Source organism: Vigna unguiculata, chromosome 2 (genome assembly GCF_037176805.1).
Source record: "Vigna unguiculata cultivar grain cowpea cultivar isolate G323 ecotype 2 chromosome 2, ASM3717680v1, whole genome shotgun sequence".
NCBI classification, from domain to species: Eukaryota; Viridiplantae; Streptophyta; class Magnoliopsida; order Fabales; family Fabaceae; genus Vigna; species Vigna unguiculata.
Window position 1 is genome coordinate 10,467,826 of NC_140793.1, and position 72,089 is coordinate 10,539,914.

Sequence of the window (72,089 nt, forward strand, 5' to 3'; positions counted from 1 at the left end):
TTTCAAATACTTGAGAGTTTCATGATCAGTGTGAATTATAAACTCTTTAGACACAAGATAGTGTTCCCAAGTATGAAGAGCTCGCACAAGAGCATACAACTCTTTGTCATAGGTGGGGTAATTACGAGAAGGGCCATTGAGTTTTTCACTTAAATAAGCAATTGGATGGCCTTCTTGTAATAAAATCGCACCCACTCCAACCCCAGAAGCATCACATTCTAGCTCAAAAGTTTTCTCAAAGTTTGGAAGAGCTAGAACGGGTGCTTGGGTGAGTTTAGCCTTGATCTCCTCAAAGGCTTGTTGTTGCTTATCACCCCACACAAAAGGTGTGTATTTCTTGACAAGTTCATTGAGGGGTGAGGCAATTGTGGAGAAGTGGGGTACAAACCATCTATAGAAGCTAGCTAGCCCATGAAAGCTACGGATGTCCCTAACATTCTTTGGCACAGGCCATTCTTGGATGGCTTTGATTTTGTCGAGGTCAACATGTACCCCACTTTTATTGACCACAAACCCAAGAAAGATGACACTCTCTACACAGAAAGTGCACTTATCTATGTTTGCATAGAGTTGATGGTCTCGAAGGAGAGACAAGACTACCCTAAGGTGTCCTAGATGAACTTTGAAGCTATAACTATAAATTAAAATGTCATCAAAATAAACAACCACAAACATCCCCAAACAATCCCGTAGGACATGATTCATTAGTCGCATGAATGTGCTAGGAGCATTGGTTAGGCCAAAAGGCATGACTAACCATTCATATAGACCAAATTTAGTTTTGAAAGCGGTTTTCCACTAATCACCTTTGGCAATTTGAATTTGGTGATCACCACTTTTGAGGTCTATTTTTGAAAACATTTTGGCCCCATGCAATTCATCCAACATATCATCTAGTCTAGGGATGGGGTGCCTATACTTTATGGTAATGTTGTTGATGGCCCTACAATCACAACACATGCGCCATTTGGCATCCTTTTTTAGCACCAACAAGACGGGAACAACACAAGGACTAAGACTCTTTTGGACCCATCCTTTGTCTAACAACTCGATCACTTGAGTCTCTATCTCTTTAGTCTCAATTGGATTTGTCCTATAGGCTGGTCTATTAGGTAGACTGGCCCCTGGGATAAAATCAATTTGGTGCTCGATTCCTCTAAAAGGTGGGAGGCCTTGAGGGCCATCCTTAGGGAAAAGATCCGCAAATTCATGGAGAAGAGCACGAACAGAAGGAGGTAGATCCTTAAGTGAAGGATGTTGGAGACATGTAAGGGCAACATGACACAACAAAAGGTAGGAAGGGTGTTCAACATGAAGAGTTTGTAAAAGAGTTTTATGAGTGAGAAGCACTTCATGATAAACATCCTTAGAAGGAGAGACTTCCTCTACCTTTGTCTTAGAAGCCTTGGATAATTTAGTAGAGTTGGTGGAACTGTCTTCCTCCCTCCTAGCTCTCATTTGAGCTTGGCCACTAGCAACTTAAGTAGAAGTGAGGGGATGTAACACAAAAGTTTTGGAATGATGTTGGAGGGTGATCTCATTGGTATGGCCATGGTGGGTGGTTTTGCGGTCAAATTGCCACGGCCTACCTAAGAGAATATGGCAAGCTTCCATTGGAATTACATCACATAAAACTTTGTCTTTGTACTTTCCAGTAGAGAACTTAACCAACACTTGATGCTTGACTTTGAGATCCCCATCTTCATTAAGCCAATGAAGTTTGTCAGGTTTGGGATGGGGTAACAAAGTTAAGTTCAACTTCTCAACCATTCTTGTTCTACAACAGTTGCAACAAGACGCACTATCAATGATCAAAGAACAAGTATTATTCAAAACGTCACAACGAATGTGAAAAATGTTTTCTCTTTGATCAATGAGAGGAAGGGTTGGTTGGTTATTGAGAAGCCTCCTAATCATTAAGAGGGACCCTTCTTGAGGGTAAGAATGAAGTTTGTCTTTGGACGACTTGTCACTATGGGAGTCACTAGAAGAGGAAGATTCCTTAGAAAACTCTTCTTGACTATTGTAGAGGTCTTGGCCCTTTAGCACAATGGTGCGCTTGGTAGGACACTGTGATGCCACATGACCTCTACCTAAACACTTAAAATACTTGATCTCACTACCTCGCTTGGAGGTCTCACCCTTATCTTGACCTTTTGCTGGGTGTCTATGAGCGGTCTCCTCCATCTTTTGCCTATATTCTTCCAAAGACATGGTTCTTTGTTGGAGCCTTTGGAGTTTATCCATAAGCTCTCTTTTGTAGTATGAAGGAACATGGCGAGCATGGAGGGCCTATTTGAGATAAAACCAATATTCAATCTTGGGAAGGCCTTTTTTCGCTTTTGGTGGACAAGGGTTGTCCACCAATTTAAGGCATGACCTTGGAAGCTGAGGATAGCAAGAGAGACACGTCTCTCTAGGAGAAGCACGATGAATGTGTGAAGGATTCCTTAATTGCTCAGATATGAAGTGTAAATTGGCTTGCATGGCAGCCATTTGAGCCTTGATGTCACTCACCTCTTTGGTGAGTTTGTGAAGCATACGAGGGGAAACATCACCCTCATCATCCCCACCTGGTGTTATGTTGTGTGGGTTATGGTGAATTTTGTTGGGTTTGCACCCTTACACGTGTAGCCCTTCTAGTGCTCATGATTGACACAATCTAGAACTGTAGACAAAGTGTGAAATTAAGTTTGAAGAACACAAGTGAACCTCCAGGTAGGCGAGGTGAGTCTAAAAAGACCACTTAATAACCAAGGCCAATCCTAGCCAAGGCACACTTGGGCAAGTTTGAAAGAAATTCACACAATGGCTAAGTTCTAAATGATGAGAATCACTAGACACTAGTTGTCAATAAAGAACACAGAACAAAGAAATCTATAAAACACTAAAGAAGAACCCCTAATTGTCCAAAATATGTAGAGACTTTGGTCTCAAAATTTTTAAGCCACTAAACAACGTGAAAACTTGAATATAAGTTATGCGGCCTAATGTAAGGTGAGAAAGCACTTAGAACTTTCAACACACTTACAACTAAAAGCGAATTACTAATGGAGGAGAAAGGTTCTATTTAGGAGATAAGATTGAACACCTTGTGGTTCCCCAAGACACCTAAGTAGGCCAAAATTACAAGTTCAAAGAGAGTTAAAATTGGTACACAAAATTTTAGGCAAAGAGGAGCAACCCAAGAGCACCAAACTTTTAGAGAACTTTGAGTAGAAAATAAGGCACAAAGGATGCTCCAAATTGACCAAAAGAAGTGACCAAATTGTAGAAAAACTAGTAAACTAAAAGATGCAACAATTACAAGCCACAATGGCCAACAAAAATGCTTGAAATTGGTGTTGGAAGCTACTCCCGAGGCCAACTTGAACACCACAATTTTGGACAGCAAAGTGATGCACTCCCAAGAGCACTTTGGTGCCAAATGAAGCCTTAGTTGATGGCTTTGAAGTATACACCAATTGGAGGAATATTTGGACCCCTTGTGGATGCAAAATGCAACACCAAACAGCAACAAAACCTGACCAAAATAATGAAAAAAAAAACAGCAAAGAAACTATGCCAAAGACATTGGTTAGCTCTCACTCAAGCAAGAAATTGATGGCTCAAAACTTTCCAAAATATGGTGAAGGTGAGAGGAAGAATTCAAGCACACTCTCTAGAGTTTTACTTCTCAACCACCACCTAAAATGCTACCTTAGACTAGCAACAAATTTGGAAAACAAAATCACTTAATTCACAATCAAGAGCATTGAAGCCAACATTACTTGCCAATTGAAATGTATAACACAAGAAAAGCTAATTAAGAAAGCTAAACCACATTGAATATGATTTGACAAGACTGAATTGAATAGCCAAAAACAAGGACAAGCAAGATATTAAGGCTTGAAATAAAGGAAAGCACAACAAAAGGAATCCTAGAATGGAGTTAAAACCAAAAATAGAAACTGCAGTGCTCATAAAATGCTTATGGTATTCATTGTATGTATGCCAATGTGGGGGAAGTAATCCACTCCAAATGAAAGCAATTGATGGCAATATGGAATACACACATAAACAAGCAAATGTATAGAGCAAGAGCATTGAAATTATGAAGCAAAACACACAAAAAACGCACTAAACAGTGATTTTCCCGAAAACACAGCACCAGAAAAACGTTGACAAATGCCTTAACTTTGAAGATTTATCATTTTTTTTACTGGACATATTTCAATAATTCTTTTTGTTAATATTTCGTCCCGATGTTAAGAAAATTAGGCAAAACTCAGAAGGTGATTCGGTGCTATGAATCGTTCCAGTTAAATCACACAAGAAAAGTGTGCGTTAGGACACAAGTGAAAACAACAGCAAATTGGCACTGAAAAACACAGAAATTTGCTTCTACTTCAAAAATTTCTATAGAATTCAATTCTCAACATAATGGAATGATTCTTGTTGGAGACTTTTCGTTTATGACTTAGCTTTTTGAAGCAACAATCAGCTTAAATTTTGGTGCACCGAGTCACTCGTGACACTTCTCAAACAGAAGGTGTGCAGTGGAAAATAAGGTTGAAAACTGAAGCAAAAGCACAGTGAAAGTGGAAGATGTTCAATAGACAAATCAATTCGATTTGGAGCTTGATTATGATCTAGAATCAAGCATAGATGAAGATGAATATCTTATGACACTCTAAGGCACAAACCAATCGGTGAAATGTCATTAAAACAGTGAGGAAAGCTGATTCAAACAACCACACGCATAGCATTAAGCTTCATTGCGTTATGGAGTGGAGTTTGGCACAATTTCACTCAAGCAAGTGCAGAAAATGATTGTAAACGGTAGAAAATTGAAGAAACATGTAAAAGAAAGCATGAACAAGACATAGAACACAACTTGAATGGTGGAAATTGAAAAGAAAAAAGAATCACCGAATAAAAATGACAAGAAACACAATGGAAGCGATAAAATGGTGTTGAAAAGTAAAAAGAAGCTAGTAAATGATGTGAACCATAGCAAGCAAGGAAATTTACAAATAGAGTGTAGAACACTCTTGTAGTGTCATAGTTGCATGCAATCAATGGAGAAACACAAAGTAATAGACAATGAACGGTAAATGTGAAAGGGAAAAACAAAATAGAAGGAGAAGAAGATGAGAACAAGACGGAAAAAACGAAGGAAACACAAGACTAGGAAAGAACCTTACCAAACCGTGAGAGACCATGGTTTGATGGCTCTTGATACCATTATGGTGGAGCTCCAAAGGTGAGTGAAGAACTCCATGGGAAGCGAAAATGGATGAAGGTATGGAGACAAGTTTGAAGGCACTTGCAAGCTATGGAAAGTGAAGGAGGTGAGAGGATTTCCTAATCTATGCTAGCCTAAGGAAGGTGGCTAGAGGTAGAGGGAGGAAATCTCTAGAAAGGGGTGACTCTCAAAGGCAATAGAGGGAGGAGTGCTCTCAACTCAAGTTGCATCTATTTCTTAAAATTTCAAGAGTTTCTACAAATGAGTGAAATTTTAGCTTTTATATGAAGCCATTTACACATGAGAAAGGAGAGCCATTGAATGGAGTGGGCCTTGATCTTGGCCCTTAGATCAAGCTTGGAGAAGGAGGCAAGATCACGCCCCTTGGATCTTGGCTTGAAGAACAAGAAGGATTCTTAGCCTTTAGATGTGATGACCAACCTTAGTCAAACCATGAAGCAAAGGAGCCTCCTTGTCTTGATAATCTCGACCATGTATGATGAGAATTGGGCCGAGCCCAATTTGAACCCATCCTATGTTCGTTTCATGTCTTATGTATTATTGGAAAGCAAAGCCCAAACAATGGCCCAATTTAAATCTACACTACTAGATTTACATGCACTTCTTCAAGTCTTTGTGATCTCTTTGGCCAATTTGAATAATTTGTGAAGTCCATTGAATTTGTGATCATCCAATGGGAGGCCCTTTTGAATCTTCTTCATCATTGATCTTGTAATTCGGCCTTTTAATGGGCTTGGGCTTGGGCTTGAAGGTGGAATTGGGCTTAGTGGGGTCAAATCACCAACCCATCAAGCTTCTGCTATACTGTTGGGTCGCTTGGTGGCGCTAAAAAATCTGGATTCTTCCTAGGTTTATCCGCACCAGTTGTGACTCGAAAAGAATTCCAACTCTTGCCTCCACCATCATTTTGCGACAGTTACCAATGCACCCATCACATAAAATTCATACTTCACTCAGTTTATCCTTTCCCTTAAAATAGTGTGCCAATTACAGTTCTGGAATGTGATTATTCATTCTCAACTCCTACAGGAACCCTAATTTCCCCAAATTCATGCAATACCCCGACATTCAACATATGAATAATAACATAGCCAAATTCATCCATAACAATTAATAGTCACGCATATAAAATCATCACGACAACATCACAAATGTCACAAAATTCCCAAAACAACCCAAATTGACATTCCAATTTACGTCACCAGGCTGTTCATCATTTGCCACCAGGCGGTTCATAAAGGAAAACCCAGATCCTAGTATCTGGCTTATGTTGCCTGGCGGGTCGCGCGTGGCCGTCTCGCATTTTCTAGAAAATTTCCAAAAACCTGCATTAATGGGTCCGAACTGAACAATTTGGCATTCTCACACATTGAATATAGCGCGAAAGCATACAATTATCATCAAAACACCAATAAGAGCTCCCTTAACCTAGATTAAAGCTTCCCTTGAGTGATTTTGTGCTTTTTCCTTTGCTTCCAAAATAATCTTCCTTGGCTTCTCCTAATTCAGCCTCAAAGATCCACTCACACTCTCAATTTCCCACTGAATTTCGCACTCCTCTGCCTATCCCACAATGACCACTGCAGAAACCTTTCTCCTCTCTCTCAATTAGCTTTTTAATGATGTTTTAATGGTTATTTAAGGTCCTAAAACGAAAATGTCCCATTGATGGTGTTTAATTGTCATTCAAGCACACTTAATAGATTGCTTTCCAACCATCCTTGGCTGCTTGGTCTGCTAGGGTTTCCTCTAACCCTTCAATTTCAAGCCAAAACTAAAAATAGCAAAATAAAGTTTAATTTGGGTTCACCAAGGTTTGAACCCCTTACCATGCCAATGTTCAATTCAATGCACAACCATCTAACTAATTCATGTTTCATGCTAACTAATATGCTTCAATTATTATAACATTTAGCAACATGATTAACATATATTAAAAATAATACTAAACTTAATAACACACAAATGGCATACATAGGACTCGAACCCAAGTCCTTTCACACAATAAAGTACTCTCAACCATTTGAGCTAGTACTTTTCCACATCACAACATTCCGCATTTAATGCTTTAATGGCTTTTACTACCCGCATTTATTAAATAATTATTTAAATCTCTCGGGTCTTACATTCCCCCCACCTTAAAGGGTTTTTGACCTCGAAAATAAGACTTACCAAGAAACAAGTGTGGATAGGATAGCCTCATGTGATCCTCCATCTCCTAGGTTATCTCCTGAGTTGCCTCGTCCTAAAGCACCTTTACTGTCTTTATCTCCTTACCCCTCGGATGTTTGACCTGAGAGTCAAGAATGCGACCGGTCCGACTAGCATTATCAAGTCTTCCCGCACCTACACATCGTCAACCTCTAGTACGTGGTCTAGACTTGCTTTGTATTTTCTCAGTTGGGAAACATGAAATACATTGTGCAAGTTTGCCAAATGAGGTGGCAAAGCAACTTCATATGTCGCTTGCCCAATCCTCCGCGTGATTTGATAGGGTCCTATAAACCTCGGGGTCAACTTCCTCGACTTAAGAACCCTTCCAACTCCCGTGGTTGGGGTAACCCGGAGAAACACATGATCTCCTTCATCAAACTCAAAGGGCTGCCTTCTCTTATCAGCATAAGACTTTTGTCGACTCTGTGTGGCTCACATTCGATCTTGGATTAATTTGACTTTTCTAGTCATTTGCTGCAGAAACTCAGGGCCAAGCACGAAAGCTTCACCATCCTGATACCAACACAGCGGAGTTCTACACCTCCTTCCATATAGTGCTTCATACGGTGCCATTCCAATACTAGCATTATAGCTATTATTGTATATGAACGCTACCAAGGGTAACACATAATTCCAGATGGTCCAGCACACAAGATCTCAACAAATCTTCTAGTGATTGGATAGTCCGCTCTGATTGACCGTCCGTCTGAGGATGATAAGCCGAACTCATTCTCAATTGAGTACCTAAGGCTGTTTGCAAAGATTTCTAAAACCGTGAAGTGAATCTCAGATCCCGGTCTGACACTATGCTTTCTGGCACCACGTGTGATCTTACCACCTCCCGTACATATGTTTCTGCTAGCTTATCCATCGACCATTTCTGATTTATAGGTAGGAAGTGCGCACACTTAGTCAATTTTTTTACTATTACCCAGATTGAATCATGCCCTCTAGTCGATTTCTGCAAGTGTGTCACAAAGTCCATAGAGATATTGTCCCACTTCCACTGAGGTACTTCCAATGGTTGTAGTGTACCTCCCGACCTTTGATGTCCAATTTTGGCCTTTTGACATACCAAACATTAGTGACTTTCAACAAGCTGCATTGTATGAACCCTTGCCCAAACTGCATTCCCAAATTCATATCTCGAAGTTTCTCAATTAGCTCCAACTCGTTTACCATCATGCAAGACATATGCATCTTTTTACGACTTAAAGCATCGGCTACGACATTCGCCTTGCCTGGGTGATAAAGTAATTCAAAGTCGTAGTCCTTCAAGTACTCCATCCACCTGCGATGTCTCATATTTAACTCCTTCTGGTCGAACAAGTATTTCAGGCTTTTATGATCACTAAAAACGTTGAGACTTGTACAGGTAGTGCCTCCAACACTTAAGAGCAAACACAATAGCTGTTAGCTCCAAATCGTGAGTCGGGTAATTTTTCTCGTGCACCTTTAGTTAACGAGAACCATATGCTACCGACCTCCTTTCTTGCATCAATACACACCCTAGCACTTGATATGAAACATCACAGTACACTTCAAACATTTTCTCAGTATCAGGAATTACTAGCACTAGGGAGGTAGTCAAACACCTCTTTGTGTCCTCAAAACACTCCTCACACTTTTTAGTCCAAGAAAATGGCTGATCTTTTCTTGTAAGTTGTGTCAAAGGATTCACCTTCTTTGAGAACCCCTCCACAAATATCCTGTAATAACCTGCTAGGCCCAAGAAACTTCTCACCTCTGTCACTGTTTTAGGCCTTTCCCACTTAAGCACCGTCTTAATCTTAGCCAGGTCCATTGCAATACCCTTGGCTGAGATGACATATCCAAGAAATTGTACCTTTTCCAGCCAAAATTCACACTTGGACAACTTCCCACACAACTGGTGATCTCTAAGTATCTTCAATACAACCCTCAGGTGATCAACATGCTCATCTCTCGTCTTTACATAAATAAGAATGTCGTCTATGAAAACAAACCTATCTAACCAAGGCCGAAAGATTCTATTCATGTAATCCATGAATATCGCTGGTGCATTCGTTACTCCAAATGGCATCACCACGTATTCGTAATGCTCGTACCTCAACTTGAACGCCGTCTTCTGTACATCTTCCAGTTTGACTAAGATTTAATGATATCCAGATCATAGGTCAATTTTGGAGAATACTCCTGCTCCCTTCAATTGATCGAGCAGATCGTCAATCCTCGATAGTGGGTACTTATTCTTAATGGTTAATTTGTTCAACTGCCGGTAATGAATGCAAAGTCTTGAGCTTCCATCCTTCTTCTCAACTAATAGCACCAGAGCTCCCTACGGTGACGCATTAGGCCGGATGAACTTTTTCTCTAGCAGATCTTCAATTTTGCTTCTTGAGTTCTGCCAATTCTACAGTTGCCATTCGGTATGGAGTCATGGACACTAGACCCGCACCAGGAATTAAGTCAATGGTGAAGTCAACATCCCAACTCGGTGGCAATCCTGGTACTTCGTCCGGAAACACATCTGCGTACTCATTAACAACATGAATATTCTAAATCATCTTCGTTGCACCCTTCTTTTCTGGTTTAGCCATCACCATAAAACACGTGGCCCCTTCTTGTAGCGCTTTCATAGCCTCTTGAGTTGAGATCAACTCCAACCCTTCATGTTCGGGGAATACCAAACTACGCCAACCATAATCAATTATGATGTGATTGTTAGACAACCAGTCCATTCCCAATATCACATCCAATACCTCCAAAGGCAAGCACACCAAGTTCACCTTGAATCTACGACCTGCCACTTCCATTGAACACACAACGTAGACCAAAATGGTAGTTACCTGACACGAGGAAGGAGTCAAAACAAGTAACTCACACCTCAAATCACGTTTCTCCATATTCAATCTCCCCACGCATGCATTAGAAATGAAACAATGTGTTGCTCCAGAGTCGAACAACACTAATACTGATTGACTAATCAACAAACAAGGCTCGAGAATAAGGTTACCTGCTTGAGTAGCCTTTGTGGAGGTGATGGCAATGACCCTACCAATTGCTCTAGCTATTTCTGCTGGTGATGCTGCTAGTTTCTTCAAACCTAGACTCTTCTTTTTTGGACAATTATTGGCGAAGTGGCCCGTTTTGTCGCATATGAAACACTTGCGACGTTCACCTGACCCTCCTACACCACCTGTTAGTTGAGGATAATTTCTCTTTAGATGGGGTCCGCCACACTGGTAGCAAGTGGGACCCTGAGATGTCTGTGGTCGGCTGTAAGGCTTCTTCATGTGCCTAGCCTCTACGACTTCTTCTGATGTCGACTTACATGATTTGGTCCTCTTTTTAGAGACTCTGCACTCTTGGCTTGTTCCACCAAGACTGGAAATCTTCTTTCTCTCAGGGGTGTGATAACCTTCTTCAGTTCATGCTTGAGTCCTCGCTCAAACTTAAGGCACCTCCACTCTTTAGTGATTTCTTGAGAATAGTACCTTGCCAGATGCTCGAATTTGTTAACATATTCTTGCACTAACATATTTCCCTGTTGCATGGCCAAGAACTCAGCCTCTTTATCCTACTTAGTTGTATCTGGGAAGTATTTCTCTAGGAAACGAGTCCTGAAGTTGGCCCAATTCACTGGCTTATCCCTAGTCTGCATCTGTTGTTGCATGCCTGCCCACCAATATTCAACATCATTATTCAGCAGGTACACAACAAAGGCCATCTTTTGCTCGTCAGCACAATTCATCACTCAAAAAATCTTTTCGCACTTGCGAAGCCAGGCATCAGCTCATCAGCAGTGGTCCTACCTGTGAATTATGCGGGCTTATGTCATAGAAAATCCTCCACCGTTGCCACCCTCACTGGTGCAATCGTTGCTCTTGGCTGTGCTGGAATAGGATTTTGCATCTACAATCTCATCAGCACCATTAGCATTTCTCCTCCTCCTGTGAGCTGTCATTGCTTGGATACACCACATATTCAACTGTTAAACATCACTCCATCAGTTTAACAAACCACTACCTCCATAAAGTTAAACACACACAACCACATGCACAAACATAGCAAGCTCACTCCCTAAAAGTCCCAAAATATTTTTCAAAACATTTTCAAAACTTATGCTCTGATACGAACTGAAACATCCTTAAGGAATATTACTTTTAAATAAATATAAATGAATAAATAAAATAAAATAAAAATACAACATTAATAATCAAACCTCATTTATAATCTCACTTTCCCAAAAACGCGGGAAAATTAAAACCATAAAATAGTATATTTTACAGAAATTCAAAGATAACGATTATTACAATGCATAAAATGAGTAAATATAAACCGTTTGAAAACAAGAAAATATCCAAATAATAAAAATCATCAAATCCCTATATAGTCACACTCTTTGTACTTAAGCATCTCCTGGCTCACCTGTCAAATCATTTGCTCCCGAATAACAAGTTATTCGATCATCGCCATACACACACAGATAGGGTGAGCTATGCATGTATACATATATAAAAAATAAATATGACACCCATCCCAAGAATAACAAATCGTACATAATCATTTTATTCTTTCAAATTAACCAACCCTGATCTCATAGTCCTTCATGAGTCATATGCATGAATATAGGTTCTGGGACTTCACTGTGCTTCCACGAAACTAACCCTTTCGTGGTCCAATCCTACGAGCCTATCCCGCTCGTAGTCCTGCCCTACAAACTCCTTGCCCATAGTAAAACATCCAAGCCTTCCTCGCTCACCATACTATGGACTTCTAGCCCAATAGCAGCCAACGGGAACAAAACTATTCCTTGCCTATCGTGCGTCCGACGCATGTAATTACCATACTTAGGACTCCTCGCCTCTTAGTAGCTGACGAGAACTAACCAGTTCCATGCCCATCATGTGTCCCACCACCAAGCACATCCCAGACCCCTATTGGACTTAGTCCATCAAGCCCAAACACAAAGGTAAGTGAACTTAGTCCTTTAAGTCCACTGATCAAAGCAACAACCGATTTCACAGCAACCAAAAAGCCTGGCGCCGCCTAGAAACCGCTACACGGACTCTGGTAGCAAACCGCCTGGCAGCCAAACCCCCACCGCCAAGCGCCAAACAGAAGTCACACAGACCCGTCACCGCTTGGCGGACCGAACCCTGCCGTAAGGTGCCTCATGCAAACAGTGGCCACTGCCACTGGTTTAGAACCCTATCGCCTGACGGCTCGACCCGCGCTGCCAGGCGCCATACCAGTAGCGCAATGCTACTGGTTTTCACTTTTCACAGATCTTATGAGGCCCTAAACTTGCATTGCATCTTTCACACACCAATCATAGTATTTAAAACATATCACCATAACTAAAACACATCAAGTACAATTACTTCATGCCCAAATTAAATATTATCATGCCTTAACATGTCTCACTTGATTCTCTAAAGGAACAAACCACAATGAATCGGTTAAGTCAATTTATCATGCACACCTCCTCTTTGTCTCTTATTACTCTAAACCTACCCAAGCCATTCAATATACTCTTGATCCAATACCCTTACTGACTAATACTCAAATAACTCATTCCGCCATAATTTGGACAGCATTGTACGTATACCTGAATAATAAATCTGCCACTATAACAAACCAAATGTATGAAATACCCAATTCTTTCATCCCACACATTTAATCTCACAAGTATTATTTAAAATACATAGATCCTAAAATCCTAATCCATCCCACAATGAAACACTATTAATGACCACTTAAATAAATGCCCCCATGACAAGTACACCAACCCATCAAGCTTCTGCTATACTGTTGGGTCGCCTGGCGGCAGACTCAGTGCAGCCAAGCGGTGCATGAAAAATCTAGATTCTTCCTAGGTTTATCCGCACCAGTCATGACTCGAAAAGAATTCCAACTCCTGCCTCCACCATCATATTGCGACAGTTACCAATGCACCCATCACATAAAATTCATACTTCACTCAGTTTATCCTTTCCCTTAAAATAGTCTGCCAATTACAGTTCTAGAATGTGATTATTCATTCTCAACTCCTACAGGGACCCTAATTTCCCCAATTTCATGCAATACCCCGACATTCAACATATGAATAATAACGTAGCCAAATTCATCCATAACAATTAATAGTCACGCATATAAAATCATCACGACATACATTCGTCCGAACTGAACAATTTGGCATTCTCATACATTCAATATAGCACGAAAGCATACAATTATCATCAAAACACGAATAAGAGCTCCCTTAACCTGGATTAAAGCTTCCCTTGAGTGATTTTGTGCTTTTTGCTTTGCTTCCAAAATAATCTTCCTTGCCTTCTCTTAATTCAGCCTCAAAGATCCACTCACACTCTCAATTTCCCACTGAATTTCGCACTCCTCTGCCTATCCCACAATGACCACTGCAGAAACCTTAATGATGTTTTAATGGTGGTTTGATGGAGCTTGGTGGAGAGATGAAGCTCCAAGTGCAGCGGAAATGATGGAGGAAGCATGGAAGAGTGGAAGGCAAGTTTGTAGGCTTTTGCTTGCAATGGATAGGTGAAAGGATGAATGATTTAGAGGTGGTTCTAGTCTAGGAAGGGGGTTAGAGGTAAAGAGAGTAAGCTCTCTAAAAGATGACTCTCAAGTGGCAATAGTGAGGAGTGTTCTCAACTCAAAGTGTCTATTGCACAAAAAATTCAAGAGTGAGTACAATGCTGAAAAATTAAGGCTTTTATACTCAAGCCATTACACATGAGGAATCTTGACCCTTGGATCAGAAGGAGAAATCATCTTGTCCTTTGATGCTAGCTTGGAGAAGAAGGCTTGATCTTGGCCATTGGATGATGCCTTGAAAAAGGAGCAAGCATTCCTAACCCTTGGATGCTTTGGATCCATGAGGTGTGGGAAGAATTGTTGACTTCCACTTAGTCTACCTTGGCTCTTTTGATAACTCATGGTCAAATCTCCTATTGGGCTTAGTCAAGCCCAATTTTATCAATTCAAATACAATTGTTTGACTTATTATTCTAGAAAACAAGGCCTAAACAATGGGCCAATCTTATTGGTGTTCTATTTCTCTTCCATACACCTTTTCAAATCTTCACATCTTCTTTGGCCCATGTGAAGAGTGTGAGAAGTTCATGTGGTTTTGGGCCATCTTGGATGAAGCCTAATTGGATCTTTTTTAGTATGCCCCTTGTTATTGGGCCTAAAAAATAAAGTTTAATTTGGGTTCACCAAGGTTTGAACCCCTTACCATGCCAATGTTCAATTCAATGCACAACCATCTAACTAATTCATGTTTCATGTTAACTAATATGCTTCAATTATTATAACATTTAGCAACATGATTAACATATATTAAAAATAATACTAAACTTAATAACACACAAATGGTATACATAGGACTTGAACCCAAGTCCTTTCACACAATAAAGTACTCTCAACCATTTGAACTAGTACTTTTCCACATCACAACATTCCACATTTAATCCCTTAATGGCTTCTACTACCCGCATTTATTAAATAATTATTTAATTAATTATTTAAATCTCTCGGGTCTTATATTACCACACCTTGATTTTATTTTAAGTTAATGTTTCCACACCTTGCCAACATTACCACACCTTGTTTCTATGCTAACTCAAGGTTTCCACACCTTGTTTCTATGTTAAGGTTTCCATACCTTGTTTCTATGTTAAGTTAAGGTTTCCACACCTTGTTTCTATGCTAACTCAAGGTTTCCACACCTTGTTTCTATGTTAAGTTAAGGTTTTTATACCTTGTTTCTATGTTAAGTTAAGGTTTCCACACCTTGTCAAGGTTACCATACCTTGTTTCTATGTTAAGTCAAGGTTACCACACCCTTGTTTATGCTAAGTCATGGTTTTCACACCTTACGAAGGTTAGCACACCTTGTTTCTATGTTAAGTCAAGGTTTCCACACCTTGCCAAGGTTTCAATGCCTTGCTAGGGTTTCTTGTTTAAGTTAAGGTTTTCACACCATGCCAATGTTTCCACACCTTGTTAGGGCCTTGGTCTCTCTTCCTCTCACGTCGTGACCCTCACCATAGGAATGGTAATTGATTTCCACTAAAATTCAAATTTTCAAAAATTTTGAATTATATCAATATCTTTATATTATGCTATGATTTTAATAAATAGAAGCGATATTCTTGATAATAATTATAATAATTATCTTGATATTATGTTATGATTTGATTTTTGTAATGTGCTTTTTAGTTAAAGGAAGGTATAATTTTAATAAATGAAAGGCTAAATTATTGATTTGATCTCGTAATTTGTTGGTTTGGTTCAATTTGGTCCTCTTATTATTATTTTTGTTTAATTTGTTCCTCCAATTCTTTAAAAAGGTTCAATTTGGTCCTTTATGTTAAGTTGACGTTAACACTGTGTCCATACATACATGTATCATTTTGTGGAATTTTCAATTTTTTTTTTATTTTTTAATTTTAAAAAAATTACACTACCACATGTCACGTCATGGCTGTGCCACATGTCAATTTGAGATTTGCTTTTAATTTTTAACTTTTTTAATTTAAAAAAAAATTGCCACGTGACATGTCATGATTGTGCCACATATCAAGCTAATAGTTGTTGGTTTCAATTTAGTCTCTCTATTTAGAATTTTGATTCAATTTAGTCCCCCTATTTTTGAAAATAATTCAATTTGTCTCTCAAATTTGAGACCAAATTAGAAATTAAGTTTAATTACAACTTATATATTTATGTTAAAATAATATTTTATAATTTATACATTAAATCACTCCCTAAATACTCATGTTATTTTATTTTTTACATTTTTTCACTTGTAATTTTTTACACATGTAAAAAAAAAATTAAATAGTTAAGTGGAGTAATTAAAAAAATAAAAATTAAAAATTTTAAAAAATTAAAAACTTCACGAATTGACACATGTCACGACCATGACATGACATGTGGTCGTTTAATTTTAAAAAAATAATTAATTAATTAAAAAAAATTGTAAAAAAATTTAAAAAATTGAAAATTTCACAAAATGATACGTGACATGTATAGACACGATGTTAACGTCAACTTAACGAAAATGACCAAATTGAACCTTTTTAAAGAATTAGAGGACCAAATTGAACAAAAAATAATAATAAGAGAACCAAAATGAACCAAACTAACAAATTAGGGGACCAAATAAGTAATTAAGCCTAAATAGAAACAATATTCTTAATAATAATTAAAATAAATATCTTGATATTGTGGTATGATTTGAATTCTATAATAAGTTGTCATTAGAACCAATTCATTCTTTATATTGTTCATTATAATTAAGGCTAGGATTATATTTGTATTGTAATGTGCATGTATATAAGAACATAATTTCTCATAAAGGGCAAAAAGAATTCAAAACCTATTTTGGGAGAAAAACAAAAGTATTAGAAAAGGAGGCAAAGAGGAAAAATAAGACAAAAAGAAGAAGAGAAAAGGCTATGGAGTGGAAGAGTGAGATTGGCAAGGGAGAAGAAGAATGAAAAATTTTGGAAGGACAAAATTGAATTATTTTCAAAAATAGGGGGACTAAATTGAATCAAAATTCTAAATAGAGGGACTAAATTGAAAGCAACCACTATTAGCTCGACATGTGGCACAATCATGACATGTCACGTGGCAGTTTTTTTTTAAATTAAAAAAGTTAAAAATTAAAAAAATTCTCAAATTAACATGTGACACAACCATGATGTGACATGTGGTAGTTTAACATAAATATATAAGTCGTAATCAAACTTAATTATTAATTTGGTGTCACAGCCATGGTGTGATACTGTTGATAATTTTTGACTATTCAATATTTCATTCATTCTGTTGATAATCTTCCAAAATCTTTGAGATTCCCTTTATTTCCATAATATAATCCTCACATTTAGCTTTTCCACTTTTATTTTATAAAACCTGAAATCCATGCATTGAAAATAAAATACCTTGAATGCCAATTATTAGCTATGGAAATTGAAGTGACCATACCTTGAATGCCACAACTAGTTTTAATCACTAGTCTCTATGGCATCCATGCATTGAACCTCAACAGTTGTAAAGTTCACTTGGAATGTTTTTTTTCTTGGTCAGCTTACTTCAAAGAATAAGTCTTTTATCAACATCAAACAATTCAACTTGATCATTTCCCATTACTGCAATGATGGTCCTTTGAATCAATTGACCTATGTTAAGCAAATTACACTTCACCTTTGAAAAAAATAACACATTAGAGAGATTATAGCTCTTAAGCCATTACGCCTCATGATTACAACATCACTAACTCCTCCCACCTTCAATGTCTTATCATCCACACATTTCACCTTGCTCTTCTTTGATGAATCAAAAAATTATAAGCCATTCTTTGTGACCTATCATGTGATTCGAGCATCCCGAATCAAGAAACCATGACTCAATGTGAGGATCTTCTGCAAAGTTTGTAACGACTACAATTAATGGCTCAAAATTAGTATCTTCTTATGCTACACATGCTTCTTTGTCATGGTTCATCTTCTATTATCCCTTTTCAGCATAACACTCATAAGAGTAATGCCCAAGCTTGTGACATTTAAAACATTCTACATTCTTTTTATCTCTCTTTCTCTATTGTTGACATTTTCTTGGTCCTCCTCTTCTATATGAAGATTCTAACATGTCATGATCTTGTTTGTTTTTATCATACTTTTGAGACTATACCCTTGTTTCTGATTCCAATGTCTTTCCTTCTTCTTTCCTTTTCTCTTAACTTCATCTCTGAGATTATTTGCTTTTAAGGCTTGTTCAGTATTCTGGACATGGTTCCTATCAATCAATCTCATCTCATGAGCTTCTGATGAACTTTGAAGCTCTTTAATCCTCATCACCAAGATATCCTCTAGTTTTTCTATTGCTACTACAATATAATCAAATTTTGAAGGTTAAGATCTCAAGATCTTCTCAACTATCATAATATCTATAATCACTTCTCCACAACATTTCATCTTGTTAGTAATGGTAAGAATTCTAGTGAAATATTCACCAACTCTATCAATGTTCAATTTGTAACAAATCATATTGCCTCCCAAGAGTTTGAAGTTTTACCTTTTTAATCTTGTCTCGACCAGTATAGCTTCACCAAGATATCCCAGGCCTCTTTGGCTATAATAGCATTTTGATTCTTCTAAAAGTGAATATCATTAACACATTGACGAAGCAAAAACATTGCCTTGACGTCCTTCTTCTTGATTTCTTTGAAAACAACCTTTTGTGCCTTTGTAGCTCAAGATTAGGTGTGTAACAACCATTCTCAACAACATCAGTTACTTTTGGAAACTAACCTTCATTTGAATAATCCATCGATCCCAATTATTTTCGGTGAGAATAGGAAGCCTCATAATTGAAATTATTGTTATTGCTTCTGACCATCATATATTTAATTCCACAACCTTGAACACAACTACAATTGCATGTATAAATAACTCACAATTTCTTCAATCTTTCTCAAATTGTAGTGCAGCTTCTGCCAACGCTTCAATCACTCAAATAATTTGCACTCAGCAAATGCAAGATTACATACCACACACAACAGAATGTCATCCCTTTAAGTGATTCGAAAGCCCCACAACTTATACTGTGAACACAAATTAGGTCTTTGAACGTACTTGACTCTTGATGTCAATTTTGTTGGTGATGGGAAAAACAACAACACAAACAATATACTAGAGAATGTAGTGGATATACTTTCCCCTAACTTGCAAGTATTTAATTAGTTGAATTGTTTTTCAATCGACTGATTTCACTTAAATCAAGTGAAATCAGCTGATTGTACGAAAAATTCAACCGATTGATTTCACTTAAGACCAGACTATATAAGTTGTGTTTTCGAGAGTAGAGGCACGATTATGAGTTTTTAAGCGCAAAAACCTATTATTCATATCAAACCCTTCTGTCTCTGGGAACACCACTTTGCGTCGTCCACAATCAATGACGATGTGATTACTTGATGGTCAGTCCATTCCCAGAATCACTTCTAGTCCCTCCAAAGGCAAGCAAATGAGATTCACCATGAACCTATGGTCTGCCACTTCAATAGGGCATCCCACACATACTGAGTATGTGGATACTTTCCAAGATGTTGGCATCAAGACTAGCAGCTCGCACCCTAAGTCTCGCTATACTAATCCAAGCATTCCCATACACTCCTTATATATGAATGAGTGAATGGCTCCGAAATCAAATAATACCACCACACGGTGATTAAATAACAAACAAGAATCCTGCACAAGGTTACCTGATTGTGTCGCCTCGGTGCCTGTTAGAGGAAAGACTCTTCCAACGGCTTTAGGTCTCTCAGCGGTAACATTCTTCTACTGTTGCTACATTCCCCATGCTGGCTTCTTATTAGGACACTGCCTCGCAAAAATGCCCCATCTGCTCAAAGTTGTAGCATTTCACGTTGATAGCACTTTCTTCTGAGCTACCCGTAGCCTTAGTACAATTTATATGAAGATGTGCGCCTTCGTAGTTTAACATCGTAGCCTTGGAGAGGATGACTGTGGTCGGTTGTATGGCGTCTTTTGCTGCTTGGTCTCAGAAGTATTCTTTTACGTCCTCGTGACCTGATTGGGTCCAGTCTCTAACTCCTCAACATTCTTGGCCTGCTCGACCAGAACAAGGAACTCTTTAATCCGTAGGGGTACAAGGAACCTGAATAGCTTGTGCTTCAAGTCACCCTCAAATTTTCTGCAGCGCCACTCTTTCGTAATCGTCTGCGAGTAGAACCTCCCCAAGTACTCAAAGTGATCCACATAGGCCTGCATAGACAAGTTGCCCTACTATAGGGTGAGAAAGTCACTATCCAGCACATGTTTGGCAGAGTCTGGAAAAAACTTCTCCAGAAATCTCTTCCTGAAGTATGCCCAGTTCACCTTTTCCTATCGGATTTGCATCTGTTGCTGCATCCTCATCCACCAGTACTCAGCATCACCAATCAACAAAAAGGTGGCGAAAGTCAAATTTTGTGCCTCCGTGCATGCCAAAACTCTAAATATCTTTTTACACTTCTTGAGCCAAGTATTTGCCTCGTCAGGAGTAGCTTTGCCGCTAAACTTATGTGGCTTGTGCTTCAACACATCTTCCATAGTAACCGCTCGAATTGGCGGAACCATAGCCCTTTTGTTGCATGGCAACAAGCTGCATTGTGTCGATCATCCTATGGATTGCATGTGCAATCTCATCAGCTCCAACATTGTTTCTCCTCATATTCGTCATAGCCTGGATGCGCCACATACTTAGCTGGTGAATTAAACAACTTAAGTTACTAATATCAATACATACAATCAATCAAGATTAACAATTTTCAATCACTACGCGATAAGCTCACTCCCCACAACCCCAAAAATCCTTGAAATCACGATTCTGATATCAAATGTAACGTCTTTGCCAGAAATTAATAAACAACATTTATTAGTAAAATACTTTCCCAAAGCGCGGGAAATTTAAACTGTCTACTTGCCCCTCCGACTACAGGCCACTACCTAATAGTCAACACGCGAGAATATATTTGTCACGACCACAATCACAACACCAAGTGGAGTTCCCCAATTCAAATCGCAGTCCGTATTTGTCCCAAGACTACCAAACTCGTCGGATAACACAAAGAAGGGCAATCTTCTGGAACCCATTCGTACGAGCCACGTTCTCGCACACTCCACTGGACTTCCAAAACCATCAGGCTACAACCTTGAGTAGACACGTGTTAGCCCAATACAAGTTGCACTCGTAAATGGGGCCCAGTAAAGCATCGCATCAAGATCTCCATCCAAAGTTATGTAGAACCCTCCACGTAGTCCAACTCTACATCTGGAACCGCCTAGCGCCACTCACACCATCACTAGGCGAACTTGCGCCCTTGTCCACCTGACGGATACCTCACGCCGCCACGCGCCACGTGCCTTTCAAGACCTCTGCCAGTTTTCTTCTGCCTGGAGGCACAACCTCTTATACCAGGTGTCACACATCCAGTGCTTCCCTGTTTTTCTCTTTGTCGCCTGGCGACTCATCCCGTGCCGCTAGGCGCCACACCAGTAACGTCACTGCTACTGGTTTTTGGCATTTTGGGATTGGTTCCAAGGAACCCCAAGCATTCAATACAAAATTCACAACAATATAGTTTATCCAGTCATAATTATATGACTGAATTACAAGTCACACATTCTTGGTGTCACAAAAAAGGTCATGCTATCATTCAACTATTAATGTGATTTCTCCACACATAATTTGTTACCAATTAAGCATATTGCCATGAATTACATCAGATTACAGACAAGCAAAGACTCCAAAACAGCCATTGTACCATATCACATTCAAGAATTCTCCCACCTATAACCTCTTTTAATTTCAAGTATTACACATTCATACATATAATTAACTTAATTACGTACATATGTTTCCTTCCCACACCCTATACACAATTACTCAGCATTATGTACAAACTTTCCAGATAACCACACCCTAAAACCCAATGTGAAGCAAAATCATCACGTCTACTTGCACTTGATGTGTCGCTTGGCAGCAGTTCATGCGTCGCCAGGCGATGCATACAAAATATGGGTTCTGCCTAGATTTTCCTGCACCAACGTGAATCCTAAACCCCAAACTCATCCATTCAACATATATTTTGACATATCCTTACGGTTCTAGCAAAATTTTAGAGTTCATATTCGTTCCCAAATAATATAATTTCCATGAAACATCGTACCAATCACAACAAAGACCACCCTTACCCATCCCCAATCCCAACATGAACCCTAATCCCTTATTCATGAAAATCTCATATAATTTTCATCAATTATTTCCTCTCAAATATTTACTGATTCGGTCAATCATGCAATAATCCACATAAATTCATTACAGGCATCACAACATCACAAAAATGCGAGAAATCGGAAAAATTGGGCCAGCCAGCTCGCATCGCTTGGCGGGCAATATACATCCGCTAGAAACTAGGTCCTGAAGCATGCGTCGCCTTGCAGGTCAAACATGATCGCCAGGCAGTTTCTGGAAAATTCCAGAAACCCGAATAGTTTATTACATTTTGGTAGAATCCAGGGTTCACATGCATTCCATTCAATCAAAAAATAAGACAATTAAAATGAAACATGTATTATAGCTCCCCTAACCTGGATCCTTGCTTCAAAAAAAAAAAATTCCAGCCTTTTCCTTGATCTAAGTTATCCTCCCTTGGTCTCCCACACTCTATCCCTTCAAACCACTCTCAATGCAGCGTTCCAGTGCAGTTTGGTGGTTGGTTTTCCTCACGTTACGAGCCCTAAACGAAAATAAGTGAATTAAAACGAAATTTAATTTCAATCAATACCTTAATTGTACCTTAATAATAATCAATTTTAATTAAGCCCTTTGTTTGTGTCTAGATTCGTGGAACCTATCACTAGCTTTTCATCTCCCCAAATTCGTTCTCTAAGCATAAAAAATTATATATTATGGTTTTACTTTAACCAAGATTCGAACTCACCACTATGCACTTACCAAGCAATGCACAACCATTCAACCAATTCATGTTTCGTGATAATTCCTATACACCTAGAAATTTTGAACCATTCATCATGATCAAGCATATAATAAAAATAATACCATCAAAATAATCACACAAATGGCATACATAGAACTCAAACCCAAGTCCTCCCAACATAACCAAGTACTCTCAACCACTTGAGCTAGTACTTTTCCACATCATGAAAGTTAGCATTTAATGCCATAAAGGCTCCCACTACCCGCCTTTATTAAATAATTATTTATTTAATTATTTAAATTTCTCGTGTCTTACATGTATGGTTGGCTAAGGAGAGCCACCATCAGGTTTTGTAATTCTTGTGCCTCTGGTTGTTTACTTAGTATGATTCCAGGTTTGTGAGTGTGATTCTTGCAGGGTTGTAGTGTAAATTTTTGTGAGTCAAAAATCTTGGTGTTTTTCTTTGTTCAAAAGTGTAATCTTGGTGTGTGATTTGTAAAACTTTTGAATATAGTGGAAACAAGGCTTAGGTTGTCCTGGTAAACTGGATGTAACTCTGTTATTGAGTGAATCAATATAAAAACATATGTGCCACTCTCTTCCCTTCATCTCTCTCACTTTAAAAACTCAAGAAAATCAAGTAAATCATTCTTTCTTGAGTTTGAATGTGTTTCTGTGTAATATGATAATCCATACTTGTTAGAAATATTGTTTGGAACAAGTCTTGTGTGTAAAAGTTTGTTGTTTGAGTTAAATCTACGAATTCTGCATTTTTTATAATTTCCCATGATTTTAGTCGATTGATTTGAAATTTTAATCAAGTGATTAATAGGCTCAAGAACAAATTAATCTATTGTTTTATTTTTTATCGATTGAAAGTGTATTGTTCTGTAGTTTTTGCATTCAAATTTTGTGGTCTATTTGATTCAATCAATAAGGTAGGGATCATCTCGAATAATGAAGCTTTTTTTATCCAAATAATATAACTTAAGGGAGGGATCATCTCAAACGATGAAGTTTCCTTACCTAATTAAATAAATTGAGGTTACAGGAGCGATCATTTCAAACGATGAAGATTCCTTACCCAATTAATACAAATTATGGGAGCGGGTCATCTCGGAAAATGAAGTTTCCATACCCAATTAAATAAAATGAAGTTATGGGAGGGATCATCTTGTTCAATGAAGCTTCCTTACCCAATCAATACAAGTTATGGGAGGGATCATCTTGGACTATGAAGCTTCCATACCCAATTAAATAAAATGATGTTATGTGTAACACATGATCTTTAGAGATAAAAAAAAAGGAGTGAATGGAACTTTGTCTTATTAATTATAATGCCTCGTTAAAACCTCCCTAGCCAAAACACTCCTTAGGAAAAAAAGATCGGGGTAGGAAAGAGTACACCATTGATGAATACAATACCATTAACTATAATAAAACTTCAAGTTTGATGTGTTCCAAGTTGTCGGTATAGCTCTTGCAGATAAATGCTCAAGTTGGTATACTCCTTTACTGACCACTTCACTTGTGCAGAAAGGTCCCTCCCAATTTGTTGAGAACTTTCCTTCATGCTTGAGGCATCACTTGTCGTTCTCCAAACTAAGTCCCTAGGATGAAATGATCTCGAATTTATAGAATTATATTGATTGCTCAAACTGATCTTTGAGGCTTATTCCCTTATTCAGACCTTACCTGAAACTCATTATCGAGATCTAAGTTGGCTTGCATGATCTCCACATTGAGATGAAAGTCAAATAGATATCGACACAAAAAAGGTTCTCCAATTTCCACAAGGATCATGGCCTACTCCATCTGTCTAGTTATATAGAGTTTCTTGAGTTATTGATTATGGCGTACTTTTGTAGGCCCATAAGACTTCTAACAACTCCTTAGCCGATTTTCCTTTTGCCTCTCCTATTCTCTTCTTTAGTTCATTCAAAATAACTTTGTTAATAACCTCAACCTGGCCATTTATTTGAGGATGCTCAATTGAACTGGTAACATGACATATACGCAAACCTACATAGAACTTTGCCAACCCCTTTTCAATAAATTGGCTACCATTATCTGTCACAATGGTATGTGGAATCCCATACCTACACACTATATGCTTCCAAACAAACTTCTGCACCTGTAGAGTCGTGATAGTAGTAAGTGGTTCTACCTCAACCCATTTTATGAAATAGTCAATTGCCACTCATAAGAACTTTTTTTGCCCATTCCATGAACTAAAAGGATTGAGAATATCCATACTCCATATACCAAAAGGCCAAGGTGATGTGAAGCTATGAAACTTTTTAGCCTTTACATGCACTGATTTAACATGTTGTTGACACTTGACAAATTTCTTCACATACATTTAGCTGTCTTCTTTTAATGTGGTCTAATAGTATCTAACTCATAATACCTGTGTTGCCATGGTGCTAGAGCCGGAATGTATTCCACAGACTCCTATATGAAACTCATCCAAAATGTGTAGGGCTTAAATGTAGTTAAACATTTAAAAAGTCGATTTGAGAAGCTACGCTTGTATAACTGATGAAGGATTATCTTGTTCCTTTTTAAGATTATTAAATATGGTGTGAGTTGATTAAGAAAGCTAAGTGAAATCCCCACTGGACATTAAGATAGCAAGCTATCTAGATGTGAAGGTTCCTTTCACAAAACTCAAGAGAAGTAGATAATGGATTGATTCAAAACCAAAAGGAAATGGAAAGCACATAAACCATAGAAAACCAAGAACAATTAAAGGAAGAAGAAAACATAAACTGGAAAGGAAAGAAATGGTAAAAATGTGAGAAACACGCCACTACAAGGCTAAGCTAGAAGCCATGACAACCTTGAAGATGAGTGGATGTGTGCCGCCACTTGGTATGCAAGATAAGGCTTAAAAGTTTCACTCCCAAGGGAGGAAACTCTCACAAATGGTTGAGACACAAGAGTGTTTTTACTTCAAAATGTTCAACCCTTTTACATGTCTAGGAGCACCCCTTATATAGAAGAGTTTAGGGGCCTCTAAGCAAATAAAAGATACCTAAGGATGTCTCTACAAAAACCTAACCCTAGCTTCTAGAAACTAGGTCAAATAAGGTTACAAAAATGAGAGACAAAAGAGCTAACTATGGTGTGTGCAAGGCTAATTTCGTTCTAGCACAAAAGGAGACAAAGAATATGTCTCATATGTCTCCAAAATTGGCCATAGTGTGCTAAAAACAAAGGAGACCAAAGGTACATAGGTACACTTGCTTTATGCCTTTTTCTTTATGTTTTATGCCTTTGCTTTACTCTCTCCTCCACATCATTTATGCTCCCCAATCACCATGTGCCACCTAGCATTGATTTCTTACTCCTAATTAACCTACAAAGCAAATAAACATAAATTAGCATGTTAGCTTAAGTCAAGTCAACTATAGTCAACAAGTCAAACCTAGTCAAAGTTCAACAAGTTAACTAAAGTTGATTCAACTAAGTCAACTTAGGGAATCAAAAATAACAAACACAAATGAAAGGGATGAAGGATTAGTGAACTTCCTTTATAAACATGCTTAGTCTTCTTAAGCATGTGCCTCTATCCTTGGTTGGGGTCAATCCTTCATCATCCTCCCCTCCTTGGAGAGAATTTGACCACAAATTCTTTAAGCCTTTGTAGATGGAGCTTGACTTAATTTGGGGGAGGATTTGCACCTCCCTTTTATGAGCTCTTGTGCCATCCTTTCTAAGGGTATTACCCCTAGCTTTGGTTAGGCCATCCCTCTTTTCTGGACCATTCTCCCTCTCATGCTTGGGCATTGGGTCTTCCTTTTGAGCCTTGGAAGATAAGGAAGAATGGTGATGTCCATCTTTCTTTGGAAATCTTTTTTTGGAGTCAAGTAACACTTTGGAGGTAACTTGCTCTTTTTCATTTTCATCTTTTCTCTTATCTTTCACTTTATTTTGGTCCTCATTTGCTTGTAGGGCTTGGCATGAGGGATAGTTTTCAAGCCAAGCTTGTCCACAACCCTTGTGCTAGCCACATTTACACAACTTCCATTATCTATGAGGAGGGGACATAGTTTGTCATTGATATGGCACCTTGAATGAAAAATGTTTTGTCTTTGAGAAGGGTCAAGTTCCTTGGAAACTTGTCTTAGTTGGTGCCTTATCATTAACAATCCACCTTCAAGGGGTTTAATCCTTTCACTTGAAGAAGAAGTGTAGGAAGAAGTACTTTTGGGGGAAGGGGGAGAAGAATGTTCACTCTTTACTTCTCTTTTAAGGTTTAAGGTCATATGGTTCTTTTGGTAGGACAATTTGAAGCTATATGCCCATATCCCAAACACTTAAAACATTTTATAGAACTTATCCTTGTACCTTGGGAAGAATTAGGAGTTTCATTAGAAGGCCTAGATGAATTAGTCCTAGGAGGTGGGTCTTGGGAACTCTTGAGTGGTAATTTATCATGTTTTCTTTCTTTATCTTTCCAAGTACTAGAATAGTAGTCATTGTATGAACCACTCCTCTTGGCCTCTTTTTTCTTTTGCAATTGAGTTTCAACATTAATGGCCAAATGTAAAACTTTGTCAAGAGAGGAGTACTCATATAACTCTACTAAATCTTGTATGTCCTTCCTTAACCCACTCAAAAATCTAGCTACCTTTTCCTCTTCACTTTCAAATTGGAGTCCTACTTTTAGAAGCATGGACTCCATTAACTTGTGATATTCATCCACACACATGGACCCTTGTTGAAGCATTTGGAGCTTCAAAAGAGTCTCCCTCCTATAGTAGGAAGGAACAAATCTAGCGCGCATCAAATTTTTAAGGTCCCTCCAAGAAGTCGCGAGTGACTCTTGGTTAATATTGTCCATACATAATTGATGCCACCAAGTCATGGCATAATCCTCAAACTCTAAGACTACCAAATCTACTTGCTTTTGATCACTAACTACATGAATGGTAAAAATTTGGTCCACTTTTTATTCCCACTCAATGTAGATGTTTGGGTCATTTTCTCCTTTGAACTTAGGAATCTTTGGAGTTTGCTTCTCTTGTGATGGGTTGCGCCTAGAATGCCATCTTTTCCTAGCCTCTCTTTCTTGCTCTTTAGCTTCAAGCCTTTGAATGTGCTCTTGGATTCTTAGGTCACTTTGCTCCTTGTCATTTCTCAATTGTTCAAAGGCCTCCTTCCTAGACAACTCCAAATCCCAAAGCAATCTCATCAATGTATTGTTTTTGTTTGGTGTAGGTGCATTTGATGAACTTGCCATGATTCCTACAACAAAAACACTCAAATCCGAGACAAAATAAATGGATTAGAGGTTAGACAACATGAAAATCGAGACCAAATCCAACCCAAAATGTAACCCAAGTGTTTAGATCACTCTCCCAAAGTAACAAGGCAAGGCTACACTCAAAGCTCCTCCAAAGGAGTGAAGCAAACACTTTTAAAAACTTGTTCAAAACCTTTCAAATGCAAGACAAGTGATTCGGCCACAACATCCCAAGAGTTTCAAGAAAAGAAAACTACTAAGACAAAACAAAGAACACCTAGTGACAAGCAAGAAAAGCACAAAAACAAGGAAAGCTAAACTCTAAAGAAGAAAAGTTTGAGACAAAACTTTTAACAAGACTAAAACAAGAAAAAGCACATCTTAAAGACTCTATGGAAAGCACTTAACAAACATCTTCAAGTCTTAAATCATGCATACACCAAGAAAGATCATAACCAAGTTAAGGCATGGAACTAATTAGCCAATATCACCCAATTCTCAAGTATGAAAAACTAGTAGCCTAACACCTAGTGAAAAACACACTTTTAGTTCACCAAGGAGCAAGATTGCTCTCGGTTTTTAGGCAAATATTGGTGCAAAATTTTATTCTTTCCACAACTAGTTTCATAAAATGGTGAGAAAGAATTTTAGGTGGCTTGAACACTTAGTTCCTCAAGTTTTAGGCCAAAATCAATTTCATGGAGCATACATAAGCAAGACAAAGTGAATGCAAGATTCAAATACTTGGAAAAACAAGAATAAGAAAACTTCAAGTTAACATATGACTCAAGCAAAAATTAGGCACATTTAAAGACTCAACATGACATACACAAGACACAAACATGTAGCTATCATGCATTTAAACTCATGGATTTGAGGCTCAAAGACTAAGCATCCAAAGACATGTTATCCAACCACATTTAGGAGCTTAAAGAGGTGCAAAAACCGTAGCCAAACTGCCACAAAAGAACCTGAAAACGCTGATTCACGTATTCTTGGCAGATTTGACCCTTGCTCACTAATTTGATCATAACTTTCTCCACAGAACTCCAAATGCGATGGTTCTTTTTTTTCTGGAAACTAGACTCAAAGAGCTTTCTTTTGACACCAAAAACGTAATTTTTGGACCGCTGAGCTGGTGCAGTTTAATGTTTTAAAATTGTCACGTTTTCTGCCAGCACTGTTTTTGTGTGTCAAGAAAGTGGATTTGAACCATACCAAGATAGCTACAACAAAACAAGGTTAGCACATGAAAAACACCATATTCAAGATAACCTAGGCTCTAGATACTATATATGTCAAAGTGAGCCAACCCGGCTCACACGGGTTGGCTCACCGCGGGTCGGGTTTGAAATTGTTGAGCTCAACCCGGCTCACTTTCTGGTGAGCCAGAAATTTTCCAACCCGGCTCAACCCACCACGGGTTGGTGGGTTAAGTGGGTTGGCTCACCAACCCGTATAGAAATAATAAAAAAATTAAAAAAAATCATATTTGTAATTTTTTTTCTTCTCTTTTTTTATCTATTGCAGAATAATGCCTATAAAAAAATTGGTGATTTATGAGATGGATGTTATGCACCAGAAACAAACAAAAATATACAAAATAGTAAGTCCCATGGAAAAATGAGTTAATAACAAACACAATGTTTGAAATTTCATGTGCTTCCAGTGGACCTAGTCATTTATAATCTTATACAATCCGTTTGGAGAAGCCATGATGATCCAGTTACAAAAAAACTAACTCCTTCACTCTATTTTTGCACGTTCCATATTCCATAACATGAAGCTTTCCAAATTGACTATGTCCCTGCTTATAAAAGAGAAACCAAATAATAGAGATTTTAGCCCAAGTAACCAAATCATGTGCATATGAATCTCAAGTCTGGAACTCTTAATCATTCCAACGTTTACTGCACATATGAACAGACCAATGATAAACATCAATTTTGTTTCTTGCATAGGATATACAATAGATGGACATGCTTATAAGGTGACTGTATACCATCCTTTGGTTATTTATAGAAACATGGAAAATTGTACTAATCAATAGCAAAAAATAATACTAATTGCATAATTAACGACATTCATCTAACTTAATGAAAAATGCCATGATCATGTCGTGATTCTTGTAAACAAACCATACTAGCATCGTAACTAGAAAATTTCCTTGCAAGGAATAAGTTAATGAAATATGGCACAATATAAGAAAAGGAAACAATTCACATACAAGTTGGACAAACAGAAAAATAGCTTCCTTACCTACAATTATTGTTCAAGAGGTACATGAGAGTCATGGATTGAAAAATCTAGAACAATTTCCTCTTCTTTTTGAGCATCTTCATTATCTTCATCTTCAAAAATAAGAATAACTTATTAACAAATGATATAATGTAGAATAAGAAGTATGATGTCAAAAAAAAATTGAAAAGTAATATGAATTAAATTACCAATATTTTCAAAGCCATGTAACCAATTTTGAGTTAAAATTAGAGCTTGAACATTGTCAGGAAGAAGATTAGATCGATACTTGCTAAGCACTTTACCACCAATGCTAAATGCAGACTCACTAGCTACAGTTGTTATTGGAATACTTAGCACCTCACAAGCTAGTCTACATAGATTGGGATAGCGTTCTTGTCGATCCTTCCAATAGCTCAAAACATCTAACTTTGGAAAATACTTTGGCTCAAGTGGTGTTTCCGTTAGATACAGATCCAATTCAGACTTGCCAGTTACATTCACATTTTGGCTTACATAATTGATATATTCCTATAACAATATAAAGTAAAAAAAAAAATTGGTTAAAATAAAGATAAGATAATAATAAATAACAAAATTAGTTAGGAATAATGACTAACTAACTTACATTATATGGATCAATCTCTTGGTCTTCTTCCATGTTCAAATGTTCTTCAGTTGAACAAGTGAATTGAGAACTTGATGCATTGGATGAATTTGACCTCACACTCACATATTCTTCAAAGAGTTTGTACATCTTTCCTTTTATATGATTAAGCTTTTCATCACAAGTGGAAGGATCAAGTTTTGAATAATAGAATCGGAGTGCTTCAAGTTTCATTCGTGGGTCAAGAATCATGGCAATTGAAAGAATGGTACTATATTCACTCCAATACTTATCAAATTTATCCATCATCCTTTTTGCCATGTCTTTCATTAAAGGATCATCACTCCTTAAAGTATCCCTTAGCAACCACTCAATTTTCCATACTTGCATAAAATATTCATTAGAGGTTGGATAAGATGTGCCTGAAATCAAATTGGTTATCTTATAAAATGGCCTTAAAAATTCACACATCCTTTTAGCTCTTTTCCACTCTTCATTTGTTGGACAATGTTTAAAGTTTCTATCATGTATAGTGAAACTTCCAAAAGCTCGACGATACTTAAGGCCACTCTCAAGCATAAGAAAAGTAGAATTCCATCTAGTAGGAACATCTAACCTTAAGCCCACTTTAGTATCAATACCCCTCACTTGAACAACACATTCAGTAAATGCTATTTTTCTTACCTCTGACCCTTTCACATATTTAATGCTTTCTCTAATTTTGTGCAAAGCAACTTCAGCCACTTTTAAACCCTCTTGAACTATCAGATTCAATATATGAGCACAACACCTCACATGAAAAAATTCACCCTCACACAATAAGCTATTTTGTAAGCTTAATTGTTCACCCAAAATTTGTTGCATACGGTCATTAGCAGTAGCATTGTCTAAAGTTATAGAAAATATTTTCCTATCAATCCCCCAGTTAGTCAAACATTCAAACACTTTATTTGCTAAATCATGACCCGTATGTGGAGGTTCCATTTTACAAAAGGCAAGAATTTTACTATTCAATTTCCAGTTGTTATCAACAAAATGTGTTGTTAAACAAATATATCCCTCTTGAGTACAAGCAGTCCAACAATCTGAAGTCAAACAAATCCGATTATGACATTGATGCATTTCATGTTTCAATTTCTCCTTCATCTTAAGATGGAATTTCCACAAATCAGAAACAGTTGTATTCCTACTCACATGGATTCAAATATGAAAGCAATTCTCTAATCCATTTGTACTCAACAAACTTAAATGGCAAACCATGTTTAACAATTGCCATTGTCATAATCTCTCTAACATGCTTGTGATCAAGTTCCCTACCCCTTAACTTTCCCATATTATCAATTATCATCCCACCTACATCTTTATATTTTGGGGTAACATTGCACTTTTTCAAATGACGCAAGAGTGTAGAAGTACCTATTTTAGTGCCACCAATTACATATTCTTGCCCACATGCATTACATCTTGCCTTCTCTTTACCATCTTTCACTCCAACTTTAGTAAAATATTTCCAAACTTCAGAGGTAGACGTCTTAGCTTTCTTACTTTCTTTTTGAACCTCATTATCTTCATTGTTAACAGAAGGTGGCTCTGGTTCAGTAGCTTTCTCATTATTTATATTACCATCAACATTAAAACTCACATTAACACTCTGATGAATAGTTTCAGATTCCATGCTGCACATTAATTTTTGAGAAAAATAAGTGAAAAACTTACTAAAAACAAGGATCAACACATGAACAAATCTGATCTGACCATAAAGATGACATAAGTAGACATACAAACCTAGAGTACAGTAATACTTGAACAATAGTGAAACTGGCCCTGAGAGGAAAGTTGCTTACTGGAGTCAAGCTTTGTCAAGTTAGGATCCCCTCCACCTTTGTCCTGCAAGATTGACTACATTATTAGTCAAAAAAATATAGTATAGACTAGTAAAAAAAAATTAGAGTACAATGTCACGCCCCAAACCCACTTGTAATCCAGGAGAAAAGCTATTGTTGTTGCAATCAACCAAGGAGAGCACGCACGCCCCAAACCAACGTCGAACACCACGGAATAATCACCAATGTCCACCACCGTTGCCACTGAACCACCATCGGTTCCACAGATTACTGAACGACCACCATGGAATGGGCACCTCCACCGCAGATTACTGAACGCACGGCTCAGACCAACGTCGGCCACCACGGAATGGGCACCAACGTTCACCACCGTTGTCACTGAACCACCACCGTTGTCACTAAACCACCACCGTTGTTGTAGATTATTGAACGACTACCACTGAATGGGCACCACCGAACGACCACCGTTGCCTTATTTGGGTAAGAAGTAGAGAACTAAGGAGAGCACTCACACCACGCCTCAGACCAACGCCGACCACCACCGAAATGGGCAGTAATGTCAACCTCCGTCGCCGCAAATGACTGAATGACCACCACGGACAAGCACCACCATGAGACGAACACAAATCAATGATAGAGAAGGAAGGGAAGTAGAAGCGCGACTGTGTGCATACACGAAAATGAAAAAAGGAATTAGGGATTGCAGACAGTTTTCATAATATTAATTTATTAAATTTTAAATAATTATTTATATTAGGTTTGTCTTTTTTTTTTTAAATATAGGTGGGTTGGTGGGTCAGCTCACTATAACCCGGCTCTAACCCGCACAACCCGTGGGTTAAGTGAGCTCAACCTGTTTTGACCCATTATCACAAAAATTTTTAATTTTCCAACCCGACCCGGCTCGAACCCGTGGTGAGCCGGGTTGGCTCACGGGTTCGAGCTCACTTTGACATCTCTACTAGATACCAAATGATGAAGGATTATCTTGTTCCTTTTTAAGATTATTGAATATGGTGTGAGTTGATTAAGAAAGCTAAGTGAAATCCCCACTGGACATTAAGATAGCAAGCTATCTAGATGTGAAGGTTCCTTTCACAAAACTCAAGAGAAGAAGATAATGGATTGATTCAAAACCAAAAGGAAATGGAAAGCACATAAACCATAGAAAACCAAGAACAATTAAAGGAAGAAGAAAACATAAAATGGAAAGGAAAGAAATGGTAAAAATGTGAGAAACACGCCACTACAAGGCTAGGCTAGAAGCCATGGCAACCTTGAAGATGAGTGGATGTGTGCCGCCACTTGGTATGCAAGATAAGGCTTAAAAGTTTCACTCCCAAGGGAGGAAACTCTCACAAATGGTTGAGACACAAGAGTGTTTTTACTTCAAAATGTTCAACCCTTTTACATGTCTAGGAGCACCCCTTATATAGAAGAGTTTAGGGGCCTCTAAGCAAATAAAAGATACCTAAGGATGTTTCTACAAAAACCTAACCCTAGCTTCTAGAAACTAGGTCAAATAAGGTTACAAAAATGAGAGACAAAAGAGCTAACTATGGTGTGTGCAAGGCTAATTTCGTTCTAGCACAAAAGGAGACAAAGAATGTGTCTCATATGTCTCCAAAATTGGCCATAGTGTGCTAAAAACAAAGGAGACCAAAGGTACATAGGTACACTTGCTTTATGCCTTTTTCTTTATGTTTTATGCCTTTGCTTTACTCTCTCCTCCACATCATTTATGCTCCCCAATCACCATGTGCCACCTAGCATTGATTTCTTACTCCTAATTAACCTACAAAGCAAATAAACATAAATTAGCATGTTAGCTTAAGTCAAGTCAACTATAGTCAACAAGTCAAACCTAGTCAAAGGTCAACAAGTTAACTAAAGTTGATTCAACTAAGTCAACTTAGGGAATCAAAAATAACAAACACAAATGAAAGGGATGAAGGATTAGTGAACTTCCTTTCTAAACATGCTTAGTCTTCTTAAGCATGTGCCTCCATCCTTGGTTGGGGTCAATCCTTCATCAATAACTCATCATGTATCATAAGAAAGTGAGATGCACACTTTCTTAAGCTAGGGTCATTTACTTTAGCTTGTTCTCCCTCGCGAATAAACTAGATGATAGGCGTAATCCAACTAGTATCATTATGGTTTTTGTGGTCTTCGTAGCATTACTCTTCGAAGTAGTCACAATGGGTTGATCTAACGTTGCTTAAATGATTGTACGATGTTGGCCCTTAAGCTTAGCATTGGCTAACTTTGATAGCAAGTCAACACTGGTATTTTGAGCTCTTTCATAGACGCATACTCATCTACTCCAAGACGCATGAGGAGTATGCCGAGCATCTGAGGATAGTGCTTGGTATCTTGAGGGAGAAGCAATTGTTCGCCAAGTTATCAAAGTGTGACTTCTAGAAGAGGGGAGTGCAATTCTTAGGGCATGTGATATCAGCACAAGGCATAGTTGTAGATCCAGTTAAGGTGGAGGTCGTGATACAGTGGGAGTCCCAAGTTCGTTACTGAGATTTGAAGTTTTATGGGTCTAGCTGGCTACTATAGAAGATTTATTGAGGGGTTCTCCAAGATAGTAGCGCCCCTGACACAGCTGACCAAGAAGAACCAACCTTTTTGCATGGACTGATAGGTGTGAAGAAAGCTTCAAAGAGCTTAAGCAAAGATTGACAAGTGCTCCGGTATAGGTGATTCTGGATGTGAGTAAACCCTTTGAGTTTACTGCGATGCCTCTCATCAGGGTCTTGGTTGTGTCTTGATGCAAGAAAGGAAAGTGGTGTCATGATCTAGAACTAGCAGCGGTGGTCTTTGCTTTGAAGATCTGGAGGCACTATCTGTATGGTGCACAATTTCGTGTGTTTAGCGACCACAAGAGCCTAAAGTACATCTTTGATCAGAAAGACTTGAACATGAGGCAGAGACGGTGGATAGAGCTCCTAAAAGATTATGACTTTGAACTCCAATATCACCTGGGGAAGGCAAACGTGGTGGCAGACACATTAAGTATGAAGACAGTGCATGTGGCACACTTGATGATTAAGGAGTTGGAGTTGCTTGAGAGTTTCAGGGACATGAAGCTTCAGGTTGAGTTGGTACCGAAATTTATTAGATGTAGCACTGATAATGTAGATTTTTACCATTATCTTGGCTATCTTTTGCTAACAAAATCAACTCCCCTTGAGCTTTTAACCCACTTAATCCTCACTTTTACTTTGCTTTTGTGAATAAATACAATATGGGTTACATAGATCTAATTATACCACTAATCCCCATATTTGTGTCCAATTTAATGATAGGAAGCTTTTATCTCAAGTCAAAGAAGTTGTCAACCAAAGAAGAAAGAAGAAAAAAAAAGCAAAAATTGAAGATATGAATATAGCAAAATTCAGGGTTGATGCCAGAAATCAAGGTTGAGCCTCATTCCTCTCGCATTTTCTAGCACTCAGCGCCAGAATTCAAGGCTGAGCGCCATTCTTCTCGCATTTGTGGGCGCTGAGCGCCAGAATCCAGCGTTGAGCGCTAAGCGCCAGAATCCAGCGTTGAGCGCTGAGCACCAGAATCCATCGTTGAGCTGATTGGCTCGCATTTTTTGACGTTGAGGGGTGCAGGGACGACGCTGAGCAGCACCTGTGCTGATGTGGCAAAATTTAACCTATTTCTTCTGGATTCTCGAAGGGAAACGATCTTTGGCAGTGGGAGGCGCGAGCAAACTCGTTTTGGAGAGCTTGGAGGTGTGTTAGGGCTTGTGGGAACGACTCCTTCTTCCTCCTTGTATCTCTTTCTCTTCCATTTCTTCCATTTTTAAGCTTGAGCTCTCCATGAAAATGGAAAGCTAAACCCCTTTTTATTGGGGTTAGATGTGGCCACTGCACTCTTATGTAATTGCAATGCTTTGAATACATAAATGCCTCTTTCATTGAATGCTAGTCTTCTTGTTTCCTTACTTAATACTTGCATTGATTTAGCCATCCATTGCATGATATTTGGTTCATTGGGTGTGGAAATATCTTTTGAAACCTTGATTTGGAACAAGAAAATTCAATGAGGCTTGTATCTAGGAACGGGGCTTGACCCATTATTTGTCTTAAACCCTAGTGCATAAAGCAAATTTGCTTAAGAGTTCAAGGGATTGACTCTAATAAGGAAATTTAGGCTCAATCCATTAAGGAATTAGGGTTTGAGTAGAATTGTGGGTTGGCATTAGCATATTAATGTAGAGGATGTAAAATTGTAGTTGCATGAGAGCATAGTTGGTGAATTCTAACCCCGACAGTATCAATTCATATCATTTCTAATCTTTTCCATTCACTAAGTGCCTTTAACTTCCAAAGTTCAATTTTACCTTTTTATGAAATATTTACTTTCTTGCGTGCAAAAACCCAAATTATGGATTTATTCATTAGTTTAAATTAGTCACTAATTACGCAATTATTTAGTATACACGAGTCTCTTGGGAAACGATATCTCGGTCTTACCGGTTACTACTTGCGCGACTTGGTACACTTGCCAAAGTCTTAACAAGCACCTTAACTATATCTAGTGACTTCTTGAGCTTGATTAAGGAGAGGCAAGCAGGGGATGCTAGTTTACAGAGGGTAAAAGAGCTACTTGGATCGGATCAGGCCAAAGAGTTTGCCTTGGGAGAGGATGGTGTGTTGAGGTTCAAGGGTAGAGTTTGTGTACCAGATGATGTTGAGTTGAGAAGATTGATCCTTGAGGAGGGGCACAAGAGTCATTTTAGTTTGCATGTTGGCATGACTAAGATATACCAAGACCTCAAGGAAAGCTTTTGGTGGCAAGGTATGAAGAAGGAGGTTGCACAGTTCATATCCGTCTGTTTAACTTGTCAAAAGGCGAAGGTGGAGCATTAGAAACCCGGTGGAACGCTCTAGCCCTTGGATATTTCGGTGTGGAAGTGGGATAGCATAGCTATGGATTTTGTTACCCATTTGCCACGAACTGTGAGAGGTCACGATGCTATATGGGTTGTGGTGGACCGGTTGTTCAAGAGTGCTCCCTTCTTGTCGGTGAATCTCAAAATGTTTATGGCCAAGTTGGCTTAGCTCTACATCAGGGAGATAGTGAGACTGCATGCGGTGCCCAATAGCATAGTGTCTCACAGAGACCTCCGATTCACTTCTAGGTTCTGGCAAACGCTACAGGATGCTTTGGGGAGCAGGTTGAGGATGAGTTCTCCCTATCATCCTCAAATAGATGGGCAATCAGAGAGGGTGATCCAATCCTTGGAGGACTTGTTGAGGACATGTATTTTGGATCATCTCGGTAGTTGGGATGAGGTGTTACCGTTGGTGGAGTTCACCTACAACAACAACTACCAGGTGAGTATAGGGATGGAGCCTTTTGAGGCTTTGTATGGGAGGAGGTGTAAGACTCCCTTATGCTGGTACTAGGATGGTGAATCAGTTTGGGGTAGGTTGCAGGAATCCCAAAGTCGGTAGAAAGCTTATGCGGATCGATAGAGGAGACCCTTGGAGTTTGAGACGGGGGATCATGTGTTCTTGAGGGTGACCCGAACCACCAATGTGGGGAGGGCTATCCGCTCAAGGAAGTTGTCTCCTAAGTTCTTGGGTCGATATCAGATCTTGAGAAGGATAGGGCCTGTAGCTTATGAGATTGCATTGCCACCCCAGTTGGTTAATCTCCATCTAGTTTTCCATGTTTCCCAACTACGAAAGTATGTGTTTGACCTCTCACATGTGTTGGAGGCGGATGATGTGCAAGTCAGAGAGGATCTTAGAGTGGAGGTACAACTAGTAGGTATAGAGGATCTCCAAGTTAAGGGACAAAAAGGGAGAGCCACCAGTCTAGTTAAGGTCATCTGGGACCGAAGGGCAGGTGACTCTACTTGGGAGTTAGAGGAGGACATAAGGAGGTTATATGCACATCTTTTCTGGTAAGTTATTTTTCGAGGACAAAAAATTTTTGTTGTTGGGGAGATATTGTAAGCCCCCTTTTTTGCTTATAATGTTTGGGCCTAGCCTTTTCGTAGACCCAAGGCCAGCCCACCAGAGGACCCCCCCAATACCCTTTCCAGGCCCTAACCCCCTTCACTCTGTCTCATTTTAAGAAATCAAATTTCAGTTCCCTTGCTTTTCTCTAGTACGAGCTCTGCTAGGGCACAACGAACCTCCCACTTCAAGCTATCTAATTCTGTTATGCTTCCAAGTAAGTTAAACCTTAAGGTTACTGATCTATTTTTCCCTTTTACACCGTTTTAGTACGCTGGTCTGGTTAGGGTTTAACTCCATACCCTTGTTTCAGTCCTGGGTTTCCATATTTCAGCTCATTGTTCTAGTTCGTGGAGCTGTGGTGCTACTTGGTCACGTTTCCTTGAGTTATTGTTCCTTTACCCTAAGCTCAACCCAGGTAAAGGAAGCTAGGATTCATGTTTTTAATTCACTTTTGCATGCTTTTGGTTCTGTTTCGCGTTTCTGGTGATAGTGTGCTGCTTATGATAGTGTAAAAATGCATTGGGTGTTCTTGTGAATGAGTTCCTAGTTGAGCATGCATGGAATAGTGGGGGAGAACTGATATTCTCGCCCAAGCGAGCTCATCTCGCCTAGGCGAGAATAGTAGAAGCTCGCCTAGATTTCTGCTCAGGCGAGAAGCTACATTTTTTATAGACAAGCCAATCTCGCTCAGGCGAGAAGGCCTCGCCTAAGCGAGAGCTCGCGAAATCTCCCAGGACCCTATGTTGCAGTCTCGCCTAAGCGAGAGTCCGTCGCCTGAACGAGATAACTTCTCTCGTCTAAGCGAGGACTCCTGGCTTGAGCGAGAACTGGCGTAGGGGTGCGTGGTTCTCTGTTATGCTTTGGTTTGGGTGATTATTATTTGAACTATTCTCTTTAAAGCTTAATGTATGTAAGTATGCATGAATTGCTTGGCTCTATGAACTGCAATTGGTATGTTAGCATGAGTAACACATGGATTTTTGTTTGGTTGGTTGAGAACTTGCAAGAGAATTGAATGTTGAGATAACAAGTCGTGGTTATGGTATGAGGAACATGAATTTGGTGTGAAATAGGCATAATTCCATGAGTCTCGTGGGGAGATCTCATGGTGGTGTGTAATGTATATAATTAAGATAAGGATTCAAGTAAGGATCACATCCTGAAACTCTAAAGGATCAGTTAGTCTCATGTAGAGCAAATTGATCCAAGTGGTGAGAGTAGTGGGAGGCCCTATTCTTTGGCAGGATAATGGCCTTAGATGCTTAAAGGCTAATCTTGTGTGTGGTAGGGTGAAACCCATTGGCAATGGCTCTGCAGAGCAGTAGAGGCCACCACAAGTGCAAGCGTCCAGTGAATCCGATCTTATTATATGTATCCAAATAATTGAGTCATAGTGTCCTACTTGTTTGCTATAACATGATCTTGGTGCCTACTGCTCATTTATAATATGTTTTCTAGTGCCTGGATAATATAACATGTCAAAATTATTTTGTTTCAATAGCTTACCCTATCAATTGTGCCTATTTCTTGTTTTGTTTTCTCTTTTGAGATGATCACCTTATTGGTGAGAGCAGATGGGGGAAATTCGGATGGTAGATCTAGCGGTGGTGACGCAGCTGCTTAGGCAAGATTCAATTAGTTGTGGCTCTCATGAGCAGTGTTAAGGCCCTGGCACCTTTGTGATTCCTTGCTCCATGAGCAACCCTTTTGCCAAACTGTTAAACTCTTAGTCTATATTTTGTTCATGGCATTTTGTTTGATATGCCTTAGTATCTTTTAAGTACTTCCATGATGACTGTAATGGTGGATTCTTATAAATATTGTTCATCTGATTGCTTTTTTACTACTATAATTATGCGATGTTTTTGTTTACTAGATTTAATCTTTATAAATGCGATGTCACAAAACAAAAGAGTGATTTATAAAAATTTAAATTGAATAACATTTAAATAGTTAATTTAATTTACAGCGATTTTCATTTTAACAATTAGATTGATAAAAGTTTATATATATATACAAAGGCGGAGCTTATAAGGAGCAGGCGGGGGCCACGGCCCCCCCAAACTTTTCCAATTTTTTTTTTCAATTTTTTTAAATTATATGTATTTTTTTTTAAATTCTGTATATTTTTAAATTATTTAAATTAAATATATCTTTTAAAATTAGATAGTATTACATTGAAAAATTAATGAAAATTAAATTAATTATTATTTTTATTTCTTTTATAAAGTATAATATTTAATGTTAATAAATAAAAAAATATAAAATTAAATATAATAAATCAAAACAATTATTAAGATAATTTTTTTTTCTTTTTATTGTTTTTTGAGTTTTTTATATGTTGTAGTCATCTCTCACTTTTACCTAATTTCTTTTGTTACCAAAGAAAAACAAAGTTAAACAGAAACTCATTATTTTTGTTCTCATTCTTTATATATTTTCTTCCATTTTTTAAAGAAAAAAACTTGTGTCACTTGACATTGAAATACTTGTTTAATATTTAACACTATTTTTTATCTCATGACATTTTGTATATTAGTTTTTATGAATATAGAAGAGTAAATAATGTAATATGTGATTTTTTATAAACAATTTTTAAGTGGACTTGATTATCATAATTTTTTGTTGTCTCTTAATTTTTTATTAGATTATGATAAATTATTTGTTAGTCTTAAACTTATTTTTTAAATAGGTATATTGATGAAAAACAAAAGAATAAATCTATTTTTTAAAATTGATAAAAGAGAAGTGAAGCTCAAAATAGGACAATATAGTTGGTCACCGCATAACAATGAAATAAAATGTTTGTGATAACTTTTGTATCGATATGTGCACATTAGTAAAATAGAAAATGAATACTTGTAGATGATATGATTATTTATATTGAAAAAAAAAGGTGAAAAATTTAGTTATGATTGAATAATTTGATAAGTTCAAGAATATGAAAAAATAATAGATAATTCTTCGTATATGTGTAGTTTCTTTTATAGTTATAACTATACTAAATTATCTATTTATTTTTTTATTGAATTAGTAATAATAATGTTAAATATATAAATTTTAAGTATATTATTTTAGCTCCCCCAATAATTTTGGTCAAGATCCGCCACTGTATATATATATATATATATATATATATGTATGTATATATATTTTCTTTAAATTTGAAAGTTAATATTAAATATTTTAAATTTTATATCAAATTAGCATACTTAGAATAGAAAATTATGACAATATCTATTTTTAAATTTAAAAAGGCATATTTAGACAGAATTGCACGTTTAAAACTTACATCGTATAAGATTTGTTTATAAGTTATTATGAAGATGGTTTCATAAAATAAAAATGGATGATAATGATTTCATTCACGAGATGGACAGTGGACATGGCATAGTTGGCTGAGGAGCAGTTAATAAATGCAAATAACAAACTCTTATAAGTTTATTGCTTTCTTCTCTTCACATGCAGTGAACTGAAATCTCTGATTCTTTCCAGAATCTCATTTTTCGGTTACTCAACGTGCGTTCACATAAATGCGCCATGCAAGTGGTTGTGAACGGTATTCTGTATTTATAATCACACTCCCATGCTTCCAAAACAAATTCTTGGAAACAAAACAAATCCTCCTTTTGCTTTTTGAAGTTTTAATTGTTTTGAGAAAAGAACTTCCACTGCAGTTGTTAAAACAAGAAAGTAGAAAAAATGTCAAAATTTCCCTTCCTCTATTTCCACCAGTCCAGGGAAAGGATTTTGATATTAGTTCTTTTTGACATCGTACGTCCACAACCGAAATATAATCGGGCGCGATAAAAAAGGTAAGTTTTTTACTTCGGTTTTCTTCAAAACCGAAGCATAAAAATATTAAAAAAGAAAGGACAAAAATTAAAAAATAAATCGAAAGACTTTGATTCTAAGACTCGATTAAAGTTTAATTTTTTTTAACTTTAAAAATAATTCAAATTTAATTACACGTTGAGAGGAAGAAGAGTTTCAATTCTCAAAACAATCGAAACCTATTTCCTTTTATACTTCGATTTCATGAACAATTGAAGCATAATCCTTTAAATTTAAAAAAGAAATATTTAGAACTTGAAGAGGAAAATAAGTTTCGGTTTTTGTTATAACCAGAGCCTAATCTACTATTTATACTGTCTAGTATATAGACGTTTATTTTAAAATATTTATTTTTGTTTTTTTTATCTGCCTACATAACAACTGGACAAAAAGTAAACAATGAGAACCAATTGACAGAATCCATATACAATAATATATATATATATATATATATATATATATATATATATATGACAATTTTTTAATCAAAACACTTTAAATAATGTACAAACATATATTTCACATCCTAATTACACATTATTTTGCAGAAGCCTTCTTTTCACACCATATTGACTTATCGTGCATTGGTGTGAGATTATTAAATCTTTTCACAAAAGAACAATAACTTAAATTAATTAGTATATAAAAAGACAAAGTTGTATAATATTTGATTCAATTAACTTATTATTGTTTCTCAATCACTTGTAAAACGAGCATGAAAAATGGTTGTTATCCATTGCATAACATAGTTACCACACTCATATGAGCCAATTTGTTTATGATACTACAATATATCAACATAATTATAAATAATTGAGGAAGAAAATGAATCAGACAATTATATAGAGACCAAAATAGTAAACCTAGAGGCACAACCATGGAAGCTTTTTAATTGTAATAATTTATCTCCCTAACAACATGTTATGTCCAATAAATGAACTATGAAAAAAGAAATGTTTTTGCACTAGTGTTCACTCAAACTTGAATGTGAAGTTATTTTCCTGTTATGAAAATTTAATTATGTTCTAACTTAATTTTATATTTGACTATTTTTAGTTAAATTCATATTAATTTTTTATTAAGTTTTTAAAAATTTTATACTTTTTCTTGTTTAATTTTTCTATTAATTAACGCGTGATTATTATTTTGTTCCACCATCTTGTTTATTTTTCTTCGCACGTTAGAAAAATAAAGTTTTGTAGTTAATATAAAATGAAGTGATTAATATAGAATAACAGTTGACTTTTAATGATTTCATTAGAAAGGTGTGGATAAAGTCACCATGCTTCATGATGACTTTTACGTCATATCACCTACAATGAGCAATGGACAATCCTAGTCACGATCATTGATATAAGTGATGGATCCTTGATGAAGCGATGACGATGGTCTATTAGTCAATGTAGGCAATAATGCAAAAGTCATCGAAGAGAATGACAACTCCATTATCCAACACGTTTTCGGTAAAAATGATAAACATATTTATTATTTTACATTAACTACTATATCATGTTATATTAACCATAAAATTTTATATTTCTTCACATGAAAACAAGTACACGATAAGATAACTACCACGTCTCTTCGTTAAAAGTAAGATTAAATGGTAACTTGAAAAAATATAAAAGTTTTAAGTACTCAATAAATATTAAAAAAAAAATATAGGCTTAATTGAAGATATTTAAATTCACAATGAACTTAAAACTCAATTAAGTTTGATAAAAAAGTTACAGTTAAATAATGAAAAATATAACTTTGAAGATAACATTAGTGCAAATATCGCATTTAACTACAAAATGTCATTTTTGAAATTTCTAGCAAGGTATGGGCTACAATTCAGATAAAATCGTAAACTATTCATAACTTATACATTGACTAAAGTATAGCCTACGTTCTCTAAAGGAACCATTGCCTGTACTCAAAGTATAGAAAATGGTTCCTTTATATAACCTTATCCTATATACCTTGAATAGGGTTAGTTTGTGAAATTTTTACTTGTATGTTAATGGTCTTGTTCCATTCCACCACTGCAAATATCGCTATTCTTCTCCTCCACCGTTGCAAACTCGACTTTTCCTCTATAAGGTCCCTCTTTGAGGTTTGTTTCTCTCTTTCCTTTAGTTTTTTTTTTTTCTGTTTCATTAAGGTTCCTTCATAACTTTAATGTTGTGACATGTTTTGGTGTTACCATGTGTTGTAGTACCACCATTGTCATCGTGACACGTTTTTGCAACTTCCAAAACGCATTAAGCACTCCAATTGTTGTAGTCCTCCCATTGATGCATTTCTAAGTTTTTGAGTCTATGTTAAGTGCACTTCAAAGTTCCTCTCATGGCTATTGGCTTTAAAATATTTATTTGATTTTTTATTTTTATTATTTGAAATATTTATGTTCTTAAGATCTTGCAAATATATTTTTTGTATGTTTAATGTGTTGAATTATTTATTTTTAAAATTTGGTTGATTATATGCTTAAATTTAGTTTTTTTTTTGAAATCGTTGTTGCATTGAGTGAGTCATAGTTTTCGATTTGAGATTTAATACAAAAATTATGTATTATCTCTTAGTTTTTTTGAAAAATGACTATTTTTTTTTTCCAAATTAATATAAGAGAATGTAATACTAATAATTTAGGTGTTGAATCTTGAATTATCTTGTTGGAAAATTTAAGAAATTAATCACTTTTTAATAGTTTATCAATGCATATACATTTCGATGTACATATCTTAAATTTTATGAATATTTGCTAACTGTATTTTGTATTGATCTTGATATGCATATTTGATTGTGGTTGATAACCACTTTCATTTCATGTAACCTTAAGACTAATGCAAAATGCTGGAAAAAGTTTTGTAAAATTTAAGAAATGTTGTTGAAAAATGATATCTACCAATGAACTAAAAACAAGTGAATCTTCTTGATTGGGATAAGATCATACCTTGAATACAAAACTGGGGTGATCATTCATTTAGATAATATTGAAATTGTATGTTCACACAATTTCAATACATATATGTATGAATTGAGATTGGATTAATTCATCACGCATTAGTGTTGAGTATGAGAGAGAAGTAGAAGAATTTATACAATTTGTGCAACATAATGAGGGTAGAAGTGGGGATGAAGTTTAGATGTCCTTATGTCAATTGTTTAAATGGGAGAAGGTTGTATTCAAATGAAAATAGGGAACACCTTCTTTGTGATGGTTTTCTTTAAAGTTATATAACTTGGACACGACATAATGAATTAATAGATTTCCTAATTGTCTCATGAACTGAAAATGTTTTTTATTCCTCCATGGTATAGTGGTTGGAGGAAGACCGATTAGAAGATATGATTCACGATGTTGGTGTAGAAGCTTTTGCCTAGAGGTGGCAAAATGGGCAAGCCCGATAGCCCAACCCATCAGGAAAAAAATGGGTCGGGTTAGGATATTAAGCCCGTCAATCCATATCAACCCGACCCGTTTAACCCGTCAGTCCATTGGATTGAGAAATGGGTTCGCCACAGGTTGACCCGTAACCTGTCCTAGCATGGGAAAGTGAGGTTTAACATTAGTAAAAATGGCTAGCCCTTGCAGCCTGTATCATTTTTATTTTTTTGGTTTTAGTGTTTTCTTTTGTCTCACTCACACACATCAGAGCAAAGAGTTAGAGAGACGAAACCCCCTAGAGATGAAACCCAATATAGACGAAACTCAAGGAGCAGACAAAATCCACGGCATTGGTGGCTTTGCTTTGGGCGACAAAAACCATGTTCGTTTTGGACGATGAAACCGTGTTTGTTCTGGAAGACGAAACCCCCGCGACTTTTCTCTATTTTTTGCATCAACTATGAATGTTTAGAAGTGTTTGGTAATTTGGTTTGATTGGAACTTTCAATTTAATCATTGTATTAGAAGGGATACTTGTTATAGTTTCCAGTTTCCATTTCTTGATTTAGTTTCCCGCTTTTGTAATTTTCGTCTCTATGTGGTTTCAACTCTAATTCATCATTGCAGATTGTTTTTATCATTTTTTTATTCTTAGGATGGGTTCTATCAAGAAATTGTTTTGTTTCATTTTTCAACAATTTTTTATTGCAAGGTATAATATATAGGAACCCAAATGTTAGTTTCATTCTTTAGTGAAAACACACAATTTTTTCTTTAAAAAAAGAGACGGTCTAGATAGGCTGGCCCATTAGCCCGTTAGTCCATCCAAGGATGGGTCAGGGTCCATTTTCTGACTCGTGTTGTGTTAACGGGCTGGCCCATCCTTGCTCGTTTTTAATAGGCAAAAAAGGGTCGGGTTGGCCTATTTTGTCACTCTTACTTTTGCCTAAGCACATGTGTACGAGACAATGTTACTAATGTAGATACTTTATTGTATGTCGGTTTAACTAAGTGCATACGATTGTTAATGCTGTTAAGGATGATGAATTTGAAGCAAATTTGATGATGTTGTTGCTGACGCGATCTAATTAATAGTACTTATCTATAACAATTTCAGTATTATTAAGAAAGTAGTCAACAAAATAGAAAGGGTAAAGTCAACCTTAAGTCGTCTCCCAACGAACACAAAATTGATTCTTGATAAATTAGTTCTTATAGAAACTATACAAAAGGGGTTAGTAAAATAATAAAAGTAATAAGAGAAATAAAATTGGTGACAGATAAAAAAAATATAAAAACAATGATAAAGAAAATAGATTGATTCAACTACATTCTTCATTGCTTATCTAAGGATTTTCGTTTAATTAATTAGTCTTAGATTTCAAATTAATCAATGTAAATTCTTAATTAATTTGTCAGCATTCTCACTATTAACCAAAGTACATTCTCAATTAAAAGTAAGAAATGTGTAGATTAACTAAAGTACATTCTTGATTAATTAAAGTACATTCTTGATTAATTAAAGTACATTCTCAGTTAAAATTAAAAACCGTTGAACTCATATGATTGATATGTTATGTACATTTAACACTGAGCTAACTTGCTACAATGTAAAAATAATAACTTTTAGAAAGAAAAATATAAGTCATAACAATATCAAAATAACAAACCAATTATTGCATTCTAACATTAGAATCCATAATGAAATTATAGTGGAACCAACCTGAAAAGCTTAGCTCGCCATGGAATCAAAATAAAATATAAATAGAAGAAGAATGAAGAGAGAGAACGAAATTAGGTCCTCCTAACTGGTTCCTAAACTTCGAAGATCTGAACTTGTCTTTCTTTATATAGGACTTGATTAGGCTTGAATCTGGCTTTTCTTGAAATCTCTCAAATATCTTTAAAATAATCATAAGTATCATTTGTAACATCCTAGCCGGAAATTACTATTTAAAAATAAATAAGAAATAAGATTTATAAAACATCACATTTATTCTCGCAATTTCCAAAAAAACGCGGGAAAATTAAAAGTTCAACATCGCTTCCGTAGTAATTAAAATCGTACTATTCAGTTATTACAAAACCAAACCATAAAAAATACAGAAGAAAATCATAATAAAACTGAGTAAATAATCCCGTCGTGATCCCCACTCTGTCTCTACGTATCCGCCTGCTCACTTGCATTAACATCTGCTCCCATGTAACAAGTTACATGATCATCGCCACACACACACAGAGATAGGGTGAGCTCATTTAAATTAAACCAAACACATAAAATATTAAATACAACATCGCAACCTTAAAACCCCGAGTTAGTATTCTTCTCCCTTGTTCCTTACTTCTCCACTTCCAATACTTTCATTAGACGTCTATCATTTCTATACCCTTTAGGTGAGAACGATGATTGATCTTTGCTGCATGAGTGTCTACTCGCCCCTCCGACTACAGGCCACCACCTGATAGTCCACACGTGGGAATAACCTTGTCACAGCATCTCATCGTGACACCAAGTGGAGCTCCCCGAAACAAACATAAATTTTGTAGTTGTTCTAGACTACCAAAACTCTATCAGAATACTCTGAATAGGGCAATCACCTGAACCTCGCGGTACGAGCCACAACTCGCACACTCCACTGGACTTCCTAAACCACTAGGCTACAACCTAGAGTGGTCATGTGTTACTCCAATACGGGTTACACTCGTAACTGGACCCCCAGCCAAAGCCTCGCATCATGAAGATCATCTAAAGCTGTGTAGAAACCTTTCCTCACGCACCATCACTGAACCAAAACCACTTGGCGCGCATCTCACGTCGCCAAGTACACACTAGGTTCAGACCGCCTGGCGGGCATCAAACACTGCCAGGCGCCAGGCACCTGCAGCATCATCACTGCACCGTCAATGCCTGGCAGACTATGCCCTGCCGCTAGGTGCCACTCGTCGCCACCGCCTAGCGCACCCGTTTCACGCCGCCAGGCGCCAATCTCCTTCCAGCCCCTCTGTTGTTCCATTCCGCCTGGCGAAACCCTCCCTACCGCCAGGCGCCACGCGTCAACAATGGCCACTACCACTGATTTGTGTTCCGTCCGCCTGGCGGCTTGCTCGCGCCGCCAGGCGCCATACCAGTAACGCAGTGCTATTGGTTTCTTGGCACTTAAACAGATCCCCAAGGGATCCCAATCATACAACACAACAATTTACAACACAGCCTGGTTTTCCAGTCATACAACTATAATAAGATTACACCACACCCATTGAAACATGCCATCAAATCAAGTATTGTCATGCACCCATACTCTCCTTCACTTACCCCTTTAAACATGCCACATACTTTCCACATACACCCCGTCTTAGGTTCATACAGTCTGATATTTTTATAAACTCATGACACCACACTTTTGTCAATATTGCATATGTACCTCAATAAAAATTCACAAGTACAAAATCACGACTAGGGTAAAGTTTCACCATCCATACCATATCTCACATAATTATCTCACTCGTACCCAATTAACATACATTATGAATTTAACTTGCCACATGCACCCAATTATGCTTCATTAGAAGTTACTTGAACTAATCAAAGGCTTATTCATGTATTTTACAAACTCCAAAATCAGTAATATTAAGTAATGTATATCTCTATCTACTGACCTCCAAATCCAATCTCCACCGTTCAAAGTGAAGAACCACATGTCATGGACCACCTGCCAAAATTTCACCTATATCAGACGGTTAACGAACCGGGAAATGCAGTTTTATGAAAACTGCACGAACTAGAAAAATTGGTGGCGCCTAGCGCCCAGAATCAGATGACTGGCGCCCGACGGCACTAAAATACCGTCTGGCGGTTACTACTACGCGAAAAGTACTAAAAATAGCGTTTTTCGTGAATCAACACACCACGCACCTCTAGTGTGGTGCCTAGCGGCCAATATGGTGCCGCCAGGCGGTTCCTACAGTTCTAGGAACCCAGAATTTTCCTCAACACCTACAAACCTTATTCCAACCCCTACAATTCTAATTTCACTCGATTTACGATCCAATAGGCTGCCTTCACATCTTACCTTCTCCTCATTTGCGTATTACATGCCCCATGCCCTCAATTACCACACTTCTACAAGATTTGATACCTCGTTCTTGGCAACCAAATTGTTCAAATAAATATCAAATTCCATTTCTTTATTATTATCCCTCAGAATACAAATCAACATATGTAATGCGTATTATCTCATCTTCTCATTCCCGTATAACCTCCCATACCCCAACAACCTAAGGTTCATGTAATTTTCGCAACTACACAGTTATAATATCCAATTCATCATGCAATTATTCACACACCGTAGAATTTCAATTCCAACATCATCACGCCACGAAACCATCAAAAATCAGTGTAAAACTGGCAATCCAGCGCACACCGCCTGGCAGGTCTCCTTCGGCCGCCCGGCGGTTCATAAAAAGAACCCAGAAACTGACGCAAACGCATGTGCCGCCTGGCAGCAGTCCTTGTGCCGCCAGGCGGTTTCTGGAAAAATCCAGAAAATGCGAACAAAACAAGGACTCACAATATTTCATGTCAAACATGACTCAGAACACATCATCATACTATATATAGATAAAACACGCAACAATCATAATTTAAAACAACGAAGCAACTCCCCTAACCTGGATTTCCTTCACCTAGCCGTGACTCTTGCAAGCTCTCCCTTTACACCAATGCCCTCCTTTGCCTTTCCCTCAACTCAACCCCCCAAAACCTCACTCAAAACTCACCAAAACTCTCAAATTCGTGCTCTCTTTCTGATATGATTTCAGCCTTGCTAAAACTTTTCCTAATACCCTAATTTTGCCTTTTAAATGGTGATTTAAAGTTAGGTCAATAATGAGAAACGAAAATGCAACTTAATTGGTGATTAAGTGCCATTCATTGTCCCATTATGGCTATTTTTTAGCCACCCTTGGCTGCCATGTCTATTAGGGTCTTCCTTTAACCTTTCAAATTCTAAGCCAAGGCTAAAAAAAAAATAGCCAAAAAAGGTTCGAACCCACCACCTTGCTAATGCCAAAACAATGCTAAACCACTAAGCCAATTCTTATTTCTTGTTAATTAATAAAATTCAAGTATTATATTATGTCGCATCACGACTAACACATATATTTAAAATAATAAAAAATAAATACACATTATTGGCATACCTAGGACTCAAACCTAAGTCCTCTCACACAAACTAAGTACTCTTAACCATTTGAGCTAACACTTTTCCACATCTTTAAGGTTTACAATTAATGCCATAAATGCTTCTCTTACTAGCATTTATTAAATAATTATTTATTTAATTATTTAAATTTTGTGGGTCTTACATCATTTATCTTTATAGTGGTTATGAATATCTAAAAATATTTGAAGAAATATAGTCATTCTTAAAACTATTTGACAAATATAGTTGGTTGATAATTTCATATATAATTAAATAAATTAATTACTTAAAGATATTTGATAAATTATCACCAACTAATATTTGCATTAATTTTCCAAATCAACCATTTCCCATCTCTGCCAATTATCTTCTAAATAATCCAACGTCTTCAAGATATATTTGTTTGTTGTGGAGATCTAGAAAGATTTAAGAAGATCTTGCCATATTTGAAAAGTTTTGGTAGTTATTATCTTTTGATATTTTATGATATAATTAAATAAGATAATTATTTAAAAATATCCAAAGATATATTTTTTCGAATTTATCTTTTATCATAAATATTTATGAATTATCAAAGCCCATTTTGTGGAAAAAGATAGAGAAAACCGCAAGGTCTAATTTTTGTTGCCCATTCCCACTTCTTGGCTTAGTCAAACTTCTTCACTTTTGCAAGCTTTTCTTGCCTTTTTCATGCAATGTTTGACTTAGATTTTAGTGATTTTAATCATTTTCTATTCTTGGATTTATCTTAAAGGTGTCATGAAGCTTTAATCAATTTATTTCCACACCTCCATGGGCTTAACTTAGCTGTAGCTGCACTAACATATCTCAAAATCCAAAAAAACATTTATGCAACTAAAAAACTATCTTTCACATGTTTTTTTATCTCATGCTCAATAAACCCAATTAAAAAAATCCAAATAAATCAATCTTTTAAGAACAAAATTCAATTAAAATTCCATAACATAAATATGAACTCATCAGCGACTAATGGCTGAACCATAAAAATTTCACATAATTTCTCATTTTGTTGAATGAAATGCTTTTGGATGGAAATACACTACCTACTCATAGTTACGAGACTAATAAAATTAATTGACCAATGGGAATGAAGTATAAAAGGATATATGCATTCTTAATGATTACATATTATATTAGAAAGAATTTGAAGGGTTGAAAAAATGTTTGGAGTGTGGGTTATCATGGTACAAGTAGAAAGACAATAGTGAAGATAGTCGAGAGATAGGAAAGAATGACATGCAATGATAGAAATAAGATAGAAATAATAGTAAAGAAAAATAGGTCGATTCCACTACTTTTTCAAAATAGGATTCATCATTGGTTTCCTAAAGATTATTGTTATTGATTTCTTGTTTAAGACTTCAAATTAATCAATGTAACTTCTCAATTAATTTGTTGGCATCCTTACTTTCAACCAAAGTAACTTCTCAATCAAAATCAAGAACTTCGTAGATTAATCTTAGTAAATTTAACCAAAGTAACTTCTCAATTAAATATTACTAATCATAATCATGTCCATTTTTTACCTCTTATATCTAGTAAAAAGCTAATTAACCAAAGTAACTTCTTGATTAATTATAATCTAAGTTTTCACCTTTAATCAAAGTAACTTCTCAATTATTAGCAAAAACTCATTCAATTATATGAAAGTTTCTAAAATTAATCAAAGTAACTTCTCAATTAAAATTTAAAAACCATTGGACTCATACAATTGTTATGTTATGTAGATTTGATACCGTGCTCACTTGCTACAATGTAAAAATCATTACTTTTACTAAATTAAGAACCAAAAGACATAGATGAAAATAAATCTCAACAAGAATCAAAAGAACAAACAAATTAATTGATCTAACCTCAGAATCCAATTAAGAAATTACAATGGAATCAACCCAAGAAGTTTAGAACTCCATGAATGCAAAATAAAAATAGAAGAAATACAAGAAGAATAGAGAGAGAAAGGAAACGAAATTAGGGCCCCTCTTAAGGGTTCCTAAACTCCGAAGTCCCGAGCTTGTCCTTTCTGCTTCTGCCTTGGTCTCTTTATATAGGAATTGGACTAGGCTTTTCTGTTGCTAAAATCTCTCAAATATCTTTTAAAATAAAGACAAAGATAAATATTTAAAAATATTTGGAGAGATATAGACTATTTGACAAATATAATTGGTTGATAATATCAATATCTAATATAATTAAATAAATTAATTAATTAAAGATATATGATAAATTATCACCCATTAGTATTTGTATTAATTTTCCAAATCAACCCTTTGCAATCTCCTTAAATTATCTTCTAAATAATCCAATATCTTCAAGATATATTTGTTTGTTGTGGAACTAAAAAGATTCAAGAAGATCTTGTCATATTTAAAAAGATTTGGTAGTTATTATCTTTTAATATTTTATGATATAATTAAATAAGATAATTATTTAAAAATATCAAATAAAATATCTAAAGTTATATTTTCCCAAATTATCTTCTATCATAAAGATAAAGAAAACCGCAAGGTCCAATTTTTCTTTTCTCTCTTCTTAGTTTAGCCAAACTTCTTCACTTTTTCAAGCTTTTCTTGACGTCTTCATGCAATGCTTGACTTGGATTTTTGTGCTTTTTATAATTTCTTATTCTTGGATTTATCTTTAAGGTGTCACGAAGCTTTAATCAATTTATTTCCACACCTCCATGAGCTCAACTTAGTTGCAACTACACTAACACACCTCAAAATACCCAAAAAACATTTATGCAACTAAAAAGCTATTTTTAAAATGTTTTTGTATCTCATGCTCAATAAACCCAATAATAGGAAATCCCAATTAAATCAATCTTTAAGCACACAAATTCAATTAAATACCCAGAATTAAACATTAAATGAGAATAAAAATACGCACTCATCACTGGTGTCCCAGCTTGGACCGATTTGGACCAGGGAGGGGTTACCAACGGAGGAGACTCCGACGCTCAAGTCAGCTAAGAATTCTCAGAAAGTCAAATCTCGTGATTAAGGGATTAATGAATGCGTACCTTTAATTCGTGGGGTCGATGCATATTTATAGATTATTAATTATGTCTGGTCACGTCATGGGCTGGACTTTTGATTGGGCCGCAGATGGGTCTGGGGCAAGCCTAGGTCCCACAATTTGGTTATTGTGGGCCTAGGGTCCTGGTTGGTAGTGTTTTATGTTTATCAAGTTCTCATTCGATTTTCTTAAGTTAGCGGCTTAGGCCGCTTACTATTGATTATTCGACATACATTATTATCGTTTGCGTCCTTTAGGGGCTATGTAGGCAGATCTCATAGTTGTAGTCAGGTTAGGCCGCCTAGGTGTAGTACAAAAAATATAAAAAATTAAAGATAAATTAACTATAAAATACAAAGATCAAAATCATATTTTTTTCATAATAAAATATGTGAATATTTAAAACTTATGATATAAAAAATAAAATTAACCTTAATTACACATTTCAACCCTTAATTATAATTGTATCATTCATTTTATCATATTACATTTTCAAATTTTAGCATAATTTGTCGACATGTTAATTTTGTACCAAAAGACTAACATGTCCTCGAAAGCAAAGGCGTTTTATCTAGAGCTGTCAAAACGGGTCACCTGACCCAACCCGGCTCGGCCCGCGACGGGTTGGCCACTTAGTGGGTCATCCCAACCTGGCTCACTTATTAGCGAGACAACAAAATTAGAACCAGACCCGACCCACAATTTGGCGGGTTAAACGGGTTGGCTCACTGGCTCACTTAATTAAAAAAAAACACACAATTTTGTTTCTTCAATCTCAAGAAAACTAAATTATAATTTCGATTAAATCTAAATAAACTTCAATGCAATCCAAATAAAATCCCAAATTATGTTAAACTCCAAATACAAACCAAAATCACAAAAATATAAATTACTATCTAACATCAAATCATTCTTGTCATTTATTAAACTGTAGTATTAGAGTCTTAAATGGATAAATCCACAACATTTTCATCTCTTGAAGCATCTTCTTTATCCCTATATACAATAAAACAAGAAAAAATAATGTTAACTAATAATATTAAAAGATTAAGTATTAAATAATTAAATTAATTTTACAGTACTAACAATAATGTTACTTATGAATTCAAAACCATGCAACCAATTTTGTGTTAAAATGAGTGCCTCAACATTCTCTGGAAGAATGGAAAAACAATATTTGGTTAGCACACGAGAACCAAGACTAAAAGCATACTCACTAGCAACGGTAGTGATTGGAATGCTAAGCACGTCACAAGCCATCTTAGACAAGTTTGGATAGCGATCTCGACGATCCCTCCAATAGCTCAATACACCCAACTTATCAAAAAATTTTGGATCAAGATTCCCTTCATCTAAATAAAGATCAAATTCAGACCTTCCAGTGTCATTAACATGTTGGCTCAAATAATCAACATAGTCCTAAGACAATATGAAAAATATCTAATATGTCATTCATAAGTAAGAAATAAAGCACATTGTGTTTAAGGAGAAATTTGAGAATTAAAAACTCACATCAAATGCATCCATCAAATACATATAATATATATATATATATATATATAAAATATACATATATAATATAATATAATATATATATATATATATATATAATATACATATAATATATATATATAATATACATATATAATATATATAATATATATTAATTTAATATATATATAATTTAATATTTAAAATTTATTGGCGAGTTGGTGAGCCAACCCAGCTCATCACGGATTCAACCCGAATGAGCCGGGTTCTTAGTGGGCTAGGTTTATTTTTAACCCGTACTGAAATTTGTAATATTTTTTTCAACTCAATCCGACCCGAACCCGTGATGAGCCGGGTTGGCTCGAGGGTTATAACCCATTTTGACGGCTCTAGTTTTATCATCAATTTTTTCACAAAGCAAACATAGTTTGTCATAAACAAGGATAGTGAAAATTGAAAAACGTGATGGTTAAATATAAAGAAGAAAAAACCTTCAGAAGTAAAATATGTGAAGATTTAGAATATGATAACAAAATTCGTAAAAAAAAATAAATGATAAAATTATTATAATAATGAGAAAAAATATTGAAAAAAATAGTGAATTAGTCTCTAAATCAATCACTAACATTAACTACTAAGGTTTTAGCTACCAAAAAAAGTAGTCTCTAAATTTATATCTAAATTGGTCACTAATGGAGAAAATTTAGTGACTAATTTTTTTAATAGCTAAAACCTTGGTAGCTAATGTTAGTGACCAATTTAGAGACTAATTTACTATAGTGATCAATTTAGAAATTATTTTAGTTACTAATAATTTTTAGTTGATAAATTGGTAACTAAAATTAGCCGCTATATTGGTCATTAATTAGACATTTTTCTTATAGTGTTAAAAATGTTGTATGTCAATATTTAAAAGGTTAAATATGTTTTAGGTCTTAACGTTAAGTAAAAACTGAAATTAGTCCACATTCAAAACTTTGGACTAATTTAATCCATCCTCTTTAAAAATGTGTGAAGTTATTCTTTTTAGCCAAATTTTGTTAAGTTTATTTGACATTTCAAATGTGTTTCTGGACTAACATTGAAGCGAAAATGTATCAAATGATGTAAATAACTCAAATGCTATGATAAAACACATTTGAAACATCAAATAAACTTACCAAAATTCGAGTAAAATGACTACATCCACGTATTTATAAATGTTCCTGCGGAAACAAATAAGAGATATTAGAAAACACAAATAATGCCTTACCTCAATCCTTAACCTCTCGAGTCGGCTCCTTTTCGACTTGCACGTGTCATCCATCAATATATAAGGTCTGGACCCTTAGGGGGTTACCTGCAGAGAGGGCTCCGATGATCAAGTTAACAAAAAGGTTCTCAAGAGTCAAATCTCATATTAGGGAATTAATGAAAGCGTGCCTCTTAATTGTTGGGGTCCATGTGTATTTATAGAGTTATTAATTATGTTTTTCATCCTTATGGACTGGGCCTCCCCTTAGCTGTGTTTAGGCTAACATTCAAATTCTGGATGGGCATGGGCCAGGCCCAAGTTTTGTTTAGTGTGTCGATACTAGAGGCCTTATCTGCAATAGCTTAAGTATGGAGTTAGCGACTCTTTCTCGTGTATTTATCTTTTATAGTAGGTGGCTTGGGACGCTATATGATTTTGTTTAAGCGGTTACCCATGTACTTATTTCCATTTATGGGGCGATGTCTAGGCGGTCTTGGTCGTGTGGTTATCATAGTGTACCTAGGTATAGTACAATAAAGTTGAGAAACTAAATTGAATCACAATTTCAAAGAACTAATTTCAATTTTCACTAAAAGTTAAGTGATAAAAAAGCATATTTAAACCATATTTAAAAGTTAAATTAACATATCTCAGGTCCCTATATTATGTTGTGTCTCTAAGTCCTATTACCACCCCAAAATTAATATAAAAGTGTTAGAAAGTTTCATGTAATTAATGTATGTATGTTTTGAAGCATCCTACCTCAAGGAAGTTAGAGTTGTTACAATTGGTGCATTCTGATGTTTGTGGCCTGTTGGAGGTAAAGTCATTTATTGGTGCACTTTACTTTGTTACCTTTATTGATGATTGTTCTAGGAAATTATGGGTTTATGCACTTCAGCGAAAGGATCAAGTACTTGATAAGTTCAAGAAATTTCATGCCTTGGTTGAGAGGCAATCAGGGAAGAAGCTAAAATGTGTCCATTCTAACAAGGGTGGTGAGTATCGTGGACCCTTCGATGCTTATTGCAAACAACATGGTATTGCACATGAGAAGACTCCTCCTACAACTCTTTAGTTGGATGGTTTAGTTGAGAGGATGAATAGGACATTACTTGAGAAGGAGAGATGTATGCTCTCATATGCTAAATTACCCAAGCATTTTTGGGGTGAGGCATTATACACGGCGATGCACGTTATCAGTCTCACTCTTACTGTGATTATGGACAGTGAAATGCCAAATAAAATTTGGTTTGGCAAGAATGTAAGTTATGATCATTTGCATGTCTTCGGTTGCAAGGCATTTGTTTATATTCCAATGGGATCCAAGTTGGATGCGAAGACAAGGTAGTGCATCTTTATTGGCTATGGTGAGGATGAATTTGGCTACAACTTTTATGATCCTATTGAGAAGAAGCTTGTTAGAAGTCGTGATGTACAATTCATGGAAGACTAGACCATTGAAGACATTGATAAGGTGGAGAAGACCACACCCGAGAAAGATAGTAATCTCACTGATGGTAATCCGATGAGGTTGCCCGCTCACAATCTGGAGAATGTTGAAATGAAAGCTCAAGATGATGAGCAACATGGTGATGTTGATGATCAACATGTTGGAAGTGGAGTAGAGGTTCCAATTGATGATGCTGAAGAGGAACATGATGATGATGATCTTGGTGATATACCTGAACCACCTCAAGTCCAACTCAGGAGGTCTAATAGATAGAAACAACCTTCTACAAGGTATTCTTTTGATGAGCACATAACCTTGACTGACGGTGGAGAACTTGAGTGTTTTGAAGAGGCTTTGGAGAGTGAAGAAAAACAAAAGTGGCTGGATGCAATGCAAGATGAAATGAAATCTTTTCATGATAATCACACTTATGACTTGGTGAAATTGCCTAAGGGAAAAAGGGCATTAGAAAACAAGTGGATCTTCAAGATGAAACAAGATGCTAATTTTACATTTCTAAAGTACAAAGCCAGATTGGTGGTGAAAGGTTTCAAACAGAAAAAATGGTGTTGATTTCAATGAGATCTTCTCACCTGTGGTGAAAATGTCATCCATCAGAATTGTGCTAAGTTTAGCTGCTACTCTTGATTTGGAGGTTGAGCAGATGGATGTGAAGACAACTTTCCTTCATGGAAATTTGGAGGAAGAGATATACATGAAGCAATCTGATGGTTTTCTTGTTGAAGGCAAAGAAGATTATGCGTAGGCTAAGGAAAAGTCTATACGGTTTGAAGCAAGCTCCAAGGTAGTGGTATAAGAAGTTTGAGTCTTTTATGTGTGAGCAAGGCTACAAGAAGACTACTTCTGATCATTGTGTCTTTGTTAAAAGTTTTTCTAATGATGACTTTATTATCCTGTTATTATATGTTGATGACATGCTTATTATTGGGAAAGATGTTTCCAAAATTAAAAGGTTGAAGAAGCAATTGGGCGAGTCATTTGCTACGAAGGACTTAGGAGTTGCTAAACAGATTGTTGGAATAATAATCATTCGAGAAAGAAAAGAAAGGAAGCTTTGGTTGTCACAGGAACACTATATTAAAAGGTGTTGCAGAGATTCCAGATGCAAAATGCGAAAGTCGTAAGCACTCCTTTTGCTACTCATTTTAAACTGAGCGTTAAATAGAGTCATTCAAATGAAGTTGAAAAGGCATATATGAGCAGAGTTCCTTATGCATCTGCGATGGACAGTTTGATGTATGCAATGGTGTGCACGAGACCAGATATTGCACATGTTGTTGGTATAGTCAGTCTATTTTTTTCAAACCCAGGTAGAGAGCATTGGAATGCTATGAAAATGGATTTTGAGATATCTTCATGGTATTGTTGATATGAAGCTTTGTTTTGGAGGTGATAAGCCTAATTTGGTGGGATACTTAGATTCAAATATGCCTGGAGACATTGATTCCAGGAAGTCCACCTCGAGCTATTTGATTAATTTTGTAGAGGGAGTTGTGGCTTGGCAAAGGTGTGTAGCATTGTTTACATAGGCAGAGTTCATTGCCATTACTAAAGCATGCAAGGAGTTGCTATAGTTGAAGAAATTCTTACAAGAGTTTGGTTTTAGGCAAGATAATTATTCATTGTTTGTTGATAGCCAGAGTGCTATCCATCTTGGTAAGAATGCAACTTTCCATTCTAGATTCAAACATATTGATGTGAGGCATTATTGGATACGTGATGTTTTGGATGTTAAGTTGTTGGTGTTGGAAAAAGTTCATACAGATGAATATGGTGCTGATATGATGACTAAAGCATTGCCAAGAGGGATGTTTGAAGTTTGTTGTGAGATCGCTAGTTTCGTGGTTATCTCCACATAGTTGTGAAGGCGAGATTTGTTGGGTATTGGGCTCCCTTCCTATGTGGAGAAAAGGCCCAAAACTTGAGAAACTCATGTCTCACTTAACCTAGTGGAGAGGGGGCTGCAAAATAAATAGAGAGGCAGAACAATAGAGTCAAAACACACTGAAAACCCTAGCACATAGAGGGAGAGGTAGAGAGAAAAAAATCTTTTCATGTTTTTCACAGAGCTGCCACTGTAAAATCGGCATTGCAAATTCGTTCACCGTTGGATCAGGCTAAAAACTTTGCAGTAGGTCCGGAACACATTGTTCTTCATTCTAACCAGTCGGATCGTTGATACAATGTCTGAGTTGAGAGATATTAATTTCACACTGCAGCAGTGATTTTATAGGTTTTTCTTCTCTTATTCTTCTCTATTTGAAAGCTTTGTTGCTTTGCTATTTAGTTGGGTGTTGGCACTAATTTGTGTTGTTGATTGAGACTCTTTTGTACTCTTGTTGATCATAGTGGAGCTATTTCTTTGGTTTGGACGACTCGTGATTTTTATCCTTAATTTGAGGGGTTTTCCACGTTAAAAATCTTGGTGCCTTTATTTGTTATTGTGGTGATTTATTATTGCTCCTCTTTGATTGTTGCTCGTCATAGATTCTTGCAAGTTAGGGGAAATTATATCCGCTGCATTCTCTGGTATATTGTTTGTATTTTTGTTTTCCCCGTCAAGAATTGCAAAAGGGTTGTCAATTTCATTGATCAATGCTTTAATGCAAAAACTTCACAAGAACATTATTCTTACTTGAATAAGAAACTAGTAAAGTATTTGAATCTTGTATTTGTTGAAAGATGTGTTTTCTCTTCCTAGTGAGAAAACTTTGTAACCCTTTAGATCATTCTCTTTATTAACCAAACCTTTACCCAATATTGATTTTTTTTATATAATGCTCATGTTTAGCCACGAGTGACTCACTTCCAAAAAATACTCTTGGGTTTTTTAGCTAGGAGAGGGTGAGTTCCAAACAATGCTTTGAGTTGTCTAATTCAAAGTGGTTGGGATCTAAAAAATACTTGAATTTTAACCCAATAGTGGTTGTATGTTCAAATAATACTAAGTTACTTCTTCACAATGTTGGTTTGCGTAATAAAACTTGACCAAATTGATTAAGAATTAGACGTAGTCTATACTTATAAACATACTAATGTAGAAACTATCAACATAAATCCTTAATCTCTTATATATCGCATGTTATCAAATTTGCACTAGTGCATTTTAGAGCTTTTACAGCGTTGTATATGCCTCGGTTCATGCGGACCCGCTGCATAAAAGCATGCGGTGGCAGTTTTGTAATTAAATTCAACTTTTATGCCTCGGTTGTCATAATAACCGAGGCATATAGCTAAAAAAAATTTGACTCAGCGCGTTGACCACTAATTTAATTTATTTATTTTTTTCACTGATGCAATATGCCTCGGTTCTCTCTTAACCGAGGCAGTAGAGACATGTAATTATTTTGACCACTGCGTTGACCCCTCATTTGAATTTTTTATTTTTTTTTACTGAAGGAATATGCCTCGGTTCTGTAATAACCGAGGCAGTAGTGGTAATATATGCCTCGGTTCAGCGCCTACCCGAGGCAGTAAGTGTAGAATATGCCTCGGTTTCGAATAACCGAGGCAGTATCCCTTCGTAGGGTTAAAAAACCCCAATTCCTTCATTGTTATGCGATTTCATCTTCTCCGTTGTTCTGCGATTTCATCTTCTCCGGCCAACCTTCAATTCTCCGACGACCAGCACCACCGTCACGCACAGCTCCCATCGTCCGGCGCACGTCCGACGCTCCAGCGCAGCTCTGCGCCACTGTCCCGACACTCCAGCGCCGCGGCTTCTTGTTCTTCGACCAACCACCACCGCACTCCTCCGCCCTTCTCCGACGACCAGCGCAACTCTGCGCCACCGTCCCGCACACCTCCAACGTAGAGCTCCCACCATCCCGCACACCTCCGACGTTCCAGGGCATCGTTTCGTCGCAGCACCGCACCGCCGCGGCTTCTTCTTCTTCGACCAACCACCATCGTCGCTACACCTTTGAGGAGTCGTGCACTGCCACCGGAGCCGCAGCGTGTTTGTTCTTCGAGCAACCATCACCAACGGCTACTGCAATTCTGTTCAGTCTGCCTCCACTGCCACTGCACGCAGCTCGAGGAGGTTCTTCTGGTGTCGTTGCCATTGCCTCCATTCAATCCCCCGCTCCTTGGTATGTTTATTTTTACGATTTGGATTATTTTTGGAGTCGCTGGATTTAATTTTTTTGGATTGCTTGTATGTTCTTATATTTTCAATCTTGAATTTGAGATTATTAAAAATATGAAAGAAATTTTGGATTGTTTGTACTAGGAGATAATTTGGATCCTAGGAGTTAGTATGTATCAATTTCATGAGAATTTATTTTAAACTTTTGACAGTGTTGACGTAGTATCCCTGTTGTCCGACTGTGGGTACAATTGATTCTCCTCCGTTGCTACTCACGTCTCACACTCTAGGTTCTTAATTTTATTATGAGCTTATAATTGTTTAGTATATTGTTTATTTAGTATGTTTTTTATTTATATTTTAAAGTAAATCAATTTATTTTGTTTGATCTCAAATTGTCGTTGCATGGAGTTAGCCATAGTTTCCCGTTTGAGATTGAATACGAAAATTATTTACTTGTCTCCAAGTATTTTTTTTAAAGAATGTGTATTTTTTTTAAAAGGAGACAATACTAATAATTTAAATGTATTCAATCTTGAATTGTCCGGTTGGACAGTTTAAGAAGATTAATCACTTCTTAATAGTTTATTAGTGCATGTCTATTTTAATATACATATCTCAATATTCATGAATATTTGTCAATTGTGTTTTGTATTGATCTTTGGGTGCATATTTGACTGTGGTTAATAATCACTTTCATTTCGTGTAACCTGAAGACCAATGCGAAATGCTGGCGAAATTTCGTGAAATTTAAGATATGTGTTTTAAAATTAATATGTACCAATAAACTAGAAGAAGTGAATCTTCTTGAATGGGATAGGGTCACACCTTAAATACAAAAGCGAGGTGATCATTCATTTAAAGATTACTGAAATTGTTCACACAATTTCAGTATATAAACGTATGGATCGAGACTGGATTTACTTGCCACGCATCAGTGTTGAGTATGAGAAAGGAGTAGAAGAATTTATACAATTTCCGCAACGTTATGAAGGTATAAGTGATGATGAAGTGAAGTTTAGATGTCCTTGTGTGAATTGTTTGAATGCGAGAAAGTTGAATGCAACTGCAATTAGGGAACATCTTATTTGCGATGGTTTCCTTCCAAGTTATACAATATGGACATGGCATGGCGAATTAATAGACTTTCCAACTGTCTCCCGAACTGAAAATTTTGTGGATTCCATCGTGGAAGATCAACATGAAGAAGACAAATTAGAGGACATGATTCGTGATGTTGGCGCTGAAGCTTTTGCCCAAGCGCACGTGTATGAGACAATCTCTACTGATTCAGAGACTCCGTTGTATGTTGGTTCAGCTAAGTTTACAAGGTTGTCAGCGGTGTTAAGATTGATGAATTTGAAGGCGACTAATGGGTGGACCGATAAGAGTTTCACAAAATTATTAGTGTTGTTGAATGAAATGCTTCCAGATGGAAATACACTACCCACTCGCAACTATGATGCCAAAAAAATTCTTTGTCCGATGGGTATGGAGTATAAACAGATACATGCATGTCCTAATGATTGCATACTCTATAGGAAAGAATTTGAAGGATTGAAAAAGTGTCCGAAGTGTGGCTTATCACGATACAAGGAGAAAGTCAACAATGAAGATAAAGGTGAGTTAGAAAAGGATGGACCCGCTTTGAAAGTAGTCTGGTACCTTCCAATCGTACCTAGACTTAAGCGTTTGTTTGCGAATCCAAAAGACGCTAAAAACCTTCGATGGCATGCAGATGAGAGAAGATGTGACGGCCTGCTTCGTCATCCAGCTGATTCAATGCAATGGAAAAATATTGATCACGAGTTCCCCCAATTCGGTGAAGAATGTAGAAATATTCGCTTTGGTTTAGCTACTGATGGAATGAATCCATTTGGTAATTTAAGTACCAACCACAGCTGCTGGCCCGTTATATTATTTATTTACAACTTGTCTCCTGGACTTTGCATGAAGAGAAAGTACATGATTTTGTCTATGATGATATCCGGTCCAAGACAGCCTGGAAATGACATAGATGTTTATCTCAGTCCACTAGTTGAAGACTTGAAGATGTTGTGGGAGGATGGGGTTGAAACATTTGATGCTTTTACTTCTAAGACTTTCATGATGCGTGCAATGTTATTTTGCACAATTAATGATTTTCCAGCTTACGGTAATTTGTCAGGATATAGTGTCAAGGGTCATAAAGCATGTCCTATATGTGAAGAAAACACTGCAGCTCATCAATTGAAATACGGAAGGAAAACAGTATATATGCGCCATCGAAGATTTTTGCAATCGAATCATCCTTATCGAAGGTTAAAAAAATCATTTAATGGACATCAAGAGAATGATGATGCACCAATTCCATTGAATGGCTTTCAAATTCATGAAAAAGTTAATAAAATACATCATGTATTTGGGAAAACCTCTAAGAAATCATCTACAACGAGCCCTTGGAAGAAAAAATCAATATTTTTTTATCTTCCATATTGGTCGAAGTTAGAGGTTAGACACTGCATAGATGTAATGCATGTGGAGAAGAATGTGTGTGATAGCTTGATTGGTACACTACTTAACATTCAAGGAAAGACAAAAGATGGAGTAAATGCTCGGTTGGATATGCTTGAAATGAATATTCGCAAAGACTTGGCACCAAGGGAGGCTGGTAAGCGTACTTATTTGCCTCCCGCATGTTACACCATGTCTAGACAAGAAAAGATAAGTTTTTGCCTTTGTCTTAAAAGTGTCAAGGTACCACAAGGATACTCTTCAAATATTAAGAGTTTAGTGTCAATGCAGGATTTGAAGCTTGTTGGCCTGAAGTCTCATGATTGTCACGTCTTAATGCAACAATTGTTACCGGTGGCTATTCGTGGAATTTTGCCAAAAAATGTTCGACAAACTATAACTCGTTTGTGTTCATTTTTCTCTTCAATTTGTAGTAAAGTCATCGATCCTTTAAAGTTAGATGACCTTCAAAATGAGATTGTTATCATCTTGTGTCAGCTGGAGATGTTTTTCCCTCCATCCTTTTTTGATGTTATGGTACATTTGCTTGTTCATTTGGTAAGAGAAATCAAGTTCTGTGGGCCAGTATACTTAAGATGGATGTATCCTATTGAACGCTATATGAAGATTTTGAAAGGGTACGTGAAAAATCAATATCGTCCAGAAGCTTCAATGATTGAAAGGTATATAGCAGAAGAAAGTATTAAGTTTTGTTCAGATTACATGACAAAAGCAAATCCGATAGGAGTTCCTCCTAGATCATGGTTGAACAGGTGTTCTATAAGTAACAACATCCGGGGTGTGAATGTGGTAACCAAATCTCGCGCAGAACTATTGCAAGCACATCTATACATATTGAACAACACTGATGAGGTGATCCCTTACTTATCTGCACACAAAGCCATTGTAAAGAAACAACATCCAAGACAATCAGAGAAATAGCAGTTGATGGAGCATAACAAAACGTTCATGCCTTGGTTTAAATCTGAGGTTTTGAAAGATTCACAATCTTCTGAGACTTTGATGTGGCTAGCAAATGGATTGAAATTTGATGTCGTAACTTCTACAAGTTATGAAATTAATAATTGCACATTCTACACAAAGTCTTTGGATGATAAAAGCACAGTACAAAATAGTGGAGTGAGTCTTGAAGCTGAGTCGCTGCAATTTTCCACATCCAAAGATCAAAATCCGGTAATTGGGTCAATGACGTACTATGGTGTAATAGAAGAGATATGGGAGGTTGACTATACTGTGTTCACTATTCCACTCTTCAAATGTAAGTGGATTGATAATAAGAGTGGTGTCAAAATTGATGAATCGGGTATGACTCTAGTTGATTTTCGAAAGGTGGGTTATCGAGACGAGCCTTTTATCATGGCACATCAACCATCTCAAGTTTTTTATGTAAAAGATCCTGCAACTGAACATTGGTTTGTTGCTCTTCATGGCAAGAAACAAATTGATGTTAATGAAGAGAATTTGAGTAACCTTCATATTGCTGACACTCATCCATTTAAAACAGCGATAAATTTTGATGAGGCCCCAGCACTTGACGATGTACAAGCAATTCAGGAAGATCACGATGAGGGAATATACATATGACCAATCCATAACTTTATGTATGAATCTGAATTGTTTATATAAATTTACGTGTTTTGTGAAATAATATGTTATTTGTTATTAATCTTTTGTATTTTTTTCTTTTAACAACAGATATATGTCTACCATCAGACTTCATCATCATCATCGGAGGATGAATTGCCTAAAAAGAGAACCACCAGAGGAGCCACTAGATTGAGGAAGCTCATGTTGAGAAAAGCTAAAGGTAAGAAGACTCATGTCATTATTGACGTCATCACTGGTCAAGCTTCAGGTCGTAATGGAGACCTCTTTAGAAGCTATTTAGGAGTACTGGCACGTGAGAGAATATCCATCCTTACTCATAGTTTCGATCATGTGTCTGAAGTTCAACGGAACATGATATGGCAGGATCTAACGGTAAATTATGTCACGTAATTTTTTTAATTTATATTTTTATTATATTGGTAAAACACTTATTGATGTTCATTTTCTTTATTGCAGACGACATTTGATATTCCAAATGTGCCGACACTTAAACATAGATGTCTGGCAACAATCGCCGAAGATTTTCGTGGTTTTAAGACAAAACTAACGTCTAGGTATGTCTATGGATCTAAAAAGAATGAAGATCCATGTGAGCTATACACTTCAATTGATGAAGACACTTGGCGTCAGTTTGTTGAGTCTTGTACATCTGAGCGATGGAAGGTTAGTTTACTTGAATTCAAAAATTTGTTGAAATTGTCTACAAGTTGAACTAATTCATAAAATCAATTATATGTTACAGGAAATAAGGACAAAAGCCCAAGCAATAAGTAAAAAAAATAAGGTTTAATTACTCGTAAGGTACCCAGTTTGGGTCAAGGGTGTCAATTAGGTACCCAGCGAAAAAAAAGTTTCAATTTAGTACCCAAGTTATTTTAAGTGCATCAATCAGGTACATTTTCATTGACGCCGTTAGAGTCATTAACGTTGACGAGTGAACAGGGTCTGTTGACACAAATATTTGACACGTGGTATGGCTTTTATTTCTGACGTGGTATTTTCAAAAAAAGTAATAAATGAATTTACGTTTGAATTAAAAAAAGAAAAGCATTAATAAATGAATTTACGTTTGGAAAGACGAAAATGTGAGTGAGAAGTGAGAAGCAGTGGAGGAAGAAGCGATCAGGGTTTTTGCAAAATCGAAGGACGAATTGATCGGAGAAGGTGAAATCTTCGGAGAAGGTGAAATCGTTCGGAGCAGGCGATCAAAGGTACGCTTTTTTGAGACCCCTGTTCTTCGTTCTCATGAGGGCATGGATTTAGGGTTTTTTATGCGATTGTGTTTGCTTTGAAATTGGTGTGTTGGTATGCTTTAGTGTGTTGTTTTTATATGCTTTTGTCGGTTGAATGTGCTTTTTCAGTAATGCGGTTGGGTGTGTATTTGTTTATTCCATTTTGTGGTCCACCGTTTGTGTGAAAGTGACGGTGTTTGTCGGTGTTTCAGTAATGTGGTCCCCCATTTTAAATTTTATGTCAGTGTGTATGTGGTATTGAATGTAAATTTGGTATTATTGTTTGGGCAATTTTATAGATTACAAATGGACGATCACTTTGAAGTTGTCTTCCACCATGGGGGAAAGTTTATAAATGATGGGTCACTAAAATACGTGGGTGAGAGCAATACCCTGACATGTGACCCGGATAGGTGGAGTTACTTCGAAATAATGTCCATTCTGAAGGAAATGGGGTATGTGAACGTCAAAGAGATGTGGTATTCAGTGGGCGGAGGTTCGGTGTTGGATGGAAGGTTAGAGTTGCTAAGTGATGATAAAGGGGCATGCCATATGGTTAATATTGCCATACTCAATGGCCAAGTGCATCTTTTTGTTGTACACATGGTATCTGAACCTCAGATAGTTTATATGTTGGAGTATGGTGGTAATGAGGTTGCAGCTGATGAAGGAGTTGTTGTGGAAGATGCTGTTGAGGTAGGAGAAGACTGTGGAATTGGAGGTGCTGCAGTGGTAGGAGATTGTGGAGTTGGAGCTGCTGCAGAGGTAGGAGAAGTTGTTGGAGTTGTACCTTCTGCAGAGGTAGATGGTGGTGTTGGGATTGGAACTGCTCCAGTAGAAGTTGGGTTGGATGGTGGTGCAGAGGTTGATGTTGAAGGTGAGGATAATTCTGCTGTAGAAGTTGGGTTGGATGGTGGTGCAGAGGTTGAGGTAGAAGGTGAGGATAATTCTGGTGTAGAAGTTGGGTTGGATGGTGGTGCAGAGGTTGAGGTAGAAGGTGAGGATAATTCTGCTGGAGAAGTTGGGTTGGATGGTGGTGCAGAGGTGTCTGAGGAGGAATCATCTGAGGGTAGTAGTGAGAGCGATGAAGATTTTGAAGTTCATAGTTGGAATGAATCTGAGGAGGAATTATCTGTTGTTGAGGGAGATGATGGTCTGTTTGATGTACCTGTTGGAGGAGATGATGCATCTGAAGATGAACTTTTTGAAGTTAGAAATAAAGAAGGTAATGTTGGTGGAGTGAGAGGGTCATCATCCCAAAAGCCCACCCCTAAACATGCGGACCAAAGAGGATTCTCTGATACAGAATGGGAATCTGAAACATTAGATAGTGATACAAGTGATGAAGATAGAGATAGATATGGGAGTTTTAGTATATTTTGTCAACCAAAAAATATGGAGGATTATAACTGGGAGGTTGGGACTTACTTCACTGAAAAGGAACACTTCACTGATGCAATTAGAACTTATGGGGTGCACAATGGGAGGAAGCTGAAAATATTTAGAAATGACAAAAGAAGAATTTGTGTTAAGTGTTTAGGTGCGAAGGGTAAGTGCAAGTGGTATGCCTACTGTGCTTTCAAGGCTGCCCAAAGCACTTGGCAATTGAGGAAAATAATAAACAAGCACACTTGTAGCCGTGAATTCAATGTGAGGCTAATGACTTCTAAATGGTTGAGTGGACGGTTGGAGAAGACATTAAGAGACAATCCAGGTGTTAAATTAACTGCCTTGAAAAATAAGATTGGAAGGAAATGGAATATAGGTGTTTCTAGGTCTATGACCTTCAGGGCAAGGACAATGGCATACACAAACATAGATGGCTCATTTAGGGAACAATATAAACGCATTTATGATTATGCAAATGAACTTTTAAGGTCCAATCCGGGGTCAACTGTAAAAGTTCATGTTGAAGAGAATGAGGGGAACCCAATATTCAAAAGACTTTATGTTTGTCTGAAGGCCTACAAAGACAGTTTTGTGTCTTGTAGGCCCATAATTGGTGTAGATGGTTGTTTTTTGAAGGGCAAATATGGTGGTGAGTTGTTGACAGCTGTAGGAAGAGATGGAAATGACCAGATGCTCCCTTTGGCATACGCAGTAGTTGAGGTTGAAAATAAGGAGACATGGAATTGGTTTTTGGATTTATTGATTGGAGACCTTGGTGGGCCTGAACTTTGCTGCACTTATACATTTATTTCAGATCAACAAAAAGTAAGTTTCTTAACCTTTTTTAGTCACTTTTCAGATTATCATTCAACTGCTATTCTTTTAATAATGCATTACTTCACATTACTTTGACAGGGACTGCTCCCAGCATTGCAAGAATTGTTACCTGGTGTGGACCAAAGGTTTTGCGTGAGGCACATCTACTCTAATTTCAGGAAGAAATTTCCTGGGAAAAATCTGAAGTTGTTGTTATGGAAAGCAGCCTACTGCACACATCCTCAAGCATGGGAGGCAGTCATGAGGGAAATTAAAGAAGTTAATCTGGACGCATTCAAACACTTGTTAGCCATCCCCCCAAGGTATGTTCAAATAATTCCTGCACTGTATTGTATATAGTGTGAACTGCATGTGATAGGTTTTTTTTTTTTTGCAACCTAGGTTTTGGTCTAGGTCCAGATTTACAGCCACACCTGCATGTGATACACTGGTGAATAATATGTCTGAGGGGTTCAACAGTACAATTGTGGACGCAAGGAGCAAACCAATTATAAGTATGATGGAAGAAATTCGGATTTATCTCATGAAGAGATGGGCAAGCAATAGAAAGAGGATTAGTACATTTGAAGGTACAATCTGCCCACGAATTAAGAAGAGGATGGAAGAGGAGGCAAAAAAGAATAAATATTGGCTCCCAAGGTAATACTCATTCATTATTCTGATAAAGTTACAATTCATTTTCAAATGTCAATTCACTTTATCTTTTTGCATTCATAACAGCTGGTCAGGACAAAGATTATTTGAGGTCAGTCATAGGTCAATGATTGGAGAACAATTTGTGGTTGACATTGACAAACATGAATGCAGCTGTAGAAAGTGGACCATAACAGCAATCCCATGCTGCCATGCGCTGACTGCTATTAGATTTTTAAATCTGAATGCTGAAGACTTCCTTCCACATTGGTTTCTTGCATCTACGTAAGAAGAGACTTATTTGTCACTCATATACCCTGTCAACGGGCCTCATCTGTGGGAGATCACTGCTGCAAATGATGTTTTGCCTCCAACAAAGAGGGTCCTTCCAGGAAGACCGAAAAAGAAAAGAAGATTGGAGGCTTGGGAATTGAGGAAAGATGACACTCAATTGAGACAAGGTGGTACCCGTAAAAAATGTGGGTTGTGTAGACAAATTGGCCACAAAAGAACAAGCTGCCCACATGCTCCTCCTGCACCAGCAGAAACTGGTCCATCTGGAACACAACAAAACACACCTGCAGACCCTACTCAACCAAGCCAGAGCACTCCACAAACTGACCATACTCAACCAAGTCAGCCTATTCCACCAACTCAGTGTACTCAACCAAGTCAGACTACAGAAGTCTCACAGCCACAGAATCATACTCTTCCAACACAAGCAAGTCAAACTCTACCAACACAAGCAAGTCAGACTACTGCAGTCCATCAGATGCAGTCTACTACAATAGCAGCCTACAGAGAAAAATTGTCCTTCAGGAGGGGCCCAATTTAAATTTTATTTGCTGTTGTGTTTTGGAACATGAAATTGGAAGAAACTTTTGTAATGTGGTGCTGTATTTTGGTTTCTATTTTGAAAAGCATTATGTATGTTGAACACAATGGCTATGTATTTTGGTTTCTATTTTGGTTTCAATGAATGTGATATTGGGTTATTATGCACACAGTGGCTTATTACTAGATGGCAATGTTTTTGGCTTATTATGCACAGGTTGTGGCTTACTATTACAAGGCTATATATGATTGTTGGATGAATATGATGCTCCAGTTTGTGTGCTTTCACTCAATAATCAAATATAGTTCAAATAAAGTGACAGGATAATTTACTTCAAAGCTAATTTCATTCCATAATCATAATTCATTACAATAACATGACGTAAATACAAACATT

At 36.8% G+C, this 72,089-nt stretch overlaps 3 protein-coding genes and 1 pseudogene across 4 annotated transcripts in view; 1 reads left to right on the plus strand and 3 right to left on the minus strand.

Moving 5' to 3' along the window:
* The window catches only part of LOC146888321 (uncharacterized), a 4,102-nt gene extending 1,888 nt beyond the window's left edge, over positions 1-2,214 (minus strand). Inside the window, exons 1-4 of the mRNA XM_085670049.1 lie at positions 1,803-2,214; positions 1,590-1,700; positions 920-1,478; positions 98-634 (exon numbers count right to left, since the gene is read on the minus strand). Coding sequence (XP_085526175.1) covers positions 98-634; positions 920-1,478; positions 1,590-1,700; positions 1,803-2,214 — 1,619 coding nt within the window. The remainder of the gene's footprint in view (positions 1-97; positions 635-919; positions 1,479-1,589; positions 1,701-1,802) is intronic.
* A 6,220-nt stretch (positions 2,215-8,434) lies between these two features.
* Positions 8,435-10,737, minus strand: LOC146888322 (uncharacterized). The gene is made up of 4 exons (XM_085670050.1): positions 10,020-10,737; positions 9,894-9,971; positions 8,971-9,589; positions 8,435-8,852 (listed from the first exon to the last, which is right to left on the minus strand). Exons 1-4 carry the CDS (start codon positions 10,735-10,737, stop codon positions 8,435-8,437), a joined length of 1,833 nt encoding a protein of 610 aa, XP_085526176.1.
* A 19,159-nt stretch (positions 10,738-29,896) lies between these two features.
* On the minus strand, positions 29,897-31,559 carry LOC146888323 (zinc finger BED domain-containing protein DAYSLEEPER-like). Of its 2 annotated transcripts, none has more exons than XM_085667990.1 (4): positions 31,100-31,559; positions 30,681-31,002; positions 30,493-30,584; positions 29,897-30,043 (listed from the first exon to the last, which is right to left on the minus strand). In XM_085667990.1, exons 1-3 carry the CDS (start codon positions 31,547-31,549, stop codon positions 30,499-30,501), a joined length of 858 nt encoding a protein of 285 aa, XP_085524116.1. In that variant the 5' UTR covers positions 31,550-31,559; the 3' UTR covers positions 29,897-30,043; positions 30,493-30,498. The 2 variants fall into 2 exon arrangements, with proteins under 2 accessions (XP_085524116.1, XP_085524113.1); XM_085667987.1 differs by having other exon boundaries at positions 29,897-30,040; positions 31,100-31,557.
* A 31,989-nt stretch (positions 31,560-63,548) lies between these two features.
* LOC146888324 (uncharacterized) lies at positions 63,549-66,743 on the plus strand (annotated as a pseudogene).
* The last annotated feature ends 5,346 nt before the right edge of the window (positions 66,744-72,089 follow it).

Excerpts from the sequence above, each read along its gene's own strand:
- LOC146888322 (XM_085670050.1), bottom strand. The coding sequence starts at position 10,737 with ATGAAGAAGCCTTACAGCCGACCACAGACATCTCAGGGTCCCACTTGC. Across the intron at positions 9,590-9,893 it reads TGACTTAATTCCTGGTGCGG|TCAAACTGGAAGATGTACAG; the intron begins GTCTAGTGTCCA and ends ATTAAATCTTAG. Across the intron at positions 8,853-8,970 it reads GTTTCATATCAAGTGCTAGG|TGTTGGAGGCACTACCTGTA; the intron begins GTGTGTATTGAT and ends TTTGCTCTTAAG.
- LOC146888323 (XM_085667990.1), bottom strand. The coding sequence starts at position 31,549 with ATGTGTGAATTTTTAAGGCCATTTTATAAGATAACCAATTTGATTTCA. Across the intron at positions 31,003-31,099 it reads AAGAGATTGATCCATATAAT|GAATATATCAATTATGTAAG; the intron begins GTAAGTTAGTTA and ends ATATTGTTATAG. Across the intron at positions 30,585-30,680 it reads ACATGGCTTTGAAAATATTG|ATGAAGATAATGAAGATGCT; the intron begins GTAATTTAATTC and ends TTATTTTTGAAG.